Source organism: Nuphar pumila, chromosome 13 (assembly GCF_984573655.1).
Source record: "Nuphar pumila chromosome 13, dmNupPumi1.hap1.1, whole genome shotgun sequence".
Taxonomy (NCBI): Eukaryota; Viridiplantae; Streptophyta; class Magnoliopsida; order Nymphaeales; family Nymphaeaceae; genus Nuphar; species Nuphar pumila.
Window position 1 is genome coordinate 80,245,322 of NC_143261.1, and position 72,089 is coordinate 80,317,410.

Here is a 72,089-nt window from a genome sequence, read left to right on the forward strand (position 1 = left end):
AAGAGTAGTTTAGATTTGTGTACGAATACGATATATTCCCGTTCCCTGAGTTCGACCCGGTCTCATCCACTAGTGAGAACCGGTTTTTATTATTTGATGTCTGGTTTTCACATGTTTTTCATATAAAAATCTTTTCAAAATTACAACGATTTAAAAGAAGACATCAAATTTTTGGCGCCGTTGCCGGGGAACGACGTAATATTAGTATTCGCTTTATTGCCTAGTGTTTGTGTTGCATTTAGGTTTAGAACCACGTATGTGCATATCTTAGAGACGAGCTTACTTTTCTGCACAGCCCACCTACTAGGATCCCCTTAGAGGTGACTGCGTACGATTGGTACCGTACACAGAGATTTGATATTTCTTATGCATAATCTCTGTTATGTGTAACTGTGTGGTGTTTGTTTAGTTTTTGTTGTTTTTAGTTTACTCGCTTTGTGGTTTGCGTGGTTTGGCCGCTAGCGCGTTAGTTAGGTAGAAAACCCAAAATTAAGACGGGTGCTACATCGGACTACTTCAAGGTGTATGCACAAGCAACGATCACTCGACCCGAGCTAATTGAGTCCCGAGTTTCTTGTTAGGAGAACTCCTTATCCTATCACCATGGCCGAAAATCGGTCGTTGTTCCGTACCCTTAAGGAGTACTTCATGCCCACCATATACACTCCCACCTCCTGCATCACGAGACCAGATGTAGGAGCCAATCAATTTGAAATAAAGGCCAGTATCATTCAAATGCTACCATCCTTTCATGGTCTTAGCAACGAAGACCCATATAGTCATATTGATGATTTTTTGGAGATCTGCTCGATAGTGCGGATCAACAATTTTGGAGATGACGCATTGAGGTTGACGTTGTTTCCATTCTCTCTCAAAGATAAAGCTAAACATTGGCTAAAGGCTCTCGATACAGTTCAAATTACCACTTGGGAAGGAATGCAGCGCGAGTTCCTTAAAAAAATACTTCCCAATTGGTAAGACGAAGCAGTTTCGTAAAGCCATAATCAGTTTCTCGCAGATTGAGGGAGAACAATTTCACGAGTCTTGGGAGAGATTGAAAGATCTTCTCCACAAGTGTCCGCATCACCAGGTGCCTCGTTGGCAGTTGGTGCAGTATTTTTATGACGGGCTTACTGAAAAGCACCGTCAAATGGTTGATTTGTCTTGTGGGGGCACTTTTATGCTCAAGAGTGAGGATGAGGCGTAGTCTCTATTCGAGACCTTGAGTGAAAACACGATGCATCATGTTTTGTCTTCACGGCTCGATAGGACTACATCTCTGTCCAGTGGTCCTAGGAAAGTTGAGATTTCCGAAGTTGGGTCTGAGTTAGATTTGCATAACAAGGTTGACCAGTTGACTAGGAAGTTAGATCAATTCCTAGCAAATTCTTCGAGAAGTCCAATAGGAAGAGTGTGCGAGCTATGTGCTAGCCCTGCACATTGTGTTTCTGAATGTCCGGCAGCGCCATTATATCCTGAATTCGTTCAGGAGCAGGTGAATGCTGCCCAAGGTTTCGCTAGACCCATGCCTCATTCATTTACACCATCATATAACCCAGGTTGGCGAAACTATTCCATTTCCCCATCCCATCGGCCCTCTCAGACACAGTATAGACCCAGTAACCCTTCACAAGGTTACTCGCATCCCATTTTTCCACAGGTTCATCCCCAGTCTAGTCTACCTTCTCTTTAGGAGCCCATTCCAAGTTCATCATTTAAGGAGAAGATGTTAGAGGCCTTTTCTGATATCAAGGCCACTTTTTGCTCCCATACGCAGTCGATAGCCAAGCTAGAGACTCAAATGGGACAGTTAGCTCAGACGTTGAGTAGACAAAGCCAAGGGAACCTTCATAGTGAGTCTGTTGTCACATCCAAGGGAGAGGAGTCCATGTCATTTGACTTGCAACCCACTGCTTCATATTCTGTGCAAGTCGAATCTGTTACATCCCTTCAGAGCGAGAAGGTATGTCTCCCCACTCGGGAATCGACTCATGAGCCCCATATCATTTCTACTGACGAGTCGATTTCCGTTATACCTCAGCAGAAGGGGCAAGGCCCTCAGTTGTTACAGTCATCATATAAAGCCCCATTTTCTCAGCCTTTAGGATCACCGATTGTTTTTAGTAAGCAAGAGGTGCAAATGCAGAAGGTGCTTGACCAAGTCAAGCATGATCATATTCACCACTTTTCTGAAGTTGCATTTATTGATAGTCGGTTGATCCTAGACTCTCCATTCTTGACCAGTCTCTCAGATGAGACTAATCTCTATCCTTCATGTCGAGAGAGTCATGATACTACATTTAGAGGTAGAAGGGATGAAAACACAGTGCGTAGTGTCACAGATGACACTCTTTTCTATATAGAGCCCGGTTGAGCCTGACTTCATGTCCATTGATCTCATGGACGATGAAGGATTTTTCCAGGGATCCGTCTGGCAGAGGACGTGAAACTTAGCGCTTTATGGGAGGCAACCCATATCTTATATATTATTAGATTTGCTTAGAATTTATAGATTTTATTTTGTTTTTATTTTTTTTCACGAGTTTTTCATGTTCTTTTTGTTTCATTCATGAGTTTTATGTTTTGTCATGTATACATTGCATTCATAGAACGTATATTTTGAATTCATGTCAGGTCATTCTACTCTTTTCCCTCATTTATTTCTCTCATGTGCATTCACTTAGTTTCATATAAGCATGGGGGAATGCCACTGGGACATGTCATTCAAGCATGGGGGAGGGTGTAGTTTGCACACCTTGATATTTCTGTTTACGTTCTTGCACATGTTTACACATCTCTCATGAAAAGTAGATTTTTAAAGAAAGAAGTTTGAACTTATATGAATGTTATTTCAAATCTAATGTTTTTAGAGGATTTTTAAGCCCCACGAAAAATTTTTCTGACATAGATCTAAAAATTATGGTTGTTTATGAGGATTTCGAAGAAATGATGATAGATACATGTTAGAATTTATTTTGAATCATAAATATGAATATGCACAGTTCTATTTTTGAAAAACTAAGCAAATGAACAAAAAACATAAAAATGAGCTCAAAAGAAAAAAATATAGCATGTGTTAGGTTGTTTGGATAATTCCACAATCCTTAGTAGATGGAACTTAGATGTAAGTTGAAACTTTTAATTTCATTTTCGAAAAGGAGAGTGGAAAACTTTGTGATCCTAAGTAACTGAGAACAGATACAAGTTGAAATGTTTGACTCTCATGTTATAAGGGTGAATGAAGGAAGTCACTTTTATGTCTTAGTTGATATCTTATGGTATGCATTGAAAAAGTATAGAAGATATTGACATTGCACAAGGCATAAAAGCAGACCACACGCAAGCTATAAGAGAAGAATAAGTACGCAAAAAAAAAAGCGTGAAAAAAATGAAAAAATCGAGAAAAGAGCTTAAAAAGAAAGAAAAGTTCAGTGCTTAGAAGTGCGATTGAGAAAACCTGTGCAGAAAACATATGAGTGAGGATAAGTAAATAATAATATGTTTTTATTGGATTTTCTAAGAATAAAACATAAATAATTGTGATATTTAGAAAAGTGAAAGAAATTCTTTTTCTGTGATGGTATATAAAAGATTCTAATTATATTGTGATTTTGAAATAACAGGAAATATTTGTGGAAACAAAGTCTTTGATTACATACTGATTGTGAGGATGTGTAATATTATGCATACATGACAGAGATGTTTGTGGGTAGCATCGCTGCAAACCCTCACGAGACCTTACTCGTCCACTGGGGTAACCCAGGGGTTGAAAGGGCTTGTTGCATGAGCTAAATGCAACCGTGATTCCTACGAAAGTGAGTTAGGTGATAGTTTGATTTCGTGCATTTTTCTAGTTTGCTCGAGGACTAGCAAAACATAAGCATGGAGGTATTTGATCATGCATATATTTTAGGAATTTTTCATATAAAAATATGCATGATTTCATGAAAAAATGATTTAAAAACCCAATTTTATGTTAGTTTCGAGTAAATGTGCTTAAATGATTTAAAAATAGAAAATGCATGAAAAATAGTTTTATTTTACATTTTAATGCCTTTTTTAGTGTTTGACATAATTGTAGTAGTTTAGTTTTTGAAAATCATAAAAAAATTAGAGTTAAAATAGACTTAGTTTTGTATTTTCTAAAACATAGTCATTTTGAGTTGTTTTGTAAATAACTTTTTGAAGAGAGGTTTTTGAAATGCAATTTTACAAAGAAGAAGGACTTATGGAGAAAAGTTCAAAATTATAAATATCATACGTAGGGGGAAGAGAGGCTTGTCTTCTCTCTTTTGCCCAAGCCCTCTCTTCTTCCCCTTCCTCTCCACCTCTTCTTACCTCTTCCTCTTCTTCTCCCTATTTTCCCCTCTTTTTCTCATCCTCTTTCCGGTGGAGAATTCCGACAACGGCTGAAGCAAGAGAGAGGATTCCAACCTCTCTTCTAACCATTCCAGTTCGGTGAGTTCATCTTCTTCTTTTTCTTTTTCTTCTTCTTCTTCTTCTTCTTCTTCTTCTTTTGCTGTTTGATTAGTCTGAATTCTTGTAACAGTAGATATAATGTTTGTTTTCAATTCTATCGTACATTTTAAATTCAGCATACCTAGTATTAGCCTCTGAATTTTATGCATTGTGCTTTATTAGATTTCTTTGTTGTTGTTTTTGTGAAATAAAAAAATCGGTTCACTTTGATCTTCAATCCGATATGCTTTTGCTTCTATCAGTATGATTTCAGTAACTAAGCATAATTCATCAGATTTGTGTGCATCTGATTGGATTTCAATTGTTTTTTTTAGAAATTTGATGTGAAATCCATCATTCTTTGATTTTAAAATCTGTCGCTTGATTCCAAAACATTTCTATAAACATTTGATTGATCATCTGGATCGATATTTTCTTCTTAAGAGACAGATTTGTGCTTTGTTACTTTGATCTGAATGTTTAAATGGATCATCCGATCTGAATGTCATTTTAAACTAACCAGAGGTTGCCAATACTCTGATTTGAAATTCCAGTTCACCGTGACCTGAATCTGTCACAGAAGTTCCGGTGTATCCAGATCCTCTTGATCTGGATCAATTTTTTTGTCATATTTTTGGTTCACCTGAATTGGATCATCTGCAAGACACAGGAAATTACAACGATAGAAGTAATGTTCACCGGAATGACAAATTCAGATCATCTTTAACTTTAATCTGTCGTAATGTCTGTCCGGCAGAGTCATTCCGGTGGGCTGTTGAGAGTTCCGGTGGAAGATATTGAAATTTCTGGTGGCTCAGCTCCCTGAACCAAAAATCGATCGGATTTTCCTGCATCTACCGGAATTCATTTATATTCACCCAAATCCATTGTATTCACTGGATTTCCATTTGATCGAATAGAATCATTTTTTGTTGTCGTGAATATCAAACAGAATCACTCCAACAATGGCTAGAATCCAGATCTTCCTCTATTAGCTGCCAGAATAAATGTTTTTCTGAGTGTTTCTACATCGGCTGGAAGTTTTCCTTCCATCGGAGTTCAGTCATTGCTCTGTGATCTGCCAGATAGCTTAGTTTGCCGGCACTGCAGCAATCTCCGATCAGTTTCCAGTTCTCCGGCAACTTCTCTTACTGAGCCATTGTGAGAGCCGATCATATTGGTGTGAATCAAATGTGAAAAGTTATTTTCACAATGTGTTAAAGAAAAATTGGGTTTTCATAGTCGGTTGAATTTAAAAACTGATTTTCACGGTTGTGCTGATTTTAAAACTGGATTTTCACTGAAATTTATCTTGTTTTTACTGTTGGTTCTCAATGGAACTTTTATTGTTAGCTAATTGATAAAATTAGTTAGCTATTAGTTAATTGAATAGTTAGTTGTTAGTTTATTAAATCATTAGTGATTAGTATAAAATTTTTGTTTGAAGTAGCTAAGTAATGTGTAATTGTTAGATTAGTTATTTTTGTTAAGTATTAAGTATTAGTAAAATGTTAGTAATTGTTTTGGAATTAGTTAGTTGTTATTAGATTTACTTAGAATTAGTTTTCAATTGTAATTAGTCATCTAGATTTCATTAATAATTTCTTTCGTATTTTTAGCATCTAGTTAGTATATTTTGTTTAGTATAAGTTTTATTCTTTTATTTTGTACTGCTCGTGTTCATTTGAATTGCGCAGGATAGCACAGGAGTGGAGCGGAAGTGATTACGTGACACGAAGTACGAAGAATAAAGCTTCGTTTTACTTTTTAGTTTAGAATTAGGACTTTGATTGGGTTTGTAAATATTGCACTTTACGCCCTCTGCGAAGGGTATTCATTTGTTGTAATAGTTAGTTGTTTTTACTTGAACATTTTACATTTCAAATAATTCGGCAATAAAGAGTAGTTTAGATTTGTGTACGAATACGATATATTCCCGTTCCCTGAGTTCGACCCGGTCTCATCCACTAGTGAGAACCGGTTTTTATTATTTGATGTCTGGTTTTCACATGTTTTTCATATAAAAATATTTTCAAAATTACAATGATTTAAAAGAAGACATCAGTTATGCATTATGCCTTATGTTTTGACATTTTCAAGAATCAATCATGGTTAGAACTTGACCCATAGATGAGTTCTCACCTTTTGAAGCTCATCCATGGTTAAAATTTTGATTCATGAATAATGTATCTAGACCCATTCATAGTTCAAAACTTGATTCATACATAAGTTATAATTTTTGAAACCCATTCATGGTTCAAAATTTGATTCATACATAAGTTATCATTTTTGAAACTCATTCATGATTCGAAGCTTGACTTATCATTTGCGAAACCTATTCATGGTTCAAAACTTGATTCATATATAAGTTATGGTTTTTGAAACCCATTCATGGTTCAAACCTTGATTCATATATAAATTTATTTTTTTAACCCATTCATGGTTCAAAACTTGATTTATATAAGTTATTAATGTTAGAAACTCAAGTCATACACAAATTCTCATACTTTTTCATTTTTCAAAACAAAATTATAATGATGACTTAGTGGTAAAACTAAAAAATATATATATATAGCAAGAGATTTACCTCTTACTAGCCAGACATGCTTGAACTGTGCCCACGGTTCAGACCTGGTGGGTTTGAACCGAGCACGGTCCATACCTGGTCATGCAGAGATTATGCCAGATTGTCCTGAACCGAATCACTCAGTTCAGACCTAATATGTGCCTAATTAGGTCTGACCGGCCTAAACCTAGAGACTTGGTTCAGTCTAAGTCTGAATCCAACCTACCCAGACTGGTCTGCCCAGACCAGGCCTGTGTTGGATAGGGCAGACCGATTGGTCAGCCATATTATCCACAAAAAAAAAAAGATAAGAGAGCTACATAAATAGTTTTATGAAAATGCATATCATATGGATATGCATTCAAGCGATTTCACCTTATGCAAACCATGAAGAAAAATGCTTATGAAAATGCATGTGCATATATAATATACATATATATTCATGTGATCTTTATCTATGCAAATCATGAAGAAAAGTGCTTATGAAAATGCATAAGTGTATATATATATATAATATGCATATGTATTCATATGATTTTAATCTATGAAAATCATGAAAAAAATGCTTATGAAAATGCGTGTATATATAATATGTATATGTATTCATGTGATTTTAATCTATTTAAATAATGAAGAAAAGTGCTTGTGAAAATGTATAAGTGTATATATCATATGTATATGTACTCAAGTGATGTTCTATGTGAATCATGAAGAAATATGCTTTAATGTATAAGTGCATACATAATATGCATGTGAATAAATCAATGTTTGAGTCGCACATTTAAAGAGAAATGAATTATGAGATGCCATGTGATGGAATAACCCATGCAATGCATAAATTGTGACAGGAAGTCTCACTTAGCATACATATATCTATATTAAAAATTGTACAACCTCGAGTGTCAATGTCGTATGTAGGTTTTATCTACATGTCGTACCGACTTGAATCATGAGTAATGGCATCCTTGAACCTCAAGAGTTATTGGTAAAACAAAACTTAGCTAAATGATAAAACATTAAAGAAAGAAAGGAATAGTGAAATGGTGGGTCACCTCTCCCTACTAGGCCCCACCTAAATAAAAAAAATGGATATACAGTTGGGAGCTTTAATTAGAGGAAGAGGAAAAGGTGTCTCAACCCTCTCACTTCTCTAAAAGAATTAATAATATAATAATAGAGAAGTCATGAACATTATAGGGGTTTAAGTCAATTTAATGCTTGGAAGGAGAAGATACCACACGTGATGACCTTTTCCCCTTCCCTTAACATTTAATGGACTCCCTATAAATAAGGAGTAACATACATGGTTAGGGGTCTCTCTCTCTCAAACCTCGCATTTGCCTCTTATCTTATTTTCCAACATAATTGACCCTCCTCTGGAAACCTTTCCCCTCCTCATTCCTCTCCTATCCATGCTCTAGTAGAGGCTTTTGAGTGATGTGGTGCAGCCATTGGATTTGCTGCAAGGTGATCTCGCAGCTTGCATCCAACATGTTTTCTTTTAGATCACCCACCAAAACGATTTCTTTTCAAGGTAGGTACCATGACTGCATGCATGTGCATTGATATAGGCTGCATAAGTATTAATCTCTTCATGCTATTGATGCTCTGATTTTATATATGTAATTAGGAAGAAAAGCAAAAAGAAAGATAAAATTTTATGTTTTATAGAAGTGCCCGACATTTTTCTATACATATATGGTTGTGATGTGTTCACAGTATATCCATTAACATGCGATTGAATTTTGGGTTATTGAAAAAAAAAAGGAGAAGAAGATTCAAGTTTTATTTATTGCCTAAGATCAAATATTTGTGTGTGTACAAAAAATTTAGAAATTATGTGTTTTTTTTTAGAAAATGAGATCCAAGTTTTCTTTTAGTTGCTAAAAGACTATTCTGCGTTTGTTGCAAGTAGATTAGTCTGCTTTTTCTTTAAGAATGGTCTTGTGTTTTGATGTTGGGCATAATAAGCTACAATTTTTTATATATATAATGATTTTACGGTTTAATTTTTAATTTGTTGTTTGCATTTTCTGTTAATATGATTTGATATTGGTGGTATATTTCTGGTATGAACCAATATGGGTTATCCTTGAGCAGATTTCAATTCAGAATTTTTCGTTAGCATAACGGAAGCACTGTTGTGCTATATCAAATCAGAATAGTCATGTTTTGGTGCACAACATCTGCTGCACCCTCAGGCTGGGGTCAACCTGACCCTAGCCTGGCTTTTCTTTGACTGGGCGACGACCAACAAGATGCACCACCCTGCTGGTGCGCCAAGCCCATGGCAGATGGCAAGATGTGGGCCTACCATAGTCTAGCTTAAACTAACATGTATATAAAGGGGAGTAATCGGTGATGTACAATGCAGGTTGTTGGAGTAACCCTGTTACAAGCGAGACAGGTGTGCGATATGACCGAGTGGTAGGTTGCATCCTAGTCAATATATGTGAGAAACATGTATATATATTTATATCATTTATTTAAGTTGAAAAAATGTGTGTAAATAATAATGATAATAATAGTAATAATAATAATAATATATAAGAATAATGCAAAGCCATGGTGGATTTTGTAACCTCATTATTGTTCTGTGCACACGAATAGTGAATGTTTTGAGCATTAGTATGGTCGAAATATCACAATTTTTTGATATGTGTTAGCATGATACTTATGCATGATTGAATGATGCAAAGCATGAAAAAGATGTATGTAAGAGTTACTAAAGGACTAGATGTGGCATGAAAAATAAAATAAAATATGCAGTTTGCTATTATATGTAATCTATTGAATGCTCAAGTTAGGCAAGTGCCTCATGACTGTATGAACGATCAACTAAATTAAGTGCCTCAAAGTGGTGGCCTTCAACTTTATGATGAGTTAAGTTGAAATCATATATGCTTGTGCCTTGTGGGGGGCATTAAATTTGTAATTTATTAAATATTTTTTAACTAGGTATGTCAAGAGAATTAACTAATTAAGAAATAATATAAATGTTAATTCTCTTATAGCTTAAAAGGAGACATTAAGCGGTACACTACGCTCATGAAAACATTGTTAAGCACGAAGGGTTGTTTCCCCAGCCGCAGAGAAAGGGGATAGCTACCATTAGTGTTGCGAGGTGGTAGTGAACAAGTTTCATCTGAAATGAAATTATGATATATCAGGTTGAGGGTGTTGGGATTTCTCTCTTGATAGATTATTGTCCTTCACCTAGGGTCGGAGAAGATATGTAAGGCCCAAATAATAAAATATAATTTGATAGAATATACCCCCTGGCCATGCCTTTAATATGGATATTGTCAGTGTTGTACCCACACAGTATTGTAAAAAAGAAGCAAAAATGTATTGTGCATTTAGTGAATCATCTCATGCATCATTTAAGAAAGAAAATGTAAATAAGAGAGTTGTAAGCTACTCATATCTAAGGTGGATGTTTTGCTTGCACTGGTAAGGCATGGATAAATTGAATGATCATGCATGAGTGAACTTGTTGCATATGATGTTGAAGTGTTGTATGACAATTATTTATCTACACACTGATAATTATTTATTTACTATATATATATGAAAAGATTGTTGCTTTATGGATGCCTATCTCTATGCATGTATGATTTGTCATTATATTCCTACGGGGGTTGTGGATATTAACCCTTACAAAATTTCAGCTACTGAATGATCTACTGAAGTGGTGGTGGGAAGTTGAGGCGGAGTCAGAGAGCCAAATCATTTTTTCCCTTGAAACAGGACTTTGAACAGTCATTTTTTTTTTTTAGAACTTAGTATTGTTTACTTATATATTGGACAATACTTTAGTTATGAGAAATGAATGCTTATGTCTAATAATGTTTTTCCCAAAAAATCGAGTACTATTATGTTTGACCGATATGTAACACGTCTAAGGTTTTAAGTCAAAAGGTTTAGAAAGTTTTTGCTAATAGAAAAAAAAATCATGTGTTTTAAGGGTTAAAAATCTTGGGGTCTTATAATACCTTTGAGTATGAACATGCTTCATGGGCTGATGTACACCTACTATTATACCCTATATGAATTTGAAACATAATGATCTATCTTTGGGTAGAATCATTGCTTCATAAAGTCACACATAATTGCAAACTCATACCACTTTGGTGATTGCAAGAGTGAGTTGATCAAGATCTATTACCGTAAGTATATTCATATTGCAAAGCATGCCACAACACATATACTTTGAATTCAGTCTTAATCTCATACATAAATATCATGAACAATTCAAAACAATCATAAAATGTATATAATATCATGCTAAAGTCACATATCCATGTTAAAAATGACATATAAAAGTATGAGAATGATGACAAAAGCATGCCATTCCAGGTAATAACTGAAATTTGAATAAAAACTACCTCAAATAGGTCCTTAAAGACCATGAACCAGTTTTGAAAACCCTGAGCCGGTCCTGAAAAACCTGAACTGGTCTAGTAAGACCATTAACAGGTCCTGAAAAACCCTGAACCAGTCCAGAAAGACCTTAAACCAGTCTTGTATGACCCTGAACCTGTTTTATAAACCCCGGAACTGGTTCGGGAAGACCCTAGACTGGTTCAACTCTTTTAAAGGGCTAACAGGGTCCGATTGTGGACCAGATCCAACCCTCCCACGGATCCAGACCACAAACCTAAGACCCAGGTCGGATCCAAGGATCCAAACCCTGTCTACCCAAAAAACAAGCACCTAGATCGGGTTTTGGATAGGACCAACACCCGTTTGCCAAAATGAACCCCAAACCTAGGTCGAATCCAAGGATCCAGACCCAATCTACCCAGAAAACAAGCACCTAGATCGGGTTCTGGATTGGACCAAGACCCTATCCAACCAGATACCAGGTCCCTGGTTTGGGTCCTTGACCGGAACCGGGCATGACAGAGATAGATCTGGTCCACCCGAAATCCCAATACTGGGTTCGAGTCTTGGACCGAGTCAAGGTTAGACCCAGTCCATCCGGAAGCCAAGTACTGGATCTGGGTCCTCGATCAGGTCCACCGGGTCAGGATTCACTGTAGCTACAGTGAACCCCGACCCACCACCATAAACATTTTTTTAAGGGTTATGCCCCCTCCCATTATTCTACACTGCCTCCACCATTGGTGGCCGGCCACGGCTGTTGTTGGCCTTCCTGTCTCAGTCGTTCGCTGACAACTGTAACAGTGAAAATAAAAACCTAAAAAAATAGACAAGGCGGGGGAACGCTGACTGAGACCCAAGCGACCCTGCTCGCTGACGGTTATAACCGGCAGCCTCGATGGGGCCTGGACAACATCAGCTATCGACCTGCATGCGATGGGTCATCGGTCGACACCTCCCTCCTCGCCGCCGACTTCCCAATCTGAATGGGAGTTCGGTGGGGGAGAAGAATCAGCCAACAATTATTCCACTCTTTGTCTCTCTCTCATTTACACGTCGGTGGCTAGACGTTGAAGCCCAGACCCAGCTGATCATCGATGGTCAACACTAGCTCAAACTTGGGCAACGAGGACTCGATGGGAAATGAGAGAAAGAGATGAGAATTTCAGCGAGCATGGCATGGATGGTAGCGCACCCACACAAAACCCAATGTTGGAATAAAATGTTAGGGAACGCCACTTACCGAAAGTGGCCATTGTTGATCCGGACGATGCTTCGATGGAGGTGGATTGTTGGCGTTCTCCTCAGTCAATCGATGCCTACGATGAGCCCAGGTCGTCAAGTCGATAAGTGAGCAGGACTCTTAGAACCTAGAGTTTGAGAAAAACCAAAATCACGTAGCTCTCATCACACTACTACTGTGGTGATTTATATAGTGAGATAATTCAGTAGTGGGAGGTCTATATTCAAACTGTCCTGTAACCATAACCTCCATCTAGATTGAAAACAACCCTTGATATTCCCGGGTCAATATCAGGTTGGATTCCATCCATAGTCCAACAAACACTCAACTACCGATAATCCAACTATCTAGCTATCTCATTCGACCCATCTAGGTCTAAGCAAATTGACGCATGCTACCAACAACTTTTTTATACAAGAGGGACTTCATTAAACTAAAGATTTTAAGGGCAAATCTTCACAAACCAACTTTATTTTTATCTTACAAACTTGTACAACAATTTAGTAATTGCATGCCTTCAGCACATTATTGTTTTTATGGGGTACTTCATACATACAATAGGCAATAGGCAATAGGCATTGGTAACAACTACTTAAAGCTCACTCATCTCTCAAGTAGTTTGGCTGAGCGGAGAGGAGACCGAGTCAGTTTTCTTTCTTTGTGTGCAGGCTTCAGTGAGCTCAAGAGAACTGATGTCACAGGAAGGAACAACTTCTCTGCTATCAATCGAATTCCGATAGCCTGCCCATGATCATAACTCTTGAAGCTGAAACAGGCATCGATTAGATCTCCAGTGACGAACAATCTTCTCAGTGTGGAAGCATCTGCACGGCTTAAAGGAAGCCTAGAGGTTGTGCCCTTAAGATACAACTCTGTTTTGAGTGTGGAAGTGTCTCCTTTTGCAACAACCGGGATGCTGCAAATCAAAAGAGCAAGTAAGCAAGCCAATATATATATATATATATATAAACCACAGGCTACTTTAGTGACAAACCTTGTAATATTTTCTGAACAAGAATATAGGCTAGGGAGAAATCTCGGCTAAGACCATGATATATTGAAATTACTACCTATATATCACAAAGATTCGTGGACTCAAGGACATGGGATGCGACCCCAAAGGGGTTAGCATAGTAGGAGCAGTCGGTGTTGGACTCCCATGTGATTGGTGCATCACCAGCAAGAAAACTGAAAGTATATAGTATATACCAAGTGGAATAACTTACTGAAGTTTGATGGCGGGGTCCACTCCTGGTTGGTCACCTGTCTGGAATTCAAGAGGCCTCCACTGTGAGCTGCTCCCATTCTTTGATGAGACATCCCTAGCAAGCTTATCACATGTAACGAGCAGTGAAGACAGTGCTGGAGATGTTTCAACTACTAGGTTGATCAGTTTTGGCTGTTTAATTAGGTCAGCTTGATCACAAAGCGCTGCTTGGTCCAGCCCAGACAGGACCTTCAGTTGCACGCCACGTAGTCCCAAGGGGCTGTTGTTGTAGAAGAGCCTTATCTCTTCCCCTCCATAAGAGGATGTGTCGAGGACTGCATTTACAGAAGGTATGGAAATTTGGTGGGGCTCCAGGAACTCGCTACACCCACTGTAAGGTTCATCATGATCAGCAGTGCCAGGGCCACTTGGGGAGGCCAAATAATTGTCAATGGTCAAACCAACTGGAAGGCTAGACTCCTGCACCAGAGTTGCCATGGGAATTAAAGACGTTATAATATTCACCAACTACATACATATTAAACCGATACTTCATCAATTGAAAGCTCTCTTTCCACTAAAAAAATAAATAATAATAATTAACTTTTAGATTTACAAAATTAATTTCTTGGCCATGGGGCCATCTCTTCTTATTCATGTTTAGCCACGATAGGTATGTGGTTAGGTCTTGTTGGATTTGAATTTGAACAAAAACTTTTGAAGTTGTGTCTTCATCAAATTAGATCTATAATGTCATTAGGGTTAACAGGACGTCACGAGTTTGAAACCATAGAGGGCATGGCCAAAGCTGGGTGTGCAGCTCCCAAAAGGCCAATGGGAATCTCAAAATCACCCTTCCTTTAAGAACCGTGATATTAATTAACTCTAGTTAACAGTCTACCATGGTTAAATGGACTTCTCGAATTACTAAAAGTCATTTTTGGATGTATGTTTTACATGGTGCCCTTCTTTTCTATGAGATTACACGGGCCTGGCCTGGCCTGTCTACCTTTCTCTAGTCCTACTTGCTTAGATGCCTGTGTGCCCAAGCTTAAGTTCTCAAATTCAATCCATCTGTGTGCAACGTTTTTTCATATGCAATGTTATATTTGGCTTGTGCTAGGTTATTTTCAGCCTTTTGATTTGATCTTGGAAAGGGACTTATAATGATGGGAAGTTCTGGGCTCAAAGCCTGGTTAATTTGCAGAATGGGATTAATCTTGCTGCAACTTCTGTTAACCGTATTCGGATATCCATCAAATCAAATCAGTATATATATATATATATATATATATATATATATATATATATATATATATATATATATATATATGTCTCATATTCAGTAGCAAAAAATCAAAACCATATCTGTACATGATTGTAGTCGATCATTTTAGCTTATTAGATCCGACTAAATGAATGGAGTCAGCTTCAGTCAGATATCGGATAAAATCCGAACATCCCTATAAACCCATGCTTCAAGGAATAAAAGAAACACGAAAACATCCGAATGTCATAGTGTATGAAATTACCAAGAGTAGGACAGTTGCACCATGTTTGACAAGCTGCAAATTCATCCGAATGTCCTCCAAGTTCCTGCGACAATTAAGACATGAAACGGGTCTAGCTAATACGTACCTTTGAAGATCAATTGAAGGTGAGGCTGAACATTTGGATCTGGATCTAATGCATACGCTGGGTTGAGTGAGGGGTACCCCCAGTTGGACCCAGATAAGGATCCAGGTTGGGCTAGTTGACAGGGTTCATATTTGGTCAGATCCACCAAATGTTCTATCTAGTAGAAACCGTCAAATTTTTTTCTTGTAGATATTAGTTTATTTAGTAGAAAAACAAATCTTAGGTTATTTTTTCAAAAATCAACGGCCCACAATGCACTCCCTGGAGTCGAGGGGGTAAGCTCTCTGAGTTTTACGACCGACATGGACAGAGGAGACCGTCAGTACGTCTGGCTGAGCCAGCGTGGCTAGGTCTCCCTGCTTGGAGGCTGTTTCTCCGAGTAAAGAAAAAAAAAAAAAAGGAAGAAGAAGGAAAGAAAATACCGATGCTTTTGCTGTCCAAGCCCAAAATAAGCAGCTAAACTACCCATCTGTAAGGAAAAGACATCAAGCAAATATGATGAGTTATTTAATTAATAAAAATGAACATAGTAAGACTTTACACATTTTTAACACAAGAAAAATATATAGATTTTAAATAACGAAGCAACATAATCATCCTAAGACGTGGGATCAACCTACTTCAGAGTGAACTATATTTCCTGTTTTGGAAACACTAAAGTTTCCATTAAATCCAACAACTAAAAACTCATCCACAATCCATTGGATCATATCGTCTATTGATCATATCTTCAAACTCAATTTAATTTGAAAATCATGGCAAGAATGATGAATTTTAAAGATGGTTGAAATGAAGAGTCTAAGAATATGCTTTATGGCAAGCCAAATTTACCATGAATTTTAACCCCCAATTGAGCTCAATAGATCTTCAAAAAAAGTACTCAGGAATCGGTTATATTGACAAATTGATTGAAGTTTGAGCATATATATATATATATATATATATATATATATATATATATATATATATATATATATATATATATGAGAGAGAGAGAGAGAGAGAGAATTAAATAGGTAATTAAATTTTTTTATCATATTTTAAGAATTATGCATTCATTCCGATTGTAAAATTAGAAAGAAAAAAAATGCCAAGCTAATACATTGAAATTCAGAAAATGAGTGGTGTGGGAAAACGGTTGGCAACTTAGGCTCTCTTTATACTGATTAATATATAGGGCAAAAATTAAAAGCAGCACCAAGTTGTCCCCATGGGTACCACTAACTAGCTCCACCCTTGGCTATACGTCTATACTAGATTATAAACTACATGGCATACCAACCAGGTGTCAATGAGCACAATGAAGGCTCAGACCTACCATAAATTGTTACGATGAAGATGATGATAAAAATAAGAACAATAAAGATTAAAGATTTAGGTGACCCTGTCCTGGTTCGAAGAATGGGCTCATTAAGTGACCCGATCCTCGGCAAGGGTTCCTCATTATAAAAAATAAAAATAAAAAACATGAAAAGGAAGAATTGCCTTCATGTTTCCTGTCTTCATCTCAAACTTCTTCAACAAGTCCATAGAATCAATGATTCCTTTCGGTTCGGGCGCTGTGCGGCCGATCTCCTCAAATGCTTCGCGAATTTGGATACGGATGAACTTGTGCATGTTGTAGCCAACCCAGACCCTTCCTGTAGGATCTCCATTAAATTTTTTGAAGCACTACTAACAATTCAGAAACATCATGGCAAGGAACAATAATCAATTTAAGGCCAGTCCAATATTGTCACCTTGAAGCAAATCAAACACATGGTCTGCAATCTGTTTGAAGGAGGGAGCCCCCAAGAGAGCTGCCCTCATGATCCCTTTACGTTCAAGTGACGTAGGAGGGAGATATGAAGTGTCGGTGGGCCTGACCAGCGTAGAGAAGGTGTAGAGCTCCTCTAGAGTCCTGGGGCACACAAGGATGACCCCAAACTCCAGCAGAGAGTGCTTGCAGTTGGTGCCGAAGGGCCCAGTTGTTTTCAAATTTAACCAAACCATAGCTGCACGATCCATGATATATACTCTCTCTCTCTCTCTCTCTGGGTGTATTGCATGGTGGTGAAAGAGTGAGCTTATATAGATGTTGAGGGGACAAAGGGGAGGGGGAGATTGATTCCTTTTTTAGACAAGGGTTGCATTTGCCTGAAGCAATAAAAGATGTGGTTTGGAAATGAAGCGATACCATTACTAGATGAGATTCAGATCATGTCATTCGTCAAGATCGAAACCGTCGATTTATTTCGTCGATGCGCGCCATGTGGCCGGCCCAGCGGGTCGCTAACGGCGTAACGATGAATTTCGAAAATATTAAAAAAAAAAGGAAACCTAGACGATTGTCTTTTGGGAATCTCTCTCTCTCTCTCTCTCTCTCTCTCTCTCTCTCTCTCTCTCCCTCCTCTGCAGCATTGCGAATATGGATCTTCAGCAGTATTTCTAGTGTCTCCTTTTTGAATCGACTCTGCTTTTGGAAATCTGTGTCTTTCGTGTTGAGAATGTTGAAAGTTTTTTATTCTCTCGCTCTGGTTATTTTGCTCTCTCTCTCTCTCTCTCTCTCTCTTCGATGTTAAGTTGGATGGTTCCATTTCATTTTTTTTTTGTACAGGAACAGGAAGATGGGTGGCCTCTTGGTTTGCCGCCATTAAGTAGTCTGAGCCCATTTCCTTGGATACTTGGGTGACCAGTTCTCCCGCTTGTTCCTCTATCTCTTCTTCATATTCGGATACACAGGTAGGAACATAACTTATATTTTTTTTTTTCTTGTTGGTTATTACAAAATGCAGGTTTTCCTTGATCCTTTTCAAGCTTCTTTGCTTTCTGCCTTTAGTTGTTGTTCTGATCATGGATGGAGAAAAATTAAAAAGAATGCTTTAAAATGTTTAAAGAAATTTAACCCCCTTAAAAAATATTTAAAAAATGAATTGAATCGGCCAACATTGTTTATACCAGTTAATTAAATCTGTTTTTACTCATACCCTGATCACAAGATGAACTGATCAATAGGGAATGTCCCACAATCATGGCTGCAGGCTTGGCCCTGGCATGTACATATTGAAGTTGTGTTATATTTTGTGTTTTTTGGCAATCTTCTAGATTTCAATCCTCCTGATCTTGTTCTGGTCGTCTTTTGGCATCATCTATATTATTCTGTTGGAAGTCATGCAAGTAGGCAGTGTCTAGCTTCCGAAACAGATGATGGTGCTCATCATCATACCTATATAGTTCAGATAAAGTTACTGTACAATGTGTGGCCATTATCTGCACATGTCGACATATTCACGAACAAGTGCCCGTTCATGGATATGCTTGGGCAGTTATCAAAATCAATTTCAAATAAACCTTTATAAAACCGTTTTTGTTTTTTGCATGTTCCAACAATCTCGCTGAGCTTATATGCAAAGCTGAGCCAAAGGGAAACCGAGACATGCAAATTATAAAATGAGGACATCCTCAACAGTCGAGTGTGCGAACAACACAACAGAAAGCCTCTCGAAGCAAGCCTTAAAAACCCTAATCTTTTTTCTTCTTCCTCTCTTGCTCGAACTACTTTCATTTCTTCTTCTGCTGTTGCGCCATCCATCAGTGGTATCAGAGCAGGTTGAGATCCTTGGAGTCTGTTGCATCCTTATTCTTCTTTTGCCTATCGAAACCTGCAAGGAAAGCGTGACAAGTTAATCGAGCTTTAGGAAGCCCTCTATTTTTTTTTTCTGTGACTGCAAATATGCACATACACAGGATATTTTTGATATTTTCTTTAATGCATTTTTGCTTGAGGGATTAGAAGACTAGAGGCCTTTCTCTGATCTGTGTTGCGTCTAATGTCTGAAAGCATGCAGTAAACATTTCCTTCTGTGTTCTGTGCTACTTCTATATATCTGAAGAGAACTATACCTGTGATGAAGAGTTTTTTTTTTCTTTCATCTGTAGCAACCTACAACAAGAATACGAGTCTAAATAAAAAAAACTATCCTTTGTTTGTCTGTCGCCGTTCCTTTTTTTCAGTGACCGCTGCTACTTTTTTAGCGGCCCCGCCCTATGATCTGCTTTTTCTGTTCTCTCTCTCTCCTTGTCTGAAACTGTAACCGGTAGGAAAGATAGTAACCGACGTTCCTGAAAAAGCAAACAAAACAACAGTATACCGAAAAACTCATTTGAGAAAACCCCAAAAAAGGAAAACACTGGAAGTTGGTCGTCTGGCTATCAGTTTGGTTTGAGTCTCTTCCCACAGATAGATCTGAGTCGGGAGCACTGACCCAAACACTCGGCAGAGCTTCCCATTGGAATCCCTGACCAGAAACTTGAAAGAGGAGTTCGGCTTCTCCGACGAACTTTTGAGAGAAGAGAGAGAAAGTCGACTGAAAAATAAAATTTTCAGTCGACTTTAGGGTATTTATACCCAGTGGTGCAAAAATACATTAATGTCCTTCTGTTTTGCAGGTTATTCAAAAACCAGTTATAATATTTAAAATTTTAACCCGCATACTTTTTTTTTTAAAATTGCTAAAAGAGGTTTGCGTGTTTGATTTTACCAAAAATTCTATTATGAAGCCCGAGAATGTTTAAATTTACAGAAATAAGTTTTTTTGTTTTAGTATTAATATTTCTTCATGACTTCGGCTAAAGTCCGCTTATTATTTTTTTTATTGATTCTTATTTTCTTGACGTAACATTTTATAGGTCGATACTGATTCGTGGTTTACTATTTCATTTCTTAATATATATATATAATAGAATAAATATAATATAATAACAATAAATAAATTGCTATAAATTAAAATATACAAAAGCGTAACATGATGACTAGCCGTGTGTGTGCTTCTGAACTTGCCAAAACTGATAAGTTAAATAGAATAAATTTTTTAATCTGGAAAAGAAGAATACCTTTAGCTCTTACACTTGAGGGTTTGAAATATGTACTACACAAACAAATAGAAAATCCTGGAGAAACAGGGTCAAAAGAGGAAAAAGAAAAATATGAAAAATATTTAAGAGATGATCTTATAGCTAGAATAATTATGCTAACATATATGGATGATGACCTGATTAGAGTCTTTGAAGACTATAAAACAACTAATGAAATGATGGAAGCAAATGGGTCTAAATTTGATACTATATCCGAAATACATGTTCAACTGTTATTAGAACAATACAACTCATATAAAATGAAAGAGTCAGATAGCGTAGTAGATCATGTGAACTGTATGCTGGTCATGGCAAAAGACTTAGCAATAGCTGAAAACGTGATACCTGATATGATGCAAATCTCAACAATCTTGTATAGTCTGCCTGTATCTTGAAGGATGATAACCACAACACTTAGGCTGAATACTAAAAGTTTAAACCTTAATGAGTTACCTCTCCAACTGGCAATAGAACAAGAACACATGGTCAATGACAAAAAGTCAAAACTCATGATAGCTCAAGATGTCACATCCAACAATCAAGTACCCTTTAAAAGGACATGACACCAACTTAAGAAGGCCTTAGAGAAATGGACCTCAAGTAAAGTGCTTTAAATGTGAAAAGATGAGACACATCCAAAGGAACTGCAGGATAAATACCTTCAGCAAGAACAATGAACAACATGGGAAATAGAACAACAAAAGAAGACCTGATAATAAAGAAGTTGTATGCGTGGTGTCTGAATGCCTTTTTGCAAATGAGAAACTCTCAGGATGGTGGGTTGATTCTAGAGCAACCCGACACATAGCCAAGACCACAAATGAATCTGTAAACATGAAAGAACTAGGTTCAGGAGAACATAAGGTGTACATGGGAAATAACACCTACCGCGATGTACGTGGAATTGGGTCTTATAGACTTAATGTAGGTGAAACAAGTGTCCTTTTTAATGAAGTTCTTTATGTACCCTCGATGAGGAGGAATTTAGTTTCTATCCCTGCATTGACTGAAAAAGGATTTGAAGTCAGATTCATTCCTGAGAAAGTCACAAAAGGAAAATATAGTAGAGTCCTATTTGAAGGAACATTTATCAAAAAACATTGTATGTTTAAGTTGTATGATAATAAAGAATCAATTTCTGCTTATATTGATTGTGTCTTTAACATTGATATAAATACATGGCATAAAAGACTTGAACATATAAGCATAAAGAAAATGAAAAATTTAGCACAACAAGGAATCATTCCTACATTCAATGAATCACACTTTGAAAAATGTGAAACTTGTATATATGAAAAAATGGCTAGGAAACTTTTTCCACCAAATGTTGTATGTGCTAAAGAATTGTTAGAAATAATCCATACTGATATTTGTAGACCATTTAGAGTCCAAACTCACAGCGGAATGTTATATTTTATAACATTTATTGATGATTTCTCAAGATTCGGCTATTTATACCTGATTAAACATAAATCAGAAGTTTTTGAGAAATTTAAAGAATTTAAAAGCGAAGTTGAAAGACAACTTGGAAGATATATTAAAATAATTAGGCCAGACAGGGGAGGTGAATACACCTTAAATGAGTTTTATAAATTTTGTAAAGATCTTGGCATTAACAGGCAAAGAACCATTCCAAGAACACCACAACAAAATGGTGTTGCAGAGAGGTATAATAGAACCCTCTTGATCATGGTTAGGACCATGTTGGTAGGAGCACAATTACCCAAAGTTTTTTGGGGTGAAGTTGTAAATACAACAATGTATACCCTGAATAGAGTGCCCTGCAAAGTTGTCCCAACAACTCCGTATGAAAGATGGACTGGTATGAAACCAGATTTGAGCCATCTTATCTGTAGCACATGCTAAGATTTTGGATCCAACTATGGATAAGTTGGACAATAGATCTGTTAGAGGTATTTTTATTGAATATCCTAAAGGATCAAAATGCTACATGTTATATCATGAAAGGTTAGGACTGATTGAGAGTAGAGATGTTGAGTTTCTAGAAGGACTCAACAATGAATCCAGTGATCCCATTGAGGATCATTTTGATTTATTGGATGATTTTGATGATCAAGATGAACAGTTTGGCAATGAACCAACTGTGAATCAGTCAAGCAATGAACCAACTGATCCAGGCTCCTCTACTTCTCAAAGTTTAAGCGGTCATAAGAGGACTAGAGCTCCTTCATCCTATCGAGATGATTATTATGTGTATCTGACTGAAGAGTTATGCTATTCAGTAGATATAGATGGAATGACCGATAATCTATCATATTCTGATGCTATTAAATCACATGAAGCATCAGAATGAAAAAGGGCTATGGATGAAGAAATAGAATCCATTGAAAAGAATCAAGTCTGGGAATTAACTGATCTTCCTGAAGGAAGAAAATCAGTCGGGTGTAAATGGGTTCTTAAAAAGAAGTACAAAGCTGATGGGTCAATAGACAAATTTAAAGCAAGACTGGTAGCCAAAGATTTTTTTCAAAGGCAAGGTGTTGATTACACTGAAACCTACCTACCAGTTGCTATGTTTGCATCCATCAGGATAGTATTATCCATAGCAGCTCATTATGATCTAGATGTGTGGCAGATGGATGTAAAAACTGCCTTCTTGAATGGTAACTTAAAAGAAACTATCTATATGTTTCAGCCAGAGGGATATGTCACAGATAGTGACAAAGTATACAAGTTGAAAAAATCCTTGTATGGGCTTAAGCAATCACCTAGATAGTGGTATTTGGCTTTTCATAAAGCAATAACCAAGATTGAATATAAAGCCAATCAATTAGACCGTTGTGTATATGTCTGAAAAAGTGGGAGTCACTTTTGCATTTTATCTCTTTATGTTGATGATATATTGTTGACTGAAAATGATAATAATATGATAGTCAACACAAAGAGTTGGTTGTATACCAACTTTAAAATCAAAGATATGGGTGAAGCTTCATATATTTTGGGAATCAAAATTACCAGAAATTGAGAATAAAAAATTCTCAGCTTGAGTCAAGAAAGATATATTGACTATATTTTGAAGAAATATAGAATGCATGACTCGAAACCCATTGGGACTCCGATTGCTAAAGGGGTGAACTTAAGTAAAAGTGATTGTTTAGGAGAAAACCAACAAAGACTAGATGTGCCTTATGCTCAGGCTGTTGGAAGCTTAATGTACGTTATGCTCTGTATAAGACCTGATATAAGTTTTGCAGTAGGTCTTGTTAGAAGATATCAAAGTAATCCTGGTTGGCCTCACTGGCAGGCTATAAAAAAAATCAATATTTAAAAGGCTCAAAAGGATTACAGTTGAGTTTTCAATCTAACAAACTTGATTTGATTGGGTACTCAGATGCTGACTTTGCAGGATGCAAAGATCACAACAAGTCTACCTCTGGCTATATCTTCCTGTTTGGAGGAGGTGCAGTAGCCTGGTCGTGTAAAAAGCAAGGTTGTGTGGCCCTGCATACTCAGGGAGCTGAGTATATTGCATGTAATGCAGCCACAACCTTTGTAGTGTGAATTAGAAGGTTCATCTGTGATTTAAAACTAGATCTTGTATTTGAACCAGTACACCTTTTTTGTGACAACCAAGTTGTTATCTCTCTAACGAAGAGTAGAGCAGATAGCTCTAAAAGTAAGCATATAATGATAAAATACCACTATATACATGATATGATTGAACGAAATGAGATAAACGTTGATTATCTACCATCATAAGACATGGTAGCAAATCCTCTCACGAAAGGGATCCCTGAGGATCTGTTTACAAAACATGTGGCACATATGGGATTAAGATACCTATGATTACGAGACAAATCCTTATGAAAAATTCATAATCATTGCATGAAAAGCCCACAATAGTGAAAGCAAGTCCGACAGATATATGGCTAAGTGGGAGATGTTGGGATGTGTGACCATTATCCGCACATCTTGGCATATCCACGAACAAGGGCCCGTTCGTGGATATGCTTGGGCAGTTATCAAAACCAATTTCAAATAAACCTTTATAAAATCGTTTTTGTTTTTTGCCCGTTCCAACAATCTCGGTGAGCTTATCTGCAAAGCTGAGCCAAAGAAAACCCGAGAGATGCAAGTTATAAAATGGGGACATGCTCAACAGTCGAGTGTGTGAACAACACACCAGAAAGCCTCTCGAAGCAAGCCTTAAAAACCCTAACCTTTTTTCTTCTTCCTCTCTTGCTCGAACTACTCTTGTTTCTTCTGTTGCTGCTGCGTGCCTCTGCTGCACCATCCATCAGTTACTGCACAATCAAAACTTACTTAAATATATTGCTTCTACAAATCATGTTACATATCGTTGTCTTTATGACAATTAACTTTCATAACACAATATCGCTATCTTTAAGACAATTATGTCTGTTATGTAAGAAGAAAGAGCGTCAGAGATTCAAGATAGGAGAAAAGCTACAAAGATATGGTGACAAGAGGTCAACGCTGAATGACATAGAAATAGAGTAAAAAGTATGTTTTTATTTTGTTTCTCTTTTTTTTTAAACAAGATAAAAACTACTCCGGTATGGTGACAAGAAGTCCCATAAAAAGACACGAGAAAACAAAGTATGCTTCTGTTCTGTAAGTTGTTTTTTTTGAACAAGAGTAACAGATAGATTCAATACAAAGGCAACTTAAACTTGTTATATAAATTAACATGGTGACTAGAGCCATAAAGATGTAATTTAAGAAAAAGGCCATTTTTTACTTTTGTCCACAGCCCCTTGAACTCGAGGAACTTCGAACACTGCGGCCCTTTGTCCTCCCATCTCAAAATGAAAACTCTTCTTCAATGCTGATCATGTAATTAGCAATCTTTCATGTGACACTAGGAGCCAATGTTCGTGAGGGTGGCTCATATCTTTGCCTCCAACGGTGATTAGTTCCTTTACCTTCATTCTCCAAAGCATGGGCCTGGGCCCATCTATTGATTGAAATCTTGAAGTTTGTATATCTGGATATTTTTCACAGTTTGCTGTCCTTTCAAGTTTGTAAAACACGAATTTTGCTGCTTTAAGGTATATCGTTTTTACTTGCTCATACTCGTATGAATTTATTGGAACTGTATTTTGCAGCATGTAACAGATTTGTCTGGAAGGGAAACCCTTGTAAGAATCACGGGTGCTTGTTCTTTTCATGAATCTCATTTTTTTTGTTTTAGTGACAAGTTTTGCATGTGAAAAAACTTCTTTGGATGGCATGTTGCTTGAATTCATGTTCATGGATGCCTCTCTTGTCAATCACGTAGATGAAAATTTTCCTTTTTGAGTTGTATAATGGTTTTTTTATTAGAGTTGTATAATGGTTAAGCTAGTTTTTTCTCTGCAATTTTTGTGATTGTTCAGGGCGTTTGACGTCAAAGAAGATGTTTACAGTTTTGGTGTTGTGTTGGTGGAGATCCTAACCGGTCGAAGATCAGTGGACAAGAAGCGGCCAAGTAGGGAGCAAGATTTAGTGGCATGGGCTCGTCCATATTTAAGGGATTAAAGAAAGCTACACCTGCTAGTCGACCCACGTTGGGAGTCAGATATATGTATCTATACTTAGTGTTCTTGTTTTTGAGAGATCCTGCAGCATAAGGGCTGCATTGAGATCATTATCCAAGCTTTCACTTCCATTGCTCATGTCACCCATCCAATTCCGGCATAAGCACTTGGAACCCAGAACCGAAAGTGCATCATCGTGTAATGTAGGTTTCAACTCCCATCTACAAACAAAAACAATGACAAAAATAACTGAATTAGCGAGACAACCAAAATAACGCAGAAAATTATTTATGAATGGAGCATCAGGTATTGTAAATCAATCGGGTTATTTATGAATGGCACATAGGTAAAGATAGATTCCAATAGAAAATTAATATCTCACTACTGAAAGGCTTGTTTTTGAAAGGTAACTTGGGGACACATAGGAGCATTAGTGTTAAAATTTGAGAGGTAGATGAGGTTTGGTCAGGGAGATACAAGGTTTGCAAATCGGGTCTGTTTCTATAATTAACATGCAGAATGGGTTGTGTTTTACAAGTTGTTTGAGTCTAAAGGTTACAAACGTGGTTTTGGGGCCGAGGCTAAGGTAGGTTTGACTTACTAGGACTTAGAGGTAGTTCTTGTTATAGGTTTGATGGAGCAAATGATTGTATATATGGATGCAAGATGGTGCAACAAAGGTTCGGCCACAACCTTTTTGAGACAGGGAGAGGCAAAAGTTCAATTATCATTTCTTGGTTATCAAAGCTCCTTACAAGGGAAGCGAATCAGGTCATGCTGAACATGAGCGTTTTTGCTCATGCTGACATCGTGGCCATCTGTTTGCATTTTGGATGAAAGCCACGTGGTTTTGTTGACTTTTGAGCTTTTTAAAATGCAAATCGGATGGCCACAATGTCAGCATGAGAAAAAACGCTCATGTTCAGCATGACCTGATCCGCTTCCCCTTACAAGGGGGTATATATAGGAAATAGAGGAGGTATTCATGTCTCTCCACAAGTTCTCAACAACACCTCTCAAACCCTTACCCAAGAATAGGTAAGACCTTACCACCGAGGTGGTATCCAATGTGGTAAGCAGGGTCATGTGTCAAGCTGAAGCCCCAAGATCGAATCCCTCTGCCATACATGGTGGTTGTTTTTTTGGTAGGGGTCCTCCTAACCCCAGCTTGCCTTTCAAAAAAAAAAAAGAATAGGTAAGATCATCTGAACTTAGCCAAAATTAAGAACACTAATTCTCAGCCCCTTGTGATCATCGCAAAATTTTTCCTCTTGTATCTTTCTCTATTTTCCTCCTCTTTTTCCTTTCTAACCTCTATTTCCCCTTTTTGAAGGAGGAAGAGAAAATAAAAGAAGAGTGAGAGGAACTCTTTTGCGAATGTCTCACTTGACCCTTATTTTTAAAGAGATTTTGAAAAATTACTGCCTCCGTTTTGAAATATTTGCGGGAAAAAGGGAGAGACGGGGTTTGCTCGTCGGTACGAGGTTCGACCGTTCCTAGCACCTTTACCAGGGGTAATCGAACCAAGGATCGAATTTATGTCTTTTGCTTTGCTAAAATATTATCTAAGAATTTATTCTAAGTCTAAGGATGCACAAAGAATCATACTTGTGCAATGTAAATGCAAAGATGTATGCTTTTGAAAAAAAATAATTTAGAAATTTTTGGGATTTTCCAAATGATCTTGAAATAAATTTAAGAATATGATGAAGAAATGGTTTTTGAAAGTTGAAGATGGACTTGGAGAAGTTAGATTTTCTAACTTAAGATTTAGAATAGATCTTGAGTTTTGAAATAATCAAAGATTGAGATGAACCTGAATTTGAAGAAGAAATTGAAAGTTGAATATGGATTTCAAAAATGGAGTTTTAGAATTGAAAGTCAAGATGAAATTTGAAAATAGAGTGGAATTCTAGATTTAAAGTTTGAAATCAGAATGAAAGTTGGATGAGATTTAAGAAATCTAGATGAGATTTGAAAATAGAATTGGATCTAAAATCTGGAATCCTAGATGGAATTTGATCCAAAATTTGGAATCTTAAATGAAATTGGATCCGAAGTCTGGAATCCTAAATGGAATTGGATCCTGAAATCTGGAATCCTAGATGGACTTGGATTTGAAAATCTCAATCCAAGGTGGAATTGGGTTCTAAATCTAGAATCTAAGATGAAATTGGATTTTGAAAATCCAAATGGGACTTTAAAGATGGATCTGGGTTTTGGAAACCCATATAGAATTTAATAATGGGATTTAAACTTAGGAAAAATCGAATTTTGAGATTCAAAATCAATCTCAAAAACTTGATTTTGAATTGAGAATCAATACTCAATCTTTAGATAGAACTTTGGAGATTTTGAAAAAATAAAGGATAAACTTGATTTAAAGCTTGAGTTTTGAAATCAGAAGATGAATCGGGAATTTCAAAGTTAAATTGAACTTTGAACTTGATCTGAAATGCTAAATTGAATTTGAAATTGAATCCTGGAAATGAAAATGAATTTGAATTTTTCAAAGTTAAATTGAACTTTGAAACTTGATCTGAAATGCTAAATTGAATTTGGAATTGAATCCTGGAAATGAAAATGAATTTGAAATTTTCAAAGTTAAATTGAACTTTGAAATTGGATTTGGATTGAATTTGGAATATAGGAGTGAATTTGAATTTTCAAAGTCAAATGAGACCTTGAAATTGAATTTTGAATTTCGAAATGAGATAGAAAGATGAATTGAAATAGAAATTGAAGATCGATTTGAGAAATGAAGAGGATATTTGAAAATACTCTCAAAATCACTTGGATTTTGAAAAAGAATTTTGAAAATATGATGTAATTCTATCCTAGATGATGAATGGATTAAAAAAATTTAAAATTGGATTTTGAAAAGCGTATTTCATTCTTTAAATGAATTAAAATAAGATTAAAAATATAATACATTTCTGACTATGGTCATAAAATGTATTATATAATAATCGTATTTAGATTCAAGTGAAGAATAAAACACATTTTAGTGCCTTTATAGAGTTTAAAATGAAATTAACTCTCAATATATCCTGACTATGGCCATTGATATATATTTTGAGCTAATTTTAAGTTAAACTCTGATAAAGGAAGAAAATATTTAAAAAAAAAATATGATGATTTTTTAAAAGGGATGCAGTGTGGATCCAGTGTTATTTTATAAAAGATGAAAATCCTAAGTTTTGTTCACACCTTGACTATAGCCATTGATGCAAATCATCAACTTAGGATTTAATCACCTTTTATAAAATGATGCACGTGTCATTCGTATTCCCATTTGTGAAATTTTGCAATAAATGAGAAAATGATATGAAAATAAGCAATTTCTAAGATATATACATGCTCATACATTCTAATCTAGTGCTTGAAATGTAAAATTCTCATTATAGTCTAACTATTACATCTTCTGACATTGAAATGAAAATTAGAACTTCTAAGCTACAGAAGGAAACAACATTTTCCGTGTATTTTCCGTAAAATTTGAGTTAACACAAGGTGAATGATGCATGTAAAAGAGAGACATCTCATCGCATTTGAGATGCAAGAAGGTGGAATGAATGTTTGAGATGCACACTAAACTAATGATGAAACAAACTCCATGATTCTTATGCTTATGCCTATTTATGATATTTATCTTGAATAAGGAAGGCTTAATGAAATTTGAAGTATTGGTGCCTATGGGAAATGGATGCATGTGTTTAATGGGGAAAAATGCATGTTTATAATGCATGTAAAAATGTAAAAGCATGCTAAGTGAATGTAAAAGGGGCTAAACATAGACAAAAAACCGGCACTTGATATATGCTACCAAATACTGAGGCTGCTACTATAGATGCTAGGCAAGAAGCATTAAGGAAGATATTAAGAAAAAGTAAAACACTTATGGCAATTAATGAGAGTGACAGGCCATTGAGGATCATTATTTGACAATAAGCAAGAACACAATAAAAGCTCAGATGTACCCCAACAGTTAAGCTCAATTATAAGGTTTGGGTATAAAAATTAAATGTAAAATAGTACCTATAATACACTACTTCACACATTATGACAATACAATGTGAATTATATGCACTCATATACTGCTAACCACATGATACTCTGATCTGAATGGACAATGTATACTAACCACATAGACTGCCAGCGTGTTTAATATTGTCATTACCCTACTATACAATATGACTCATCTGACTACTGCTAATATACATTCAGACTGCTGACCCATATGATGCATACATGTTGATTCACACTATTGGCCCACTATTTTGTTGTTTAATATACCACCCTACTCATGTAACGTTGACTCTCATCCTGCTAACCCGTGTATTGTTAACTTAGATCCAATGACTCATGTTTTCTGTTTAAGAGACTACCGTACACTGATGCGCGTACTAACTACCCATATACTAACACAGTCTATGCTAACTCACTGACTGACTCCTTATACATACTACCTGAGCAATGTGCATTAACTCATATACCAAAGCTAATTCATCTAATGCTAACATATTGCTAACACACCCATGCTAATATACTGCTAACATAATCTCAGTGTTATGACTCGGTCCTTGCTAAATCCTGACATGCATCCGACAGACTCTTACACGACTCTTGGAGATGAAAAGTGAATTTGCAATGAAATTCCACTGTAAAACTGTGTTAATTTCACAATTTTCAGTCAAGAGCATCAAATGGAAAACTAATTTAGTTGATCAATAGCACCCAGTTGGGGGTTAGCTATCTGCTGGGAATCGGTGATGAGGATTCCAGATTGGTCAGTGACATTCAGTTGTTATTTTCTAAGGCCCTCAACAGTATTTAGTAAAAATCCTTAGCACAGATGTGGAGATATAGTTGTAAAACATACCTTACTGGAAGATGATAACACTGGTTATCAGAGTTACTCAAACTGCTGGGCAATACACAGATGAGAGGACGCTGGGTATGACAGTGAGGTTATTCCTGCAAAACCAAAGACGTGTCAGTCTCAAATCTGAATATGAGATTAATCAATGGTTGGTCATGAATCAGCCGCTGACAGACTGGTAAAGGTGGTTGTTGAGGCAATCATCTTGAGACTGCGAAGATTAGCTGACCTGAACTCCACTGGGTACATCAAACTAGCTGAAAGTCTGGATAACCAGATTCAGAGTTTTTCACAAAACAACCAGTTAGAAGAAAATTTCTGCATCGAGGCATCCCTGGATCCTTCCTTGATCAACTCTGACAGCAAAGTATTTCCTCTGTAAGGATTTAGCCTTATAACTGGATTGAGGATTAAAACTACACTATTTTTGAAGAACATTCAGAATTATTGAATATGAGGCAATTTACGTAGGCTAAGGAATAACAATGAAGGATAAAATAAAATTAAAAGGTGATAGAGAATCAAATCAGAACTTTGAAATGTCTCTACAATTCAACTCATGATGGAAAAAATTGCTGGTAGTATAATGAGAATCTCATCACTACTTAGGTTCTGGTATGCTGCATCTCCCAGTCCTAAAGGGATAGGAACAACATGCATTACCCATCTAGGTATATATATATATATATATAGTGCCACAAAAGTCTATACTAATCCGAAAAGCTTTGCAGGTTATGGCTGATGCTGAGTGATAGAATATGATTGCAGTAGTGTAAGTGAGAATTGAATATATATGGCAATGGTGTGGGGCATGGAGTGGGGCAGTCTGAAGGTGATGATGCGCAGATGCAGCAGGTGGTTAAGCGGTTGAAGCCCAGTGCAGAGTGTGGCTAAAGAGGTTGGTGATAACATAACTCTGGAGATAGATAAGATCGTTGGTTCCTGCTTAGTATCCAGATCCCGATCCCTCTTCATTGTATCAGATCTATCTTGTTTACCAATCCTGCCAACCATCACCAACTTATCCTTGAGATTCATCAGCCTTCCACAAGTTAAAGAACAAGGCACCAGAACCAGATTTCATATCAAAGATACATGGGCAGATCTACTTGTGAGATCATACATGATCAATCCATGCCTGTTCTCAGAGGTTCCCATGACACCGGTTGAGTAAATCAAGCAGTAGAGAATCCCACGGTGGATCATGCTCTGGTCTCCTTCCCTCCATCCCCTCGACACTTCCTTTACTGATGTAACCTAAGATTTTATCTCAGAATCCAAACTTTGGATTGACGAATTATGTTGAGGGAAATCATCTGCTTAGATTTTACAACTGTGTCTGCACGAAGAAACAACAAACCAACTGGTTGCTTTGACGCAAGGATTATTGGTTAAGTCATGTTGGATGTAGCAATACAATGGGAAAAATTGTCGGATAGATGCAACAACTGAATTCATATTAGCCTTCTAGCTGATCACAGGGTATATCCACCGAGTGACTAATATTTCATAGTGAATATAGAGATCTCTGATGAAATCGACTCAGGAGCTTAATCTTCTTAACGCATTCAGCTGATTTCACAGCGGGTCTCATGCGATGAGTGTTGGGTTTGTTCTGATTTCGCAGAGGACCAAATGCACAAGGAGCTTACAACAGATCTCACCATGAATTACATTCGATTCATGGTGAAATCTGAACAGGCTATGCAATGCTCTTCATAAAAGTATAATAACCAAAACAGGAGACAAATGGTGACATGAAATGTACGCTAATGTAATGCAAGGAGCTGGAATAGCATGGATCTTATGGAATGTTTCTAGCAGAATGATATCAGTTAGTAACATGAATGCAGACGCAAGTTAAGTAGATATTATGCAATAACCAAACTGGAATGGGAAATCAAATGTCAATCAAGAATCAAAATAAACACAGGAAATCAAGATGCAAAAGAGAAATCAAAACACAAACAAATAATCAAGATCGAAAGACAATAAAAATAGAAAACCAGAATCAAAAGGCTAATAAAAAAAATGGTGACATAATGCAGAGTTAATTCAAGGAAGGTAAAAAAATCTGATGTAAACAGGAAACTAGCATACAGTAGGTTATCCAAACAATCAGGGCGAATGCAGAGGACAAGAAGATAAGCTAAAGTAAAGCAAGAGGCAAGGTGAATCATGTCTCAAAATCTTCATGGATACCGTGAGACACGATCATAAAGCAGATGAGATGATGATATATGAATGTCGTGATGATACGCAAATCAAATTTATAGAGAAATATGTATAACTTAAGGAAATTGGTGCAAACCGATGATGTACATCAAATTAATGGTATTGGGCAGACTAATGAAGCCGAATGATTGTTTGAAATGCAGAGATTAAATCCAGACGATATGCAAATGTAATAACAAATAGTGAAGCTAAAAGGAATGATGCTCTATGCTATGGAAAGTATGACGATCAACGAATTAGATTGGTACTAATGGGAGGAAGGGAAAAGAGATACGGCAAAGTGAATGAAGGGTGCTATGAAAAAGAGACAACGGTGTGATATGAAGGACATGTCAAAATGGTAGATGTCATTGATCTAATGGATGTTAACACTAGGATAATGAATCAACACATCTGAAGGTAACACCAAGCTCAAATTACTTCTAAAAAATGACACTAACATATCTTTAGAAGAAGAATTAAGGATGCACACGGAGATGGGTGAACAGAGCTATACCCCAATAGTGATGCTATGTACTAAAATGGATAACCGTAGCGGGGGTGATGCACAGGTTTGTAGAAACAATTATAACTCGTGTGCACAGGAATGTGTATTCCCACGAAACCCAACATTCTTTAGCGAGGATCCCGCTCGCCTCCATCACATCTTCAAGGGAGGTGGAGGGTTCATCGTGGAATGTGATTTCAACACAGATCTGAAGCTAGCAAGCTTGCAGATATGTTGTTTAATCAGGTGATAATGCGTATGCCTAATTGGGGTAATGAATGAAAAAAAATGAAACTATGACGGTAAACAACATAAAACAAGAAATCTGATATTAAAAGAAGGGAACATCACACGAACAGGGAACCTAAATTCGAAAGGGAAAGTGATATGAAGCCTTGAATCAGCGAGAGAATGAAATTGAAAATCAAACAAATTACATAAAAATATCGAATCTCATAACATAAATAGAACGAAAAATAAACAAATTATGAAACAGAGAGGTGTTGGAATCCGAGGATTCCTATTGATATTGCACATTGGAAGATCGAGGTTGCTAGCGGGGGTGATGCACAGGTTTGTACAAACGATTATAACTCGTGTGCACAGGAAAGTGTATTCCCACGGAACCCAACATTCTTGAGCCAGGATCCCGCTTGCCTCCATCACATCTTCAAGGGGGGGTGGAGGGTTCATCGTGGAATGTGATTTCAACACAGATCTGAAGCTAGCAAGCTTGCAGATCTGTTGTTTAATTGGGTGATAATGCGTATGCCTAATTGGGGTAATGAATGAAAAAAAATGAAACTACGACAATAAACAACGTAAAACAAGAAAACTGATATTAAAAGAAGGGAACATCACACGAACAGGGAACCCAAATTCAAAAGGGAAAGTGATATGTAGCCTTGAATCAGCGGGAAAATGAAATTGAAAATCAAACAAATTACATAAAAATATTGAATCTCATAACATAAATAGAACGAAAAATAAACAAATTATGAAACAGAGAGGTGTTGAAATCCGAGGATTCCTATTGATATTGCACATTGGAAGATCGAGGTTGCTAGCGGGGGTGATGCACAGGTTTGTACAAACGATTATAACTCGTGTGCACAGGAATGTGTATTCCCACGGAACCCAACATTCTTGAGCCAGGATCCCGCTTGCCTCCATCACATCTTCAAGGGGGGGTGGAGGGTTCATCGTGGAATGTGATTTCAACACAGATCTGAAGCTAGCAAGCTTGCAGATCTGTTGTTTAATTGGGTGATAATGCGTATGCCTAATTGGGGTAATGAATGAAAAAAATGAAACTACGAAAATAAACAACGTAAAACAAGAAATCTGATATTAAAAGAAGGGAACATCACACGAACAGGGAACCCAAATTCAAAAGGGAAAGTGATATGTAGCCTTGAATCAGCGGGAAAATGAAATTGAAAATCAAACAAATTACATAAAAATATTGAATCTCATAACATAAATAGAACGAAAAATAAACAAATTATGAAACAGAGAGGTGTTGAAATCTGAGGATTCCTATTGATATTGCACATTGGAAGATCGAGGTTGCTAGCAGGGGTGATGCACAGGTTTGTACAAACGATTATAACTCGTGTGCACAGGAATGTGTATTCCCACGGAACCCAACATTCTTGAGCCAGGATCCCGCTTGCCTCCATCACATCTTAAAGGGGGGGTGGAGGATTCATCGTGGAATGTGATTTCAACACAGATCTGAAGCTAGCAAGCTTGCAGATCTGTTGTTTAATTGGGTGATAATGCGTATGCCTAATTGGGGTAATGAATGAAAAAAAATGAAACTACGACAATAAACAACGTAAAACAAGAAATCTGATATTAAAAGAAGGGAACATCACACGAACAGGGAACTCAAATTCAAAAGGGAAAGTGATATGTAGCCTTGAATCAGCGGGAAAATGAAATTGAAAATCAAACAAATTACATAAAAATATTGAATCTCATAACATAAATAGAACGAAAAATAAACAAATTATGAAACAGAGAGGTGTTGAAATCCGAGGATTCCTATTGATATTGCACATTGGAAGATCGAGGTTGCTAGCGGGGGTGATGCACAGGTTTGTACAAACGATTATAACTCGTGTGCACAGGAATGTGTATTCCCACGGAACCCAACATTCTTGAGCCAGGATCCCGCTTGCCTCCATCACATCTTCAAGGGGGGGTGGAGGGTTCATCGTGGAATGTGATTTCAACACAGATCTGAAGCTAGCAAGCTTGCAGATCTGTTGTTTAATCGGGTGATAATGCGTATGCCTAATTGGGGCAATGAATGAAAAAAAATGAAACTACGACAATAAACAACGTAAAACAAGAAATCTGATATTAAAAGAAGGGAACATCACACGAACAGGGAACCCAAATTCAAAAGGTAAAGTGATATGTAGCCTTGAATCAGCGGGAAAATGAAATTGAAAATCAAACAAATTACATAAAAATATTGAATCTCATAACATAAATAGAACGAAAAATAAACAAATTATGAAACAGAGAGGTGTTGAAATCCGAGGATTCCTATTGATATTGCACATTGGAAGATCGAGGTTGCTAGCGGGGGTGATGCACAGGTTTGTACAAACGATTATAACTCGTGTGCACAGGAATGTGTATTCCCACGGAACCCAACATTCTTGAGCCAGGATCCCGCTTGCCTCCATCACATCTTCAAGGGGGGGTGGAGGGTTCATCGTGGAATGTGATTTCAACACAGATCTGAAGCTAGCAAGCTTGCAGATCTGTTGTTTAATGGGGTGATAATGCGTATGCCTAATTGGGGTAATGAATGAAAAAAAATGAAACTACGAAAATAAACAACGTAAAACAAGAAATCTGATATTAAAAGAAGGGAACATCACACGAACAGGGAATCCAAATTCAAAAGGGAAAGTGATATGTAGCCTTGAATCAGCGGGAAAATGAAATTGAAAATCAAACAAATTACATAAAAATATTGAATCTCATAACATAAATAGAACGAAAAATAAACAAATTATGAAACAGAGAGGTGTTGAAATCTGAGGATTCCTATTGATATTGCACATTGGAAGATCGAGGTTGCTAGCAGGGGTGATGCACAGGTTTGTAGAAACAATTATAACTCGTGTGCACAGGAATGTGTATTCCCACGAAACCCAACATTCTTGAGCCAGGATCCCGCTCGCCTCCATCACATCTTCAAGGGAGGTGGAGGGTTCATCGTGGAATGTGATTTCAACACAGATCTGAAGCTAGCAAGCTTGCAGATATGTTGTTTAATCAGGTGATAATGCGTATGCCTAATTGGGGTAATGAATGAAAAAAAATGAAACTATGACGGTAAACAACATAAAACAAGAAATCTGATATTAAAAGAAGGGAACATCACACGAACAGGGAACCTAAATTCGAAAGGGAAAGTGATATGAAGCCTTGAATCAGCGAGAGAATGAAATTGAAAATCAAACAAATTACATAAAAATATCGAATCTCATAACATAAATAGAACGAAAAATAAACAAATTATGAAACAGAGAGGTGTTGGAATCCGAGGATTCCTATTGATATTGCACATTGGAAGATCGAGGTTGCTAGCGGGGGTGATGCACAGGTTTGTACAAACGATTATAACTCGTGTGCACAGGAAAGTGTATTCCCACGGAACCCAACATTCTTGAGCCAGGATCCCGCTTGCCTCCATCACATCTTCAAGGGGGGGTGGAGGGTTCATCGTGGAATGTGATTTCAACACAGATCTGAAGCTAGCAAGCTTGCAGATCTGTTGTTTAATTGGGTGATAATGCGTATGCCTAATTGGGGTAATGAATGAAAAAAAATGAAACTACGACAATAAACAACGTAAAACAAGAAAACTGATATTAAAAGAAGGGAACATCACACGAACAGGGAACCCAAATTCAAAAGGGAAAGTGATATGTAGCCTTGAATCAGCGGGAAAATGAAATTGAAAATCAAACAAATTACATAAAAATATTGAATCTCATAACATAAATAGAACGAAAAATAAACAAATTATGAAACAGAGAGGTGTTGAAATCCGAGGATTCCTATTGATATTGCACATTGGAAGATCGAGGTTGCTAGCGGGGGTGATGCACAGGTTTGTACAAACGATTATAACTCGTGTGCACAGGAATGTGTATTCCCACGGAACCCAACATTCTTGAGCCAGGATCCCGCTTGCCTCCATCACATCTTCAAGGGGGGGTGGAGGGTTCATCGTGGAATGTGATTTCAACACAGATCTGAAGCTAGCAAGCTTGCAGATCTGTTGTTTAATTGGGTGATAATGCGTATGCCTAATTGGGGTAATGAATGAAAAAAAAATGAAACTACGACAATAAACAACGTAAAACAAGAAATCTGATATTAAAAGAAGGGAACATCACACGAACAGGGAACCCAAATTCAAAAGGTAAAGTGATATGTAGCCTTGAATCAGCGGGAAAATGAAATTGAAAATCAAACAAATTACATAAAAATATTGAATCTCATAACATAAATAGAACGAAAAATAAACAAATTATGAAACAGAGAGGTGTTGAAATCCGAGGATTCCTATTGATATTGCACATTGGAAGATCGAGGTTGCTAGCGGGGGTGATGCACAGGTTTGTACAAACGATTATAACTCGTGTGCACAGGAATGTGTATTCCCACGGAACCCAACATTCTTGAGCCAGGATCCCGCTTGCCTCCATCACATCTTCAAGGGGGGGTGGAGGGTTCATCGTGGAATGTGATTTCAACACAGATCTGAAGCTAGCAAGCTTGCAGATCTGTTGTTTAATTGGGTGATAATGCGTATGCCTAATTGGGGTAATGAATGAAAAAAAATGAAACTACGACAATAAACAACGTAAAACAAGAAATCTGATATTAAAAGAAGGGAACATCACACGAACAGGGAACCCAAATTCAAAAGGGAAAGTGATATGTAGCCTTGAATCAGCGGGAAAATGAAATTGAAAATCAAACAAATTACATAAAAATATCGAATCTCATAACATAAATAGAACGAAAAATAAACAAATTATGAAACAGAGAGGTGTTGAAATCTGAGGATTCCTATTGATATTGCACATTGGAAGATCGAGGTTGCTACAAGCAACACGATGCTACCAAGAGTGCTCTGATGGGGCCATGAACAAGAAATTTAACAAGATCAGAAACGACAGAAAAACAAGAAAAAGGGAAATAACGAAGAAGAAAGAAAAGAAAAAAATTGAAGGGGAAAACAATGAAAGATAAACTTTACTTGTCAGATGAATTGGAATGAAATGAAATAAACAGAGAAGAGAGCCAATGTTTACCGTGAACTAATCTGGATTGAGAGGTGAAAGGGGAATTCCTCCTGGATACTGCTATTTTTGTATTCACCTGTGTCCCTCCTGAGTGATGATTGATCTTTTTCGCTTGTGGGAAAGACAAGGAAATAAGAAGAAGCTGAAGAAGGAGTAATGAAGAGGAGGAAAAGGAAGACGGATCGAGAAAAATGCCGTGGAGGGGTGAAGAAGTGATCCTGAGGGCTTCCCCCTTCGCGCCCTTTTAAAGAGGGAGAAGAAGAATCGGAAAGGGGAGGCTGTTGGAGATGAACGGGAGAGGAAGAGAAGATCGATCAGAGGTTCGAGAGAGAGAGAGAGAGAGAGAGAGAGAGAGACTGCGGTTTTTGCAATGGAAGGCCGTTACTGGCTTTTCAAAGGGGTTCCTCAGGTTTTTTCAAAATTTTCAATAAAAGGCTCTTTTTAAAAGTTTTCTCAAAAAGGGGTTTTTAGCAAAAGGGTGTTTTAAAAAAAGAAAGAGGTTTTTGGTTAAAAGGGATCTTAAAAGCTAATTTTTTTCTTCCAAGTTTTTTTGAAAGAAAAACCCCGAAAACATGAGGATTTTAACAAATTGGACCAAAATGAGGCATTTGAAATATTTTTACAAGAAAAAAATTATTTTGAGATATAAGAATTTTTAAAATGAGGCTTTTGAGAAAAGTAGAGTTAATTTCAGAACTAGGATTTCAAAATGGCTCAGGGTACGAGATTTTTGGTAAAACTTTAGAATTCGGATCTCGAATTGAGATTGGATCTTGAATTTGAGATTGGATCCAGATAAAACCTCTGAGAAAATACAAAGAATTGAATTTTTTGATTTTTTGAAGAATAAGAGATCCGGGATCAGAATGGGATCCGGATATCTGATCTGGATCAAAAATTAGGTCAGATATGAAAATTGAGTCTGGATTCCAGTGAATCCGAGAAAGGAATGGACATTTTGATTAAAAATTGATCTGATTATTCAGAAGATGGGGCTAGGGGAAAAAAGGGAATTTTTATATTTTTTTGAAAAATTTGGGGTGTTCACACCCCTCTTTACTTCCTTCTTACATCCACCAAGGCTCTTCCCAAGGGGGGAGGTCGACTTCTCTAGTGAGCCCCACATAGTTGGCTCGTTCTTGATTACTTCCTGGATCTAATTCACCCAAAAAAGGTATGATTTTTCTTGCTCTGCTTCATCCAACCTTGAACTAGATCTAGGTCCTAAATGCAGAATGAGGTAATGTCCCATACCAAATGTCATACATGGATGAGGATGTTACAAATGCTAATGTAGCACCTCAAGGGTGGGTCTCACTGCTGGTTGGAGCTTGGATCTGGATTTGTAGAGAATGGGTCCTCATTAATTAATTGGACCACAAAACTTTGATTTGGGTCTTCCATAAATCAAACTGGATCTTCGATATTGGGCTCTACAGTAATGCTTGGATCTACTCAAATTCATTGGTATAACAACTTTGGATCTGAGTACATCATACTTAGATCCATTTGGGCCAATGAGTGTGGATCTGTGTCTTCTACACTGAGTTTCACTTTGCTTGACAGGGACAATGGATCTGAAGTTGGGTCCTTTAGAATTTAGATTATATCATTCCCTACCCCTTGAGAATTGCCTAGTCCTCTAGGCAAGGGCTTGCTAAGAAGGTTGTTGTCCATCTTCAACGTTGGTGGGATCCTTCGCAGTGCTTGACAAATTGTCTTTCAACCTTGAACACCAAGCGGCACACGTGCATCCTTCCAACACATGAGTCATCTGCATTTGTGAGTCTCAAGAAGAAAAAGCTCACTTTGCCGGTGATGGATCCGATGTTAGCCTCCACCTGATTAAAAAATAGTGATTGAATTTGATCCAAACACTATGAACTGCACTTTCAAGGTGACCTGGTTGATGGTGATTTTATTGGGATTCGAACTCAAGCTTTGACGCTTCCATTGCGTCACTCTGATCCCAACAACCACCTTGCCATAGTACCATGTCACGGTAGGGGCAATCTTGAGTAATTTAGAGCCCTTTCACTCATCGGATCAGGACAAGTCTTCAACCTTGTCCATCTCAAGATAATTATGGGTGAGATCCACAACCCATAACACCTTCATCTTGGGCCAGCTTAACTCACCAGTTGCTCCTTGTAGGGTCTTGGGACCGAGATCACTCCGAGGGAATGAATGGTGGTAGAGATCGTCAGCAATCTAGGCATTGTCAGGAACTAGGAATCTTCCCGTAGAGATGAGGTCATCTCTAATTCTCTGTCATTCAGCGTTGACCTCTTATCACCATATCTTTGTAGCTTTTCTCCTATCTTGAATCCTTGACGGTCTTTCTTCTTACATACATAACATAAATAATTGTCTTAAAGATAGCGATATTGTGTTATGAAAGTTAATTGTCATAAAGACAACGATATGTAACAAGATTTGTAGATCACAGCAATATATTTAAGTAAGTTTTGATTGTACAGTAACTTTATCTGAACTATATAGGTATGATGATGAGCACCATCATCTGTTTCGGAAGCTAGACACTGCCTACTTGCATGACTTCCAACAGAATAATATAGATGATGCCAAAAGACGACCAGAACAAGATCAGGAGGATTGAAATCTAGAAGATTGCCAAAAAACACAAAATATAACACAACTTCAATATGTACATGCCAGGGCCAAGCCTGCAGCCATGATTGTGGGACATTCCCTATTGATCAGTTCATCTTGTGATCAGGGTATGAGTAAAAACAGATTTAATTAACTGGTATAAACAATGTTGGCCGATTCAATTCATTTTTTAAATATTTTTTAAGGGGGTTAAATTTCTTTAAACATTTTAAAGCATTCTTTTTAATTTTTCTCCATCCATGATCAGAACAACAACTAAAGGCAGAAAGCAAAGAAGCTTGAAAAGGATCAAGGAAAACCTGCATTTTGTAATAACCAACAAGAAAAAAAAAAATATAAGTTATGTTCCTACCTGTGTATCCGAATATGAAGAAGAGATAGAGGAACAAGCGGGAGAACTGGTCACCCAAGTATCCAAGGAAATGGGCTCAGACTACTTAATGGCGGCAAACCAAGAGGCCACCCATCTTCCTGTTCCTGTACAAAAAAAAAATGAAATGGAACCATCCAACTTAACATCGAAGAGAGAGAGAGAGAGAGAGAGAGAGAGCAAAATAACCAGAGCGAGAGAATAAAAAACTTTCAACATTCTCAACACGAAAGACACAGATTTCCAAAAGCAGAGTCGATTCAAAAAGGAGACACTAGAAATACTGCTGAAGATCCATATTCGCAATGCTGCAGAGGAGGGAGAGAGAGAGAGAGAGAGAGAGAGAGAGAGAGAGAGAGAGAGAGAGAGAGAGAGAGAGATTCCCAAAAGACAATCGTCTAGGTTTCCTTTTTTTTTTAATATTTTCGAAATTCATCGTTACGCCGTTAGCGACCCGCTGGGCCGGCCACATGGCGCGCATCGACGAAATAAATCGACGGTTTCGATCTTGACGAATGACATGATCTGAATCTCATCTAGTAATGGTATCGCTTCATTTCCAAACCACATCTTTTATTGCTTCAGGCAAATGCAACCCTTGTCTAAAAAAGGAATCAATCTCCCCCTCCCCTTTGTCCCCTCAACATCTATATAAGCTCACTCTTTCACCACCATGCAATACACCCAGAGAGAGAGAGAGAGAGAGTATATATCATGGATCGTGCAGCTATGGTTTGGTTAAATTTGAAAACAACTGGGCCCTTCGGCACCAACTGCAAGCACTCTCTGCTGGAGTTTGGGGTCATCCTTGTGTGCCCCAGGACTCTAGAGGAGCTCTACACCTTCTCTACGCTGGTCAGGCCCACCGACACTTCATATCTCCCTCCTACGTCACTTGAACGTAAAGGGATCATGAGGGCAGCTCTCTTGGGGGCTCCCTCCTTCAAACAGATTGCAGACCATGTGTTTGATTTGCTTCAAGGTGACAATATTGGACTGGCCTTAAATTGATTATTGTTCCTTGCCATGATGTTTCTGAATTGTTAGTAGTGCTTCAAAAAATTTAATGGAGATCCTACAGGAAGGGTCTGGGTTGGCTACAACATGCACAAGTTCATCCGTATCCAAATTCGCGAAGCATTTGAGGAGATCGGCCGCACAGCGCCCGAACCGAAAGGAATCATTGATTCTATGGACTTGTTGAAGAAGTTTGAGATGAAGACAGGAAACATGAAGGCAATTCTTCCTTTTCATGTTTTTTATTTTTATTTTTTATAATGAGGAACCCTTGCCGAGGATCGGGTCACTTAATGAGCCCATTCTTCGAACCAGGACAGGGTCACCTAAATCTTTAATCTTTATTGTTCTTATTTTTATCATCATCTTCATCGTAACAATTTATGGTAGGTCTGAGCCTTCATTGTGCTCATTGACACCTGGTTGGTATGCCATGTAGTTTATAATCTAGTATAGACGTATAGCCAAGGGTGGAGCTAGTTAGTGGTACCCATGGGGACAACTTGGTGCTGCTTTTAATTTTTGCCCTATATATTAATCAGTATAAAGAGAGCCTAAGTTGCCAACCGTTTTCCCACACCACTCATTTTCTGAATTTCAATGTATTAGCTTGGCATTTTTTTTCTTTCTAATTTTACAATCGGAATGAATGCATAATTCTTAAAATATGATAAAAAAATTTAATTACCTATTTAATTCTCTCTCTCTCTCTCTCTCATATATATATATATATATATATATATATATATATATATATATATATATATATATATATATATATATATATATATATATATATATATGCTCAAACTTCAATCAATTTGTCAATATAACCGATTCCTGAGTACTTTTTTTGAAGATCTATTGAGCTCAATTGGGGGTTAAAATTCATGGTAAATTTGGCTTGCCATAAAGCATATTCTTAGACTCTTCATTTCAACCATCTTTAAAATTCATCATTCTTGCCATGATTTTCAAATTAAATTGAGTTTGAAGATATGATCAATAGACGATATGATCCAATGGATTGTGGATGAGTTTTTAGTTGTTGGATTTAATGGAAACTTTAGTGTTTCCAAAACAGGAAATATAGTTCACTCTGAAGTAGGTTGATCCCACGTCTTAGGATGATTATGTTGCTTCGTTATTTAAAATCTATATATTTTTCTTGTGTTAAAAATGTGTAAAGTCTTACTATGTTCATTTTTATTAATTAAATAACTCATCATATTTGCTTGATGTCTTTTCCTTACAGATGGGTAGTTTAGCTGCTTATTTTGGGCTTGGACAGCAAAAGCATCGGTATTTTCTTTCCTTCTTCTTCCTTTTTTTTTTTTTTCTTTACTCGGAGAAACAGCCTCCAAGCAGGGAGACCTAGCCACGCTGGCTCAGCCAGACGTACTGACGGTCTCCTCTGTCCATGTCGGTCGTAAAACTCAGAGAGCTTACCCCCTCGACTCCAGGGAGTGCATTGTGGGCCGTTGATTTTTGAAAAAATAACCTAAGATTTGTTTTTCTACTAAATAAACTAATATCTACAAGAAAAAAATTTGACGGTTTCTACTAGATAGAACATTTGGTGGATCTGACCAAATATGAACCCTGTCAACTAGCCCAACCTGGATCCTTATCTGGGTCCAACTGGGGGTACCCCTCACTCAACCCAGCGTATGCATTAGATCCAGATCCAAATGTTCAGCCTCACCTTCAATTGATCTTCAAAGGTACGTATTAGCTAGACCCGTTTCATGTCTTAATTGTCGCAGGAACTTGGAGGACATTCGGATGAATTTGCAGCTTGTCAAACATGGTGCAACTGTCCTACTCTTGGTAATTTCATACACTATGACATTCGGATGTTTTCGTGTTTCTTTTATTCCTTGAAGCATGGGTTTATAGGGATGTTCGGATTTTATCCGATATCTGACTGAAGCTGACTCCATTCATTTAGTCGGATCTAATAAGCTAAAATGATCGACTACAATCATGTACAGATATGGTTTTGATTTTTTGCTACTGAATATGAGACATATATATATATATATATATATATATATATATATACTGATTTGATTTGATGGATATCCGAATACGGTTAACAGAAGTTGCAGCAAGATTAATCCCATTCTGCAAATTAACCAGGCTTTGAGCCCAGAACTTCCCATCATTATAAGTCCCTTTCCAAGATCAAATCAAAAGGCTGAAAATAACCTAGCACAAGCCAAATATAACATTGCATATGAAAAAACGTTGCACACAGATGGATTGAATTTGAGAACTTAAGCTTGGGCACACAGGCATCTAAGCAAGTAGGACTAGAGAAAGGTAGACAGGCCAGGCCAGGCCCGTGTAATCTCATAGAAAAGAAGGGCACCATGTAAAACATACATCCAAAAATGACTTTTAGTAATTCGAGAAGTCCATTTAACCATGGTAGACTGTTAACTAGAGTTAATTAATATCACGGTTCTTAAAGGAAGGGTGATTTTGAGATTCCCATTGGCCTTTTGGGAGCTGCACACCCAGCTTTGGCCATGCCCTCTATGGTTTCAAACTCGTGACGTCCTGTTAACCCTAATGACATTATAGATCTAATTTGATGAAGACACAACTTCAAAAGTTTTTGTTCAAATTCAAATCCAACAAGACCTAACCACATACCTATCGTGGCTAAACATGAATAAGAAGAGATGGCCCCATGGCCAAGAAATTAATTTTGTAAATCAAAAAGTTAATTATTATTATTTATTTTTTTAGTGGAAAGAGAGCTTTCAATTGATGAAGTATCGGTTTAATATGTATGTAGTTGGTGAATATTATAACGTCTTTAATTCCCATGGCAACTCTGGTGCAGGAGTCTAGCCTTCCAGTTGGTTTGACCATTGACAATTATTTGGCCTCCCCAAGTGGCCCTGGCACTGCTGATCATGATGAACCTTACAGTGGGTGTAGCGAGTTCCTGGAGCCCCACCAAATTTCCATACCTTCTGTAAATGCAGTCCTCGACACATCCTCTTATGGAGGGGAAGAGATAAGGCTCTTCTACAACAACAGCCCCTTGGGACTACGTGGCGTGCAACTGAAGGTCCTGTCTGGGCTGGACCAAGCAGCGCTTTGTGATCAAGCTGACCTAATTAAACAGCCAAAACTGATCAACCTAGTAGTTGAAACATCTCCAGCACTGTCTTCACTGCTCGTTACATGTGATAAGCTTGCTAGGGATGTCTCATCAAAGAATGGGAGCAGCTCACAGTGGAGGCCTCTTGAATTCCAGACAGGTGACCAACCAGGAGTGGACCCCGCCATCAAACTTCAGTAAGTTATTCCACTTGGTATATACTATATACTTTCAGTTTTCTTGCTGGTGATGCACCAATCACATGGGAGTCCAACACCGACTGCTCCTACTATGCTAACCCCTTTGGGGTCGCATCCCATGTCCTTGAGTCCACGAATCTTTGTGATATATAGGTAGTAATTTCAATATATCATGGTCTTAGCCGAGATTTCTCCCTAGCCTATATTCTTGTTCAGAAAATATTACAAGGTTTGTCACTAAAGTAGCCTGTGGTTTATATATATATATATATATATTGGCTTGCTTACTTGCTCTTTTGATTTGCAGCATCCCGGTTGTTGCAAAAGGAGACACTTCCACACTCAAAACAGAGTTGTATCTTAAGGGCACAACCTCTAGGCTTCCTTTAAGCCGTGCAGATGCTTCCACACTGAGAAGATTGTTCGTCACTGGAGATCTAATCGATGCCTGTTTCAGCTTCAAGAGTTATGATCATGGGCAGGCTATCGGAATTCGATTGATAGCAGAGAAGTTGTTCCTTCCTGTGACATCAGTTCTCTTGAGCTCACTGAAGCCTGCACACAAAGAAGGAAGATCTGTGAGCTTCAAGTAGTTGGCACCAATGCCTATTGCCTATTGTATGTACGAAGTACCCCATAAAAACAATAATGTGCTAAAGGCAGGCAATTACTAAATTGTAGTATACGTTTGTAAGATACAAATAAAGTTGGTTTGTGAAGATTTGCCCTTAAAATCTTCAGTTTAATGAAGGTCCTCTTGTATAAAAAAGTTGGTGGTACCATGAGTCAATTTGCTTAGACCTAGATGGGTCAAACGAGATAGCTAGATAGTTGCATTATCGGTAATTGAAGAGTCTTTGTTGGACTATGGATCGAATCCAACCTCCCACTACTGAATTACCTCACTATATAAATCACTACCGTAGTGTGATGAGAGCTACGTGATTTTAGTTTTTCTCAAACTCTGAGTTCAAGGGTCCTCACCTATCGACTTGACGGCATGAGCTCATCGCAGGCATCAATTGGCTGAAGAGAACGCCAACAACCTACCTCCACTAAAGCATCATTCGGATCAACAATGGCCACTTTCGGCAAATGCCGCTCTCCCGACCTTTTACTCCAACATTGGGTTAAGGGCTCACACCATGTTGCTTCTGCTACACATATTTGTGTGGGTTCGCCAACATCCATGTCATGCTTGCCAAAATTCTCATCTCTTTCTCTCCTTTCCCATCCAGTCCACATCACCCGAGTTTGAGCCAGTGTTGGCCATCGATGATCAGCTGGGTCTAGGCTTCAACGTCTACCCACCAGCGTATAAAAGAGAGAGAGAGAGAGAGAGAATCGTCGGCAGATTCTTCTCCCTTGTTGAACTCCCATTCGGATTGGGAAGTCAGTGGCAAGGAGGGAGGTGTCGACCGATGACCCACTGCCTGTAGGTAGGCAGCTGACGTTGTCCAGGCCTTATTGAGGCTGACGGTGGTCACCATCGATGAGTAGGGTCACTGAAAATTGGGTCTCAGTTCGGTGTTTGCCCCCCCCTCCTTTTATCATTTTTTTGTAGGATTTTAGTTTCGCCACTGCAGTCGTCAACGGGCGACTGAGACCGACAACAGCTGGCCGCCAAAGGCCGGTCATCGCCGACAGCAGTCGTGGTCTGCTACCGGTGGCAACTAGAGGTGGTGGGTGTCATGGTGGATAATGAGAGGGGGTGTAACCCTAAAGAAAAATATTTATCATGGTAGGGGGCAGGATTCACGGTAGATCTGTAGCTATAGTGAAATTTTACCTGGTGGAGCCAGTTCAGGAACCGAACCCAAAACTCAGGTTCTGGGTCTGATGCTGACCTGATGGACCCAACCTAGGACCCAAATCCAGTACTTGGGTTTCAAGTGGACCGGGTCTGACCTTGACCCGGTGGATTTGATCCAAGATCGACTCAGACCCAGTATTGGGGTTTTGGGTGGACCAGGTCTGTGTCCGATATGCCCGGGCCCCATCAAGGAGCCGGACTTGAACCCGAGACCTAGTATCTGGTTGGATCAGGTCTTGGTCCAATCCAGAACCTGATCCAGTTAATTGTTTGTCGGGTGGACTGGGTATGGATCCTTGGATCCAGCTCGGGTCTAGAGTCTATTTTTGTGAACCGGGTCTGGATCCATGGGATGGTCTGATCAGGTCTAGAATCCAACTTTGTTAACCCTTTAAAAGAGCAAAACCAGTTAAGGGTCTTCCTGAACCGGTTCAGGGTCTACCAGGACCTGTTCAGGGTTTTCCAAGACCTGTTTAGGGTCTTTTTGAACCGGTTCATGTTTTTCATGATTGGCACAGGGTTTTCAAAATTGGTTCAAGGTCTTTAAGGACCTATTCGAGGTCGTTTTCAGGCAAATTCTGGTTAATACCTATAATAGCACGCTTTTGTCATTTCTCTCATACTTTAATATGTTATTTTTATCATGGATATATGACTTTAACATGATATTTTGTGATTTTATTATTGTTTTAAGTTGTCCAAGATATTTAAGTATAAGATTATAACTGAATTTAAAGTATATGTGTTGTGGTATGCTTTGCAATATGAATATACTTATGATAACAGATCTTGATCAACTCACTCATGCAATCACCAAAGTGATCTAAGTTTGTGATTGTGTGTGACTTTATGAAGCAATGATTATACCCAAAGGCAGATCACTACCTATGATTCAGTCACCAATGATTCAGTCACCAAGTTGTGCACACCGATAATGAAGCTTTGATACCAATCTTAGAAATTTAGGATCAGGGTGTGCATAGCGAGGAGGGAGAAAATAGAGAAAAAAAGAATGAGAGAAGGGGATTCAGTGATTTGAGAAAACGATCTGCTTCAAAAAATACACTTCCCTTGGATAGTTGTTTTCCATGTAGTTTTTATTTAAAATGTTTTGGGTTTCCACGAGTTACAAGCCTAACATTTTGTGTCTTGGTATTGTTATATGTGAGACCCTATGGTCATATTTGGATTCGATATCCAAATTCAACACGACTAAGATCTCATTGTTGCAAGTTGTTTTGATCAAACCTGATTTTATAGATGTGATTTATTCGGTCCATGTAGTATAATAACCAATACATGAATTGCCAGAATTCAATGTGTACAAGATCTTTTTTGGTGATTAAAAAATCAACGTCTGGAACATGATTCAAAGGTCGATTCTTATTAAATTGGCCATGTTGAATCTATGATCAAGGCCAAATTTGATCGAAACCAGTTTGCTAATTATGAGATTTAATGATGGTATGCCAAAAGGATATGAATTTGGGGACTACTAGGACCTGTATGGGCTCCTTTAAGCTCAGCCGCTGGTCCATCTAAGATAATAATCTGGCTTGGGTGCAACCCTACCCTGTTATAAACGATTTGAGTTCGGATTGGTTCTTGATAGAGACTTTGTATTTTTTCCTCACTGAATCAATGGACCAGTGATGCAGAAGCAGAGCAACACCCGAGTCTATAGAGATCTATTTGGATCTAATGTAAAATTGAATCTTTTTATGTAATAGATTCATCGCGAATCCAAAATAGACCTAGGGTTCATTTAGTTTTCTTATAAATACTCATTATAGATATTTTTGGAGGATTAAAGAGTTGGATGATTAAAATTACTATTTTTCTTAAATTTTATCCAATTTTGTCGTATATCCTGCTTTCTTTCAATTTTTGTGCTTCTTTCAATTCAATTTTTGTGCATAAGAGTGGCATAACATAGTTTTTCTTAGCGAATTGAGAGTTTGATTTACAACAAAATCTATCTGAGCAAGCCCTCGACCTTGCCCATGATGTTGCGAGGTATGCAAGGTGACTTGACTGAAGCCTAAAAAGTTTCCATCACTTCTTTGCGTGAACTGAGAAGTGATATGTGCAGGATGATTCAAGAGTCTGAGTAATTAATGAAGATGATCAAAAGAATAATTCAAAGATTAAAAAGATTTGCTTCGTTTCAGAAAGAGTTTATGTGACAATCAGATAAAGAAAAAAGGGCAGATGCATGGCACTCGAGAGTCTCATGAAAAGATGCCCATCCACGAGGGCGAGACGATCGGGTTGGCCTCTAGAAACGTTCAGCTGCAGTTTGTTAATCACCTTCTACTGTCAGAATGATTTCTGTCGAAGGGCCCAGCAGGATTCGATGATGACTGGCCCCCTACCCACCCTCCTCTCTCCTTTCAAGAGAATCGATGGGTGGAGAGGCTTTCATGGAACTTGTCGCCATCTGACAACCTTCAGGCAGAAGAGGTTGGCTAGCCGGGGTTCAGCCGTTGATAGGTAACCCGTCAAGAGGGGCCAACGGCCTCCCCCTCCTTCTTACCCTAACTCGATGGGAGGTAACAACCAAGCAGGGAGGGAATCCTCCACCGCCCAAATGTCATTCGACGGACGACAAAAGTGTTGGGATAAACCACCACGTTGGTGGTGGTTACCCATGATGTGGGTAACGCTCCCTCTCTGAAGATGTTACTTCTGTTAAACCTGCACAAATAAGGGGAAACAGTTACACAACCGTTCCCATTTTGTGTCTATAAAAAGGAGGTTTCATGAGCAATCTCATATGGGAGAAAAGGTGTGGAAATCAAATCTGTGTATACAGTGAAAAACACAGTGAAAGAGGGAATAGGGTTGACTCACCGGTGGCATTCGGAGGCCTGCGCTTGTGGTGGCTGCAGACCAGCTGAGTTGAAGGAAACCCCTCTTCGACAACATCCTCCACCCTCGGCAATGGCCGCCTCAGGTATGCATTCTGTGTGTTTTGTTTTTTTCAGAGGCTTCGACCGGCTGGTGGCTGAGGCGCTGACGACTCCGGTCTGGTGCTGAAAAACTCCCCCCAACAATGGGTTATGGGCCCACACCCCGCATCCGCTGCGAGGTGTGCTCTGGTCGTCCGTCATTGCAGATCGCAGTGGGGCGATTCTGCAGCCAGTCGACGGCAGCCGACAAATGTCGTCGTTGGGTGACAGACAACAAAAAAAATTAAAAAATTAGGGGTTTCGGGTTTTTACCTGAGGTCATTAGGTTGTTGGTTCTTTTGTCATCGCATGAGACTGCCGCGCAGAGTCGTCGTTATTATGGCCAGCCACTGTCTGACGATGCAAGCATCCAACCGACGACGCTTGGGGTTTTCGGTAAAGTAGTTGCGCTAGGTCTGGGCTCCGTGAGGGTCGTCGGATGTGGTGGCTCGCCGGCAGACGACGTTGGTCGTCGATGGGCGACATTGGGTTGCCGACAGGCGGCGTTGGTCGCCGGCGGGCGACATTGGTCGTCGATTACCAGATGGGGGAAACCCCTCTTTTGAGAAAAATATGGGTTTTTCTGCCCCTTTTTCAATTTTTTTTAACGGGTGGAATCGGATCAGGTTCGGTGCTTGTTCGGACCCAAATCCGGTTCATACTGGGTCTACCCGGATCAAGTCATATCGGGTCAGACCCGGATACAGTTCTTTCTGGGTCAAACCCGAATTCGGTTACACCCAGGTCTGACTCGAATTCGGATACATCTCAGGTCTGGACTAGATCAAGTTAGTATTGGGTCCGACTCGAATCTAGTTAAACCTCGGGTCTGACCCGGATCCAGTCCAAGCCGGGTCTGACCCGGATCCAGTTCATACTGAGTCCGACCCAGATCTGGTTTGTATTGGGTCTGATCCGGATCTGGTTCATACCGGGTCCGACCCAGATCCGGTTACAGTCGGGTCTGACCCAAATCCAGTACGGTCCATGCACTATTTGGCCTGAACTGGATCAGGGACTGATTTGGCCCCCTTTCGGGACCGGTTCAGAGCCATTTTTGATCGGTTCCTTCCAGTTTCTCACTGATTCAGAGATGCTAAGACCTTATTTTCTTAAATATAATAAAATACATGAATTTTGGCATGTGGTTATAGGGTTTTATGAACTTTTGTTCATACTTGACCCGGTTCATAAGGTTCAGAACCGGTTCGGGGCTGTTTCAGACCGATTCAGAGTGCTTTAAGACCGGTTAGTGATACATATGACTGGTTCATTCAGTTTTTGAACCATTTTGAAGGTCATATGACTGGTCCATTCAGTTTACGGACCATTTCAAGATATTGTTTTCATATTGGCATTAAGGATAGTTAGATGGCTTAGTGTTTTCATGTCACCAAAGTGACTGAAAACACGTATGTCATCAAAGAATTTTATACTATCATACAATTTAAGTTGATATCCACATTATACTTAGATTCATGAAACGATAAACGACCCAAAGGTAGTTTTATCGTGTTTGGAATTTAAGTAGGGTAAAATAAGGTAAATGTCTTGAGTTACATCACACATGAATATCCAAAGGTACCTTGTGTTGATGGTCTAACTTCACAAAAACTTTAGTTTTACCGAATATGGTTGGTAGGTGAAGTGGTTTCGCGTGTCGAAGCTCTTACCAAAGTAGGACTCTGATGACCCCCTTCACTCGCCTGGAAATAAGCATATCAAGGGCCTTTATTCTTTTGTTTTTTCCATTAAAGTTTAGTCTTGTATGAATGCTTCTTGATATGTGTCTTTTGTCATGCAGTTTCTAGTTCTGTGATTTTAGATGGCTCTAGCTCTATACCTTTTTTTGATAGATCTAATTTTAGTGATTGAAAAAAAATTATTCTTTTTACATTAGGGTATATGGATTTAGATCTGGCCTTAAGGATAAATGAACCTGCTGCCCTCAGTGATCAGAGCACTGCTGATCAAAAGATTGCTTTTGAGAAGTGGGAGCGCTCGAATAGGCTTAGCTTGTTGCTTTTGCAATCTAAAGTAGCTAAGAATATTCGTAGTGCTATCTCACAATGCAGAACTGTGAGGGAATTCATGAATGCCATTAAGGCACAGTTTGTGAGTTCAAACAAGGCCAGAGCCAATACCTTGATGTCAAAACTCATATCTATGAAATATGCTGGAGGAAAAAATATTCGCCAACACATTTTGGAGATGAGGAACATAGCGTCTCAGCTAAATGACATGAAGTTCACCATCTCTGATTCTTTCCTAGTGCATTTAGTTCTAAGGTTCTTACCTTTGGAATACAGACCTTTCAAAATCTTTTACAACACACATAATGATGAATGGACGTTCAATGAACTTGTGTTCAAGTGTGTTGAAGAAAAAAAGAGGTTGAAAGGGGAGAAGGTACAGAGTGCACATATGACTTCTCATACATCCAAGGTACGACCAAGGAAAAATGTCTTTAAGAGAAATGCTAGGAAGAAACTAACTGAGAATAAGTCATCCCAAGACAAGCAATCCAACTTTTCTCCCATAAAGGGCTTCTTTTGCAAGAAGAAGGGACACATGAAGGCAGATTGTATAAAGTATAAGAAGTGGTTGGAAAAGAGAAGTAATTTGTCATTTGTTTCTCATGAATGTAATTTATTACAAATTCCTGAAAATAGCTGGTGGATTGATTCTTGTACTACTGTTCATATTTCCAACTGTCTACAGCTATTCTTGAGCATAAGAGAACCAACAATGCATGAGAATAACATCTATTTAGGAAACAAAATGTGTTCACATGTGAAGGGTGTTGGAACCTGCAGGATTACTCTAGATACATGCATAGTTTTAGATCTTCATGATGTCTTTTATATTCCATCGTATAGTAGAAACTTAATTTCAATTTCAAAGTTGGATAAATTTGGATATTGTTTTAAGTTTGAAAATTCTAAATTGTTCATATTCAGAAATTCAATTGAAATTGGTTTTGCATCAGTTTATGATGCTTTATATAGATTGAATGTGAAGATCCAAACTCCAGAGTCTTTGACTTCTGAATACGCATTAGTTGGAAATAAACGTAGCTTGATAAATGATAAATCTTACATGCTTTGGCATCGAAGGTTGGGTCATATCTCTGAAAAGAGAATAAAGAGACTCGTAAATGAAGGGATCTTGAAATCTCTAGATTTTACCGACAATGACCCATGTGTTGATTGCATAAAGGCTAAGCATACAAACACATATAAAAAGGGTGTCAAACGCAGCAGTGAGATATTGGAGATAGTCCATACGGATGTATGTGGACCGTTTTCTCTCTGTTACACAGGCGAAAAATATTTTGCCACCTTTATTGATAACTATTCTCGATATATGTATCTCTACTTGATCTTTGAAAAAACTGATATTTTTCAGATGTTTAAGGAATTTAAGAAAGAAGTAGAGAAACAAACCGATAAAGTTATTAAGATAGCCAGGTCTGATAGAGGTGACAAATATTATGGTAGATTTACTGAGATGGGGCAAAGGGAATGACCATTAGCACAATTTTTCAAAGAGGAAGGCATTGTGCCTCAATATACCATGCCTGGTAGTGCCTATCAGAATGGTGTAGCTGAAAAGAGAAATCATACGCTTAAAGAAATGGTCAGAGCTATGTTGAATTATTCAACACTTCCCATAAAGTTGTGGGGTGAAGTCTTAAGGACTATTGTGCATATTTTGAATAAGGTTCCTACGAAATCTGTGCCTAAAACTCCTTACGAGCTGTGGACAGGTAGGAAACCATCATTGTCTTATATGCACATATGGGGATGTCCTGCAGAGTCTAAACTGTATAATCCTCGCATTAAAGCCTTTGATCCAAGAACAACCAGTGGATATTTTATTGGTTATCCAGAAAGATCAAAAGGGTACAGGTTTTATTGCCCATCTCACTCACCACAGATTGTTGAAATGGATAAGGCAAAATTCCTAGAAGATGGTTTAGTAGGATTGAGTGCACTTCAAAGCCTTGATTTTGAGGAAGTACAGGATCCAGTTTCGTCACCTGTTAAGAAAAACATCGAAAGATACCACATTGTTATTCCTAATGATGGTGTGGTTGATCATTCGATTGTTAATGCACAAATCCAAAGTGAACCTATTGTGGACAATGCGGAAGAGCACGAACAGGATGATCAAGTTCAATCTGAGCTTGAGGAATGACCTGTTTGGAGATCCACAAGGATTAGGAGATCTACCATACATCATGATTATGTGGTGAACCTTCAAGAGCCTGGTGATTTCATAGATATGGATGATGACCCGTTGACTTTTATGGAAGCCGTTGAAAGCAAACAATCTTCGCACTGGATAGAAGTCATGAAAAAAGAGTTAGACTCTATGGTTAAAAATCAAGTGTGGGATCTTGTCACGTTACCTAAAGGAGTAAAGTTTGTAAGGTGTAAATGGGTCTTTAAGACCAAGGACTCCAAAGGTAACATAGAGAGACATAAAGCAAGATTGGCTGCTAAAGGATTCACCGAGATGGAGGGCATTGACTATAATGAGACATTTTCTCCTGTCTCAACTAAGGAGTCAATGAAGATAATTTTGGCCCTCGTAGCTCATTATGACTTAAAGCTACATCAGATGGATGTGAAAACAACATTCTTCAATGGGGATCTGAATGAAGAGGTATACATGAAACAACCTATTGGTTTCTCTGAAAATGATCATTTGGTTTGCAAGCTTAACAAATCAATATATGGACTTAAACAGGCCTCTCGACAGTGGTATATTAAATTTTCCCAAGTCATTGTGACTTTCGGGTTTACAGAAAACATTATTGATCAGTGTACTTAAGGAAAGTGGGAGTAGGTTTATTATATTGATGTTGTATATAGATGACATTTTACTTGCAACCAACGATATAAAGTTGCTTTCATAGACAAAATAGTTTCTTGCATCACATTTTGATATGAAAGATATGGGTGAGGTTGCTTATGTTCTTGGCATTGATCCGTCGAGATAGAGCAAAAGGTGTTCTAGGCCTCTCCCAGAGATCCTATATAGATAAGGTGTTAAAGCGATATGGGATGGAGAATTTTTCTCCTAGTTCTACACCCATATCAAAATGTGACAAGCTAAGCCTAAATGATTGTTCACAGAACGATATTGACAAAGCACATATGAGTGCTTATCCATATGCATCAGTTGTTGACAACTTACAGTACGCGCAGACATGTTCTCGACCAGATATTTTGTTTGCAGTAGGGGTACTTGGCAGATTTCAGTCTAACTCAGGTTTACCCCATTGAAAGGTTGTCAAGAAAGTCTTGCGGTACTTGCAAGGGACAAAGGACTATATGTTAATGTATCATAAAGTTGATCACCTCGAGGTCATTGGCTACTTAGATGCGGATTTAGGAAGATACCTTGATAGTAGAAAGTCTACTACTGGGTACGTCTTCTTGCTTGCTGGGGGCGCGATCTCTTGGAGGAGTGGAAAGCAGACGACCACTGCTGCCCACACCATGGAGGCAGAATTCATAGCATTGTGCGAGACTACTTCGCAGGCTATATGGTTAAAGAACTTCATATCACAATTAAAGGTGGTCGATTCTATTGGGAAGTCATTAAAGGTCTACTGTGATAATGAAGTTGCAGTGTCATTTTCGAACAACAAAAGTACTACGTCATGTAAGCATATGAAATTAAAGTATTTTGTTGTTAAAGAAAGGACGAAGAATCATTTAGTGTATATTGTTAATATTGGTACCAAAGAAATGATCATTGATCCTCTTACTAAAGGGCTAGCACCGGGATTACATTTCGAACATGTAATGAGGATGAGATTGTTAAACTCTTTTTGACATATGCACATAAATAAAGTGATCACTTTCAGTCTTTTGATTCTCATTATGGTTGTTGTTAATCTCATAAGGATTAGAGATTCAACTAAGGACCTATAGAATAGAATAAAAAAGTCATTTTATTCATCAAGTTATTCCCATAAGGTTTTATGGTTAAAAGGTTTATCGTCGGAACAAGTGGGAGAATGTTGGGATAAACCACCACGTTGGTGGTGGTTACCCACAATGTGGGTAACGCTCCCTCTCTGAAGATGTTCCTTTTGTTAAACCTGCACAAATAAGGAGGAACAGTTACACAACCGTTCCCATTTTGTGTCTATAAAAAGGAGGTTTCATGAGCAACCTCATACGGGAGAAAAGGTGTGGAAATCAAATTTGTGTTTACAGTGAAAGAGGGAATAGGGTCGACTCACCGGTGGCATTCGGAGGCTTGCGCTTGTGGTGGCTGCAGACCAACTCAGTTGAAGGAAACCCCTCTCCAACAACATCCTCTGCCCTCCGGCAATGGCCGCCTCAGGTATGCATTCTGTGTGTTTTGTTTTTTTCAGGGGCTCCGACCGGCTGGTGGCTGAGGCACCGGTGACTCCGGTCCGGCACTGAACACCCCCCCCCCCCCCCCAACAAGGAGCTCCACCTATAGCTAGTGTTGAGTGCCCCATTGTCGACGATGATGGCGGGGTCAGTGGGTTCTCCAAGCAGGTGGAGAACTACACCCAATGTTTCCCAATATGGGTGGAGTCCCACCCGCCCTATTGTCTTTCGGGGCAACCCTCTACTGGATGGTGATAGGCCCTCCACCAGCTGGTGACACGACCCCCCTCCACCAACGATGGTGGAGGGCCAGTGGACATTCTCCAACATGGGTGGAGTCCCACCCATTGGAATGATTAAGGGAACCAGTTCAACCTTAGAACCGGGTTTCAGGTCGGTTCTCAGGCCTAGAACCTGATTCCATGTGTTCTAGGCCAGAGTCCGACCCAAAACCCATTGGTTCAGGGCCATGGGCTGCCAGTTCTACATTGGGTGGACTGTGTTCAATATTCAGGTCCACCGGGTTGGTCCCCACCACTTGTTTTTTATCCTAATATGAAATTTCCAAACTCAAAATGGATATAATGATATTTGAATGGAGCTTCACTTTCAGTTCAAACTGGGTTAAAATCGGGTCTTAGCCAGACCTTTTATCCAAGGTTGTTAAATGTGATGAGGTGAAGCGAGGTGTTGAGCATGTTATGAAGCGAGGCGTTGAAGCGTAAGCTTCATGATCAAAATAATAAAATATATAATATTAAAGAGGACACTGATTTTTCATTTTTAATTAATAAAACTTATTTTTGATATTTGATAGATAAACTTACATTTTTAGTGAAACACTATTAAAAGGCATCAAATCATATTAAATATTAAAGTAATGTTTTAAATTTTGAGCTTATGAAGCCGAACCGTTTATCTAATCGGATCCGTTTGCAATTTTGAAATTCTCCCACTTCTGTAAATTTAATTTTTGGATAAGCACATGCAAAGACTTCACAAATTCACATTTAATATTCAGAAACTAAATGATGGAACTGATTCTGATTAAATTTAGGATTCTCATGTAAATGCAAATCAGATTCTACAATTTCTGAAATAAATAGATTGAGGCACATGAACAACACTGAAACAAGTTTGTGTTCGAAATCTGTTTCACAAGAAAAAGATATTGGAAAGTACAATCCTATTTAATGCAGAATATGAAAACTATTTATAAACAAACATTGTGATAAATGCATCAACAACTCGCAGGATAGTAGACACTTTCAGTGAAATAACCTTCATTAAATCGTCATGGTGCAGGCGGGTGCACTCATTAAAACGTCGCACGTGACCCAACTACAAAAAAAAACTTCATTAAACCACACTCTGAACTAACCTTACACTTTAGGTATTGAGGGTGCGCCTCAGTACCTTGAGTGTGTGCCTCGCCTCTGAGGCGTACGCTTCGGGTATTGAGGCGTACGCCTCTCACTACACTGCTTTTATCCTCAAAGCTTGATCTAATATCCGGTCGAACCCATTATGGGACCGAGCCTAATTTGATCATGAACTAAACATATCTTCACCAAGTCCATCATTTAGAACTGACTCATTTAACTTTGAATGAACCCCCAAAATCCTTCTTAATCTCGTTTGAACTAATTCAATGTAGACTACTTTTGAAGCCAACCCATATTCTCAACATAACCTATTCATTTGACCTTGGACCTACCATAACCCGCTTGGATCATATTAAGACTAACTTGGATCTGATTGATTCTATTTGGACCCAGGTGCATCTTAAGATGAATCTTTTTTGTTTGACTCATGTTCTACATGAAGACCCATATGGTTACATGATACACCAACCATTAGATGATCGGTTCTTCATTTTGCACTTAATCATTCTTCAGATCGGATCACACCATATCAGATCACACCAATACTAACATATTTATGCCTTCCAGAAGTTTTGGCAGTTCTTTATTTATTGCAATTAGAACACAACTGAAAGAAATGTAAGCTGGATCTATACTTGAGGGCAAGTCTTCTCCAACTCGAGGAGAATGATGCAAGAGCTGAGCAGATGACCCGAGTATACAGAGATCCATTTGGATCCAATTTAGTCTAGTTTTTTTTTTTTTGGATTTCTTATTTATAATTGAATCTTTTTATGTAATGGTCCATCTCGGATCCAAAGTAGACCTAGGATTCATTGTGTTTCCCTATAAATACTCATTATAGAGATTTTTGGGGGATCAAAGAGTTGGATGATTAAACTTGCTATTTTTCCTGAATTTTATGCAAATTTCTTGTTTTTTTCGATTTTCATGCGTAGTAGTAGTGTTACTTAGTTTTTCTTCGTGAATCGAGGGTTCAATTTGCATCAACCGGCCTGCCAACCCTTGGGTTGACTTACACCCAACCTCATTATTGACAGAAGGTTTTAGCTCGAGCTTGTGTGTCATAGAGATGACATATGTCGTATAGTATGAGGCAGCAATTAGATGTTCAAAAGTCTTGCTGCCATGAGTTTTTTGAAGCGAGTCTTGAGTCTTGCATCATGTGTAATAAGTGCAGATTCGATCATATTATATATAACCACCACACATCTCACTCTGTCTGCATGAATCTCACCATCACGTATCCCAAGTGAAATGCGCAGTTGTCAAGTGAGATGTGCAGTAGGGGTTGAACATATATAACCATAAAAAGAAATGCTTAAAACTGAATACCCAATCCATTTTACTGTCAGCTTGGTAATCGTAGGCATAGAAAACGTACCTCAATACATTCAACCCAACAGAAAGGAAAACAAAAGAAGGATTAAGATTGGTTAATGGGCCGAACAAGTGAGTAATCTGAAATTGGAATTGGAATTGAATTTAGTTATGGATGGAAAAAAACATAAACTTATACCATATCTAAATTTTTACATGTAATCAAACTCAAACTTATACCGTATCTAAATTTTTACATGTAATCAAACAGAGGTATAGAAAAATCCAAAACCTATCTTAATTTGATTAGGATGGGATATGGTGTTTTACTACAGGCTAAATAAAATTGGGTTAGTTTAGATTTTGAATAATATTTGATCCATTGGCATCCCTGAGTTTTAAGGTTGGAGTGTCTTTCATTCTTGTGGTAAGCCGAGCCCTGTTTGCATTCTCCAAATACGATATTCGATATTCAAATTCAAGTTTGAACTCAAACTTGAATATTCAAATTCAGTTTTGATGTTACGTGAAATTAAAATTTTAAATTCAAGTTCAAATCTACAATTAAATTAATTTTTTTTATTCAAAACCAAATTAAAAACTCAAACATGAAGTTGAATTAAACATACAAATTCAAACTTTATTTCAAAGTGATATTTAAAGTTAAAATCAATGATTGATTTTTAATTAGAATTTGAATTCAAAATTGAATTTCGCTTTTGAATTCCAGTTCAAAATCAAATTTAAACTTCATTTAACTTCAATTCAATCTCAAAGTTATTCAACTTTGAATTTAAACTCAAAATTCATATTCAGATATGATTTCAAATACAAGATTTGAATTCAAACTTAAATATTTAATTTCATCCTTGATGTTATCTAAAGATAAACTTTTAAATCAAATTGAAATTTCAAATTCAAGTTCAAAGCTACAATTGAATTAAAATTTCTAGTTCGAAACCAAATTAAAAACTCAAACATAATTCAACTTGATTACAAAGTTATATTTAAAGTTACAATTAATGATTGATTTTTAGTTAATAATTGAATTTAAAGTTGGATTTCAGTTTTGAATTCTAATTCAGAATCAAATCCAAACTTCAATTCAATCTCGAAGTTCATTTAACTTTTAATTTAAACTCAAAATTCATATTCACATACCATTACAAATATGAGATTTAAATTGAAGTTTGATCTCAAACTTAAATATTCAAATTCAACTTTGATGTTACCTAAAGTTCAATCATATGTAAATATCATGTGTTAATATGCTACATTATGTTATATATAATTCATCTCAAATATACTTAACACACTTATATGAGCCAGAGCCAATCCAAACATCTCTTATTCATGTTCCACTTACAGAACCTATTTTATAAGTTTGAACAAGCTCTTATGAGCTGAAAACAAGTAGAGTCACAAGTTGAGCCCTTTATGAGCTTACAAAGCACTATAGAGGCAACATTACATCAGAGCGATAATTTGTTGAGAATGGAACAAAATATCAAATAAGAGAACAACAACAAACAACAACAACAACAACTACGCCTTCATCCCAAAACAATTGGGGTCAGCGATATGAACCAAAAAAGAAATTCATTTTGGGTCTTCCACATGAATCCTTTTCCTCCAATCATTTCTATCCAACGCCATGTCCTCGGTGAGGTTCAAAGCATTCATATCCTTTCCTATCATCTCCATCCAAGTCTTCCTAGGCCTACCCCGACCTCTTTTAACTAATATATTTTCCCATTTCTCCAACCTTCTAACTGGAGCATCATTAGGCCTTCACCGAATATGTCCAAACCACCGTAAACGATTCTCTCGCATCTTATTTTCAATGGGTGCAACACCTACCTTCTTACGTATCTCTTCGTTCCGAATCTTATCTTTTATTGTATTTCCACACATCCATCTAAGCATCCGCATCTCAGCTACACTCATTTTTTGAATATGATGTCTCTTGGCAGCCCAACATTCCGTACCATATAGTAAAGCGGGTCTAATAGTCGTCCTATAAAACTTTCCCTTCAACCGCAATGGCATTCTACGATCGCACAGCACTCCAATATCAAATAAGAGAATAGTCACAAATATCAATCTTGAATATATCTCAGCAAGGCAATTTCTCGTGATAATATAGGCTTAGTTGATAAATCTCAAAAAAGACTGGGCACTTGAAAACTTTAACAAAAGTAAGGTACTTAAAAACTTAACACGCATAGATAATAAAACACACATATAATAAAAAATAAATAAATAATATAAAGATATAGAAAGAAGTAAAGAATATAAAATTGATAATATCATGATATTATCCACAAATATCGTGATACATACATTTTTTATATTTTTAAAATATTGCCAGATTTTGCCTTTAATATCGTTTATAGCATTTACAACAATAGTATTGCAATATTTTAGAAACGTCGCTACTTATATATGCATCAATGCTTTACATTGCTAATCAATAAATGCACCAGAAAATACAGCTCCTAACCTACCAACTACTAATTTTTTCACTCACCATCACCCTTAACCAGTAAATACACCGGATCAACCCGAGACCGTAAGATCAAGCACTTCATACTTGCGTTGCTTTTCTGTGACTCGTGTCCCATCTATTCATGAGCAATCTTGGACCCAAACCCCCGAGGAGGCGAACCCCCAGCTCGGCAACTATAAAACAAATTTCACAACTGTAAAACAAATTAAAAAGCAAGATAAACAATTTCATCAAGACGCTAGAAAGAGGGTTTGAGAGATTGATTCATGGAATCCCAAAGATAGCAATGCTGACAGTGTGAATGGAAAAACACAATTTAATGACAAAAAAGAACCACCAATTTTCAAGTAAGCACGTCTCCACCAAATATATTTCCTCCAAAAACAACAATACCCACAAAAGAAAAAGAACTACTGTATATATAACTTTACAAGAAAGAGGGGTAAAATTGCTGGGTGGACGGTACACTGTAAAAATTTCTGTTGGTATTTGGAGGACAGGCATTTACATACACACTTGTTCACCTGTTGTGGAATTGACACTGTTTGGCGTGCAAGCAACAAAAGAAAGAGAAGTGGGGAACACTAACAGTAGCGATCGATCACCCCAAGAAAGGGGGGAAAGGATTCACCACGATGTGCCTGAGGGGGTGCTCAACATCACCACCCCCTCCGTGCTTCACAAACTCAGCAGGTGAAAGAAAGTTACCATGACACACGCACACGATCCGTACATCTCCCCCCTTGTCATATTTGTACAGGAATCCTTCTATCTTCTTCCCATTCAGCCCTGCCCCTCTGGTGCAAACGTAAGGCAGATCACCCATCATCAGCTTTGTTCTTGTGGGAAGGTTCTCGGGTCGATCGACTGAATTTCCTCCTACCACACGCTCGTTGTCTGGCCTTTTTGTGTCCCCATTGTGACTCAGTCCTGTAACCAAACAAAAGTGTCAATGCTCAATGGTCACTACAACTTGGGACAGACTCAATGTCATCAAATCAATGAAGGAGCTGAAAGGGTCAAAATAGGCCCACCTGCAACATATGAGTAGGACCACCTGCACTTTCATAGTACTTGAAACAAAAGGATCAAGACACTTGGTACAGGGAAATGTAGCAGGAATTCAGTGAGCACTTGGATACAACTAAAAGAGTTGCAATGAAAAGGAGTATAAAGAACAGATTTGTGCCAATCTACATGAAACACGTCAATGGAGTCACAATTATCATGAATCCAAACGATAACCGATAAATCATTCCAGTAAAATAGGTGTCATCCTGTCCAAATGAGGAGGAAATATTCTTAAGTGGTTAACATTTAACTAACAATCTCAATTTGCATCGAACATGAACTTTGCCTTCACTCCAAAGACACCCTTAACACTAAAAGGACTCCTAACTTGAACCTTTTTTCTTAACATGAAAAAAGGAGACCTACATAACAGAAAATAGGGAAAAGGAAAGCAAAGACGGAACAAAACTAAATAAAAGAAATAGAAAATGCAAATCAAATACAGACCAATACCATCACCAAATAATGCCTACTTTCAGAATAAGCACACTATAGGTTTTTTTTTTTTTTTTTTTTGGGGGGGGGGGGGGGGGGGGGTGTTTAAAGGGGGAGAGGGGAATGAGAGAAATTTTAAGTCTATGTAATGAATTTCAACGCATTTTTTAGAATTTCATGATTTTGTCATGATATATAATCCCACAAAATCACAATATTTTTAAAAATACTGTCAATTTTGAACTATCAAATATCTATTGAACACACACACACACACACCTCTCTGTTAAGAGTCAATACCGACATTAATAGTCAGCACTGGATTGGTTAGGCCACGTTACACTCGAGAATGTAAAGCCGACTTATTGTGGCAATAAATATGCATGTGCACATCACTTGTAATGTTCAACAATACAATAGTGTTAGTTCGAGTGAGTTGTGGTCGTGCTACGATCTTCAGGTAAGTGATTTACGTGTTGAGTATTTTATTAATTAGTCATATATGCTGTACTGGATCCGATCCACATAAGTACAAGAGAGCAGAAAATCGGATGGATTTTTGCAATGCGTGAGACTCACCAGATCCAACAAGTGGGTATTAGAGCCGGATCTAAACCCAACAAATGATATCAGAGCAGGTTTGATCGTAGGTCCATAAGTCCGATCAAAGATTCAATAGGGTTCGATAGTGGACCCAATTGGGTCAGATGGCGTGTCCATCTAGATTGTTTGCGGGTCCATCCAATCATATGTGGATATATCCAATCGATTATGGATCTGTCAAGTACACCCAGATCCAGTTGAGCATAGTCGATCCAGTACATTGTGAGCAGTAGGAGCTGTGAAGCCAATCGGTCAGGGACAGAGCTTCTTGGTGTCAAGAGTTGAAGAGTGACTATATATGAATACACCTCCTGGTAAGGTGCTTCAATTGAGAAAGACTCTTAGCCTAGTATAATAGTTTTAGCTCTATATCCACAAACTTAGGTTTAAATTTTGCTATTATGATGCTGTCATGTTTACTAAAAAATCTGATGCGGGGATTGTTGTTCTCCTTCTTTATATTGATGACATGATCACAGGTGAAGACAAACATTGAGTAAAGTATATTAAATGTATTCTTAAAAAATATTTTGTAATGATTGATCTTGGATTTCTTAGATTTTTTCTTGGAATTGACATTGCTTATTCTCCTAGATGATATTTACTTTTTCAAACCAAGTTTGCTAATGATATTATTGACAGATAAGAAATTACTGGAAAAAAAAAGGTGGAAAACCCTGAAGTTATTAATGTCAAAAGTAAGATTGATGATGAGACACCTCTGTATGATCCTACTTCGTATCACCAAATGATTGGCACTCTAACTTATTTAACTATTACTAGGCCTGATATTGCGCATGCGGCTCATATTGCTAACTAATTCCAACATTTTTTCACCACAATTCACATAAGTGTTGTGATGAGAATTGTTAGATGTTTACAAATCTCTACTTCTAGAGGTCTTTTATTATCCTCCTCCTCAAACGAAGCAAGCTGATGAAGGCTTGAGTTAGCGAGATCGAGAGCTAATAGCTTACTCTGACTCAGAATGAGGAGGAGATTTAAATGATTGTCGCTCAACTATTGGCCTAATAGGAAACTAATCCAGTCTCTGCAAAATGATCACTTTTATAGAAAAGCATACAATTGCTTACCCAAAGACTTGGCCGTGCCAGTTATTGGTTGATATGCTCGATAATTAGCAATGCAAAACCATTGCATTATCATCAAGCTTTAGTAACAGGCTAACAACTGATCAAAGCCAAAAATGAAGACACCTCTTCTCAAATTAGAGAGTGAAGTGTAAACAAACCATGACGCCACCTACCTCAAAGAAGAGGGCCAGAGTCAAACCGAACCTTCAAGATGTGTACTGCAAACAAGGACCTAGCCAGTTCAACTAGTACACTTGATTCTGCATAGTTCACAGAAGGTTCAATGGATTCTCAAAGCAAGATTAACACTTTGATACACTAATACAAGGTTGTCAAACTAAGAAACAGAAGCGGGAAAGGATACAAGAAGTGGAGGCGAGAAGCGAGACATTTTAAAATTTACAGGAAGTGAGGTATCAATTTCAAAGCGAAACATGAATAAAAAAGGAAGAAATATGGGAACTTAATAGGAATCAAACAATAAACAAATAAAAACCAAAATAAAAATGACTATTCTTATATTTCATGATCTTTTAGTGTAAGAATTAAATTTTTGTTAAAATCTAAGTCACCAATTTAGAAAAAGCACATGGGAAGTGAGTGGAAGTGTAAGAGAAAGCACATGAAAAACATAAAAAGAGATGTGAAGAAAGCATATAGGAAACATGTAGGGAAGCATGGACAATGTGTGAGGTAAGCATAGGAGAAATACAAGAGAATAAAGATTCCCATGAAGTTTCGAAAGCAAGGAGTGCAATCAACTCTGCACTAATATCACAATAAAGCCTAAGAAACTTAGCATCTTTTCTCTACACACTTGGGTTAATGTCATACATTAAATATAAGCAGAAGCGGGGAAAATATGACAAAAATTTTCCCTCATAACATTTTATAAAATAATAGGATCGTACACTTTGTTCCTCATGGCATTCTATGTTTGTTCTGCCCTTTCTGGAAAGAATGCTGCTTACCCTCTTAAAAAGAATATATCTCTGCATTCAAATAGGTCTCTCTCTCTCTATCTCTCTATCTCTCTATCTCTGTGTGTGTGTGTGTGTGTGTGTGTGAATATTTTTGCTATGTTACGTTTGGAATTGTAGCAGAAAATATATAAACGTTATGCCAAACCCACAGGTGACTATTAAATGCAACTGATGGTCCCCATGGTAGTCTGTGACAGGATGATAGTTGCCGCAGCTGCCACTCCTAAATTCATGTTTACAGAAACAAACTTTGGACACATCAACACATTGAACTATAACACCAACACCCTTTGGGGTAGGCATATACAGGAAGTGATGAGGATTCAAGCAACTCAAACACTCAAGGTTACAGGAACTAGCCTATTGAAAACCAATCAGATCAAAGCGACAATATCTTTGTTGTTTGGGGTAGGAATAGACTCCATGCCAAGAGAGAGCACCACAGTCTGTCTTGCCCTTACTATTACTTTAGCTAATTTGCTGCAACTCAATGGATTGAAACTCTTTCGTCTGTACTATTATTCACAAGAAGCAAACTGTTAAAACCAAACAGATTAAAGAAACCTGTAACCTGATCATTTGCTTGAACCAGGAAAACTTGAAATGTATCCGAATTACTTGTGTCTGCGCTAGGGGAACTGTGTTACATGTATGGATGAAGAACACCGGAAAGGCCCCACACAAAAAAGTTTTGAAGAATTGGACACATAAAGTCTCACAGGCCTCTTAGGAAAGACAAGAAAATTGAGAACATAAGACACAATCAACTCAAATCCTTTCTACACAATGTGCCTAAGGAAGAAGGAAAACAGGTGACGACACTAATACAAATCACAAGGAATCGATCAGAAAGACTTCAGTACAATCATCAGCATCGAAGCATCGCAATACTGGATTTAACAACAATTGGATGCATCTCATAGCACATCTCCATCGTTTGTAGTACACACCAAGAGTATATGTATAATGTTAGCTCTCTTCTTAGAGAGAGAGAGAGGATCACGTTAGAGGCACCTCTGACAGTAACAACACCGCCAGAGGTGCCTTGGATGTCGTTCATCTTAAAAATGAACGACACCCATCAAAACAATGAACAAGCTCATTGCCAACCGTTCATTTTAAACCATTCTGAAGAACGGCATTGGGAAAAAAGAGTGGGGCCCATCCAAGTGCCCATTCGTACAGGTTTGGGATGCTGTACATCTTGAGATCAACGGCATCCAGAGGTGCCTCTGACAGAATACCGTCAGAGCAACCTGATCGCGTCTCCTCTTCATTCCGTCTTAGTAACCAAACGGTGGTTATAAGAAACACAGAGAAAAGCACTTAAAATTTAGACAATCAAATTGGGGTAGATATGAAAAAGTGTCACACACCATCGTGTTCAGGACAATCAAACAGAGTTACAGAGCATGATTAAAATAAAATCCAAAGAATTAAAATTTGCACAGGAAAAAAAAAAGAGAAAAAGCAAAGCAAGAACAGTTGCGCCAGAAAAGAAAATCAAAATCACATTATCAACTTCCTTTGATCTATTCAAAGATTTATGAGAAAAAGAAGGAAGCATACCTTGTGAATGTTGGCCTTCAAGTTCAGATAGACGGGATGAACTACTGCCCTGTGAACACACCGGAAAATGGCCGGACAAACCTAAATCCGGCTGCAGATCAGCGGACTCCCCCCTCTGAAGCACCCCGAGCAGGCACGAGAAATTCATGGGAAAATCAGGGGTGGCTCCTCTTCTACTCTCCTTGTACTGTGCTTGACGCAGGCTCTGGGACTCATCGAAACTTCCCCCTAATCTCTGCTTCTTGGCTTCCACACTCTCAAAAGCATCAAATTCCCTAGTTTCCTGCCTCTCCGGTGACAAAAACCCGATCTCTGGAGAAGATTCCAGCCACGATCTCTTTGCCGGGAGGGAGGACCACCGGCTGAGTTTGTTTGTCTGGGAGGATGATGGCTCAGCAGCAGACTGAACCACGGTCAGATTGGCCATCGACGTCGCCCTGCCGAGCTTCTTCTTCTCGGTTGAGAAGCAACCGCCTAAGGAAAGGCCGAGATTGAGTTCGAGGTCTCCCGAGTCTTCATTCTCCGGTACAAGAGTGTCCTCCTTCGGGCCATCTCCAGCCATGAGTTTCTGTAGGAGATCCATCTGCATACTGGTTTTGGAGCTCAAAAACCACGTCCCACTCCCGACGACTAATCGGGCATCGGACCCATAAGCCATCCGACGGTTCCCGTAAGCGCTACCTGGAAGAACTCCTCGGCAACTGTCAGGCCGCCGGGATTTCGATATAGCGGCTTCAGTCTGAAAATCCGGTCCAAGTTTTGACTTCTCCAGTGGTTCAATGTCAAAATTTCAATACAAATACCAAAACTCAAACAAAGGATTGCTTGGAAAAGCTTCCCTTGTTTCTCTTCACACGATCCGGGGGCTTCACAGAAGTACAGTGCGGAAAAACTATTCCATTTTCTGCCTTCGCTGCCGGATTTTCGAAAATCTCCAGGTTTAGATCCCGCCGGTTTCGTCCAGAATCTCTCTCTCTCTCTGAGTTTCCTATGCTTAGCTGGAAACTCTCGCAGGAGAAGCTTACCTATTTCTCTCGAAAGGGTTCAGACTCCAGAAACCCCGATCACCAAACGGAAACAGGGATGCGTTCGCCGGAAAGCTTTATTCTTTCAACTCCGTCCGTCAATACTCCGAACAAACGGCCTGGACTCTCTCTCTCTCTCTCTCTCTCTCTCTCTCTCTCTCTCTCTCTCTCTCTCTCTCTCTCTCTCTCTCTCTCTGTTGTGCGTGTGAAACGGCCGCGTGAGAGAAGACAAGAAGAAGAAGAAGAAGAAGGAGGAGGAGGCTCGCTTAGTCCGAAGAAGGGCAAGGACTACCGCTGGAGACCCACAATATTAAACGCAGGGACTACCTCCGGTGCTCAAAACCAGGCTGAATCCCTCTCTTCAGACAGACTCCAGCCCTAGAATCGCCGGAGAAGCACCGTCAGCCTCCCTACACGCCGAACCACGACATCGCAGAGTGCTTGCAGATTAACGGACGGTGTCCGCCGGAGATCGGTAAGCGTCATCCTACCCGTCGGATTTCGGGAAAGCAAAGAAGAAGAGGAAGAAGATACAGAAAACAGAAGACGGAGAAGAGCAGAAAACGAGAGGGGCGGCGAAGGAACCCTGCGGCTCCGAACACGTGCGCCTCTCCCCGAGGACGCGACACGTTTCACAGCCTCTCCACCAGACGGATGAGATGCGACCACGTCGTGTACCCTGGATTTTGGACGGCAGAGATTATGGAAAAAACGGTCCTCTCTCTCTCTCTCTCTCCTCTGCGCAACTGAAGAAGACGGGGGTGGGGAATACGGCGGCATCCTGGAGGTTCGATACGGCGACGCGTCGACGTGCTAGTTGTCCACCGGGACACGTGTAAGATTATGTCTCGGAAACCACAATCAGCATCCGCCACTTGTAGTTACAGTCGTCATCACTGGGCACAGGGTACGAAATAGGGCCCATAGGAAATTGTTTTTATTTTGGATCAGACCACTTTCAGATCCAGATAGGGGAATAAAAATTCCATTTTCCAGAGAGTTTTCTGTTACCTCCAAGCCAAATCCGACCCGTTTGCTTCTCTAACAGGCTATGTACAGTACAGGGGTTATATTTCGGGTCAGGTTCTAACTCGACCCAAGAAGGCAAAGGGTCCAAGAAGCAGTCCCCATCGCTGTGAGGGTACCTCGTTAAGCGTGCCCAACGATCTACAAACGTGGCAGGCGATGGCAACCAGTTTGTGGAGATCGTACGGTTGCGTTGGCGTCCAGGCGGGCCCCAATCGCAGGTGGGGACCAAGGTGCCGGTCGCCCGAAACGTGTCCGTCCTTTACTTGCTGATGTCAGCGGTCCAGGGAGGTGTGCAGGTGATGACGTGGCATAGTCAACAGGTTGCTTTCTGACACGTAGAATACGAGATTGACAGCACGAGGTGGTACAAAACGTGGACCACGTGATTCAAAAGCATATGATATGATATTGAGTGAGAGAGAGGCAGACTTGGACCAAAGTAATCGGAATCGGTTTCTTAACCGAATCGTTTTCGAAAACGAATCAGATGTTTCAAAATCAAATCGAATCATTTTGGATCGGGTTTTCCATAAAAAAAAAATAGGAAAAACTAAGAAAATCCAGAACTAAAGAAAGCGGACGACTTCTAGGTTCCAATCAAATTCTTAAATATGAATTTAATGCCTAAACACTCAAATAGTCAATAAATAACATAACTATCATAAAACTAGAAAATAAAATGAAAACCGATTTTGCTGATTTTCTAGAAATTCAATAAAGAGCCGATGTGGGTTAGTTTGGTTAATATCGGCCGATTCAGGTCTTGTTGATCGGATTCTGAGAGCGATGCAATGTCGTCAGTATCGCTGCTAATCAGCGGCCGATTCCCACTGTATTGGTGCAAAATCGATTCGATATAAGCCGATTTGACTGACCCCCAGTTCTTAATATTTTAATATTTGTTAAAATGTTTTAATATCTTTATAATATTTTATAATCATTTTATTAAATTTTTAAAATATTTTTTATATTAAAAAAGTAAAAAATGGCAAATTCAGTGGTTGATTCTCTGAATCGTTTTAAATTTGATTCAGGTCCGATACCGATACTGACAACATTGGGGCGACAGTTTTAAATGGTAAAAAATACCGGGTTAAAATATAATGATGTTCATCGTCCAGGAGGAAGAATTATTGGTCAAAATATCGGTTTTTTATATTTTTACTCGAAGAAACCGCCTCGGGCGTAGCGACCATGGCCTGAATCGGGTAAGATCCATACTAGAATTAAACGGACCACTTGGCTGTACTGTACGTAGCTTCTCTGAGCATTTGTAACCGAGATCCATATTAAACTTAAGAATTGAGGATCTAAACAAGTTGGAACCGGTTCAGGTTGCTGATCAACCGTATCTGGGAATTGTTTCAATTACCAGTATGGGTTTTGTTTCAGATGTCTCCAATCGAGAAAGGAGTTTCAGATCCAACTAGATGACACATATGGATCCAAAATCCATCCTTGAATCCGACCAATTGGTTTGGATCGATTTCCAATCACGTATCTAGTCAAGATAAATAGTTAAAAAGATCCAGGTTCGGTAAAAAAAAACCTTTATAATGATTATGTAAATATGATTCCGAGTAGGGGTGGCAATCGTGTCGGGTTGGCGGGTCGACCCGACCGGTTGGTGGGTCAGCATACCTCAACCCGAACCCAACCCGTTTATTAAACGGGTAGGCTGTGGCAAACACGAACCCGACCCGTTTAATAAGCGGGTAACCCGACACGACCCGCCAACCCAT

At 38.3% G+C, this 72,089-nt stretch overlaps 3 protein-coding genes across 3 annotated transcripts; 1 reads left to right on the top strand and 2 right to left on the bottom strand.

The window, feature by feature from the left end:
- Nucleotides 1–13,256: 13,256 nt before the first annotated feature.
- LOC149818849 (protein NEN1-like) lies at nt 13,257–17,490 on the bottom strand. The gene is made up of 4 exons (XM_089986301.1): nt 17,238–17,490; nt 16,984–17,138; nt 13,880–14,340; nt 13,257–13,569 (listed from the first exon to the last, which is right to left on the bottom strand). The coding sequence occupies exons 1-4, from the start codon at nt 17,488–17,490 to the stop codon at nt 13,257–13,259; spliced, it is 1,182 nt and encodes a 393-aa protein (XP_089842427.1).
- A 25,084-nt stretch (nt 17,491–42,574) lies between these two features.
- Nucleotides 42,575–46,773, top strand: LOC149818850 (protein NEN1-like). Its single transcript, XM_089986302.1, has 4 exons — nt 42,575–42,827; nt 42,927–43,081; nt 45,717–46,177; nt 46,488–46,773. Exons 1-4 carry the CDS (start codon nt 42,575–42,577, stop codon nt 46,771–46,773), a joined length of 1,155 nt encoding a protein of 384 aa, XP_089842428.1.
- Nucleotides 46,774–62,910: 16,137 nt separating this feature from the next.
- On the bottom strand, nt 62,911–70,901 carry LOC149818851 (ninja-family protein AFP3-like). Its single transcript, XM_089985025.1, has 2 exons — nt 68,294–70,901; nt 62,911–63,468 (listed from the first exon to the last, which is right to left on the bottom strand). Exons 1-2 carry the CDS (start codon nt 68,949–68,951, stop codon nt 63,140–63,142), a joined length of 987 nt encoding a protein of 328 aa, XP_089841151.1. The 5' UTR covers nt 68,952–70,901; the 3' UTR covers nt 62,911–63,139.
- Nucleotides 70,902–72,089: the final 1,188 nt, after the last annotated feature.

What these genes read in the sequence shown, in the direction of transcription:
- LOC149818850 (XM_089986302.1), top strand. Translation starts at nt 42,575, where the DNA reads ATGGTTTGGTTAAATTTGAAAACAACTGGGCCCTTCGGCACCAACTGC. An exon ending in TGTGTTTGATTTGCTTCAAG is followed by an intron (nt 42,828 to 42,926) that starts GTGACAATATTG and finishes GAGATCCTACAG; the next exon opens with GAAGGGTCTGGGTTGGCTAC. An exon ending in TGAAGACAGGAAACATGAAG is followed by an intron (nt 43,082 to 45,716) that starts GCAATTCTTCCT and finishes ACTCTGGTGCAG; the next exon opens with GAGTCTAGCCTTCCAGTTGG.
- LOC149818851 (XM_089985025.1), bottom strand. Translation starts at nt 68,951, where the DNA reads ATGGCTTATGGGTCCGATGCCCGATTAGTCGTCGGGAGTGGGACGTGG. An exon ending in TGAAGGCCAACATTCACAAG is followed by an intron (nt 63,469 to 68,293) that starts GTATGCTTCCTT and finishes GTTTGGTTACAG; the next exon opens with GACTGAGTCACAATGGGGAC.
- LOC149818849 (XM_089986301.1), bottom strand. Translation starts at nt 17,490, where the DNA reads ATGGTTTGGTTAAATTTGAAAACAACTGGGCCCTTCGGCACCAACTGC. An exon ending in TGAAGACAGGAAACATGAAG is followed by an intron (nt 14,341 to 16,983) that starts GCAATTCTTCCT and finishes ACTCTGGTGCAG; the next exon opens with GAGTCTAGCCTTCCAGTTGG. An exon ending in GACCCCGCCATCAAACTTCA is followed by an intron (nt 13,570 to 13,879) that starts GTAAGTTATTCC and finishes TTTGATTTGCAG; the next exon opens with CATCCCGGTTGTTGCAAAAG.